The sequence below is a fragment of the Eschscholzia californica genome, unplaced genomic scaffold, assembly GCF_041429995.1.
Source record: "Eschscholzia californica isolate CP2 unplaced genomic scaffold, dmEscCali1.0.p SCAF_5, whole genome shotgun sequence".
NCBI lineage: Eukaryota > Viridiplantae > Streptophyta > Magnoliopsida > Ranunculales > Papaveraceae > Eschscholzia > Eschscholzia californica.
Genome location: NW_028238472.1, coordinates 48,301,193 through 48,360,959, shown reverse-complemented (window position 1 = coordinate 48,360,959; position 59,767 = coordinate 48,301,193). Strand labels below are relative to the sequence as shown.

Here is a 59,767-nt window from a genome sequence, read left to right as displayed (position 1 = left end):
TTTATGGAGCCATTCTCTATAATTATCTTACAGCCGTTCCGCTCCAACACACCAAGGGAAATTAGATTTTTCCGCAAATCGGGTATGTGTCTTACGTCCGTCAGTGTTCTCACCACTCCATCGTGCATCTTGATCCGTATTGTTCCGAGTCCCACGGTTTTACATATACTATCATCACCCAGTATAACTGTACCACTATCTATACTCCTATAGGTAGTAAACCACTCCCTATTTGGGCACATATGGTGTGACGCCCCTGAATCAAGCATCCACTTATCGAAGATCTTCTCAGACACCTCTGTCACCGAGAAACATTCGTCCGCCTCTTCTGACACATATCCCGCCTCTTGCATCTCTTGTTTCTCCTTGTAGCCTTCGTTCTTTTGCTTCAACTTTCTCTTTGGACAAGCCGCTTTAAAGTGGCCAAGCTCACCACAACTAAAGCACGTTTTCTTGAAAGAGCCTCTAGATTTGGATTTAGATTTCCCGCCCTTTCCCTTTCCCCTTTCATTACTCCTCCCCCTCGTTACAAACAACCCTTGTGCTTGATCCTTGTCTACTCCACCCGACGCCATACTGCTAGTAGCAACCTTACGAAGGTCATCCGCTAATAGCGAATTTCTCGTCTCTTCCATGCTTAGACTATCACCAACAAGCATCAAAGTTTGAACAAGGTTTTCATAGGATTTAGGTAATGAAAGTAACAATATGAGGGCTTGGTCCTCATCCTCAACCTTAACATCAATATCCTTCAAATCTGAGATAATCCTGTCAAACCTATTCACATATTCCTGAATAGAAGAACCCTCTTCCATTCTACATGTGAATAATTTGGATTTTAAGTAGACCCGATTCGTTAAAGTTTTCGTCATGAAACTGCTTTCTAGCTTTAACCACACACCCGCCGCCGTTGTTTCTTCGTCTACTAGGAACGCCACGTCCCTCTCAAGACACAACATAATGGTAGCCCGTGCTTCGAGATCTAACTCTTCCCAATCCTCATCTGACATATCTCCTGGTTTCTTTCCCGTCAACGTCTTGTGTAATTTCTGCGAGATTAACAGATTCTTCATCTGCATCCGCCAATAAGAAAAATCGTTTTTCCCATTGAACTTCTCTATCTCATATTTCCCTGATTTGACCGTACCACTTCTCGATCCCATCTTCTCTTCGTTCAATCTCAACAAGGCTCTGGTACCAATTGTTATAACTAAAAGTCGCGGAAGCTATCGAACCTATCCTAGAAATTGATCCGATTATGAAGATTAATCGAAAAGCTAAGCCAAAATCAAATATGCGAACAGAATTTAACGAGGTTCGGCTTTAAAGCCTACGTCCTCGGGCGAACAAGAAATCTTTATTGAAGGATAGATGAAGACGACTAACACAACCCGCAAGTTCGTCCCAAGATGGTACCGTATAGAATTTAACCTTCTATACTAGATCTTCGACAACCGAGAAATTAAACACCGCTCAAAACTATGAACTAAATTTCTCTCTTACTTGCTCTCTCTCTCTAGCTCTCTAAAGAAGAGTTGTTGTTGCTTGTGTTGGTGATGTATTACAAAGATTCAAGACCCCTATTTATATAGGATATCAAACCCCATAAAAAGGAACTTTGGTTTCTAAATTACTTTGGTGCCAAAATTTAGAAACCGCCTATATGGTGCCAATAAACCGCCTATGCCAAAATTTAGAAACCGCCTCTGCCTCTCACACTTAACCAAGTGACTTTTGCACTAAAAAGAAAATATAACATTAGGGAATCAATATACAATGAACTTTCTTATTGAAACATACAAATTATATGTTCTTGAACACAATTTAAAACATAAAAGGTACATACGAAGAGGAAAAGTCATGTAAACTTAAGGTTTCCATGGAGGAGGAGTTTGGTAAAAAGGTGGTACTGCTGCAAACATTGTCTTTATGTCGATCGATGGTTTATCCCCGCCTTCGCCCGATAAAGCCACAAGTGCTGCAACCAATCCTGCATTTCCTGCAAGAGTTGGCTCTGTATAATCATAGTTGGAACGGATATCGCGGAATCCGTCATTCTTGTCCGGTCCAGCAACCATAGCTCCAACAATAGTATTAGGATTTGGCTTTGGGTTATCCCTCCATTTCCAACCTCCTTTGCAACCATACTTGATCTTGTTCTTAGGAATTGAAGCTCCTCTATGGTGAACTTGTTTAGGGTAATGTTTTCCAAAACCAACAACATAGCTCATCTTCTTTGGATTGTTACCAAGAATGTAATCAATCTGCCAAAACCCACATTGTTCGTATCAAAACAAGATATGTTGTATATCTACAATGCTAGACCAACTCCCTTCTTGGTTCTATTCTTTGCTCCCAAGGATCATCCCATTGTTTATTTTGATAATTTCATAAAGACTCGCATATTCAATTTCAAATTGATCAGAATCAATTGTCGGATGACCCAAGGGAGTTACCAAGTCAAGATGCGATCCGGTCTAGCAAAGTTGTTATTTATTTTTGAGAGTCGAAAGTTCTTTTAAAACTAAAGGGAAGAAAAAGTAAACCAAAATCAACGCTTGTCAACCACTTACTTGGGTCTTGGCAAAACGACGAAGGACTTTAGTTGAGTAGAAGCTAGGTCCACAATACCATCCTGGTATATCCGCAGTGTCAAGATAATCGCTGTATAGAGTAGCGAGAAATGCGGCATTGACTACATATTGAAGAGGCTGAGGCCTTCCATGATTTAATTGTATCAAACCTCCTGCAACATAACAAAAACCCGTATATGTGGTTGTTTTCACTACTTGAGCAATGACATCAACATAAATCAATTAACTCCAATTGAGGGAGAGGCAGGATTAGCATACCTTTCGTTCGTTTGAAAATTTTGAAAAATGGCAAGTACGAACACATGAGTAAATTGCTCACATTGTTGAATTTGCTCAACATAGCTTCATATGGGTACATGGGACTCAAAAATATTCTTGATCTGGTTAGTAGTACCTAAAAATATAAAAATGGATTGCATCAAAGAAATGCGGATACGGGAACTTTGAACTTCATTAGAGCTCTCTCTAGAGCTTCATTAAATTCTTCACCATCGCCGTCTCACCAACTCAGAGCCTTTTGAAGGCTCAATATGATTATTTAAAAAGCAAAGATACGATAAAAAGTAAGATCAATTAACATGGTCCATTTAGGGAAGGGGACTCAACTAAATCAGTGGTCATCCAACTTAAAATCAATTGGCAATGTGTCGAGAGAACCTTAATATTATATTCTTGGTTATACTAGATACCTTTTTCTCATCTGAGACTATTCTCACAAATTGAGCACGTTGTAATCAAAATTGAAGGGAACTTCTAGTAGAGTAGCCCAAGCTACATACTCTGTTTTGCATGCTAATGGTTCGGCCCATTGTGACTAAACTCTGGCACCAAAGCAGCAAAATGTTGAGTCTATTGACTTACCTGAACAGCTGGAAGCTTGTTGTCCCAACTGAGCACATTATAATCAAAATTGCCCGAGAACGCACCAGCATGTTTTGCCAGACCTGGTGTCGTAGCCAAATAAAGGTAAGAGGAGTTTCCAGTTGCATAATATATCCATGTAGCACCCCATAGAAACTCATCCCAGTAACCAGTGGAGTTATAAAAGATTGAAGCCTCGGAACCTTCTGGACTATACCTCCCCCTTTGTTTTCTCGAAAACTTAAAGAGGGTAATGGCACCGCGGATTAGTTTCTTGGAGTAGATCTTGTTGTCTTTGAATACAATGGATGCAGAAGCTAAAGCAGCTGCCATTTCAGCAGCAAGATCAGAGCATCTATGGCATTCATACACTTCCCTTGGATAGTCCATGTCCTCTGGCCTCTCCCAACAATAATGATCATTAGGAGAAGCACTTCCTCCTGAAATGTCTCCTGTTCCAACCTGCGCGTAAAAGAACTAAATGAGACAACACGTATTTGAGGTAATCCTATACCAGGCGTCCAGACCCGAACATGTTGGGAGAATCACGCATCGGTTGTGGAAGAAATGGGTTTTCAGTTTGAAAGTGTGAGAGAAAGTCTCATCGCTTTAGCTAGTTCTGAGGTGAAAGAGGCAATAGACACCCGACACTGGCATTTAAGCCCCACAAAAAACAAGTCTCAGCCCAATAGTCTATGATGGGGAACGTCTCGTCTCTTGAGCTAGATTTTGGGTTGATAGAGCCCCAAGACCACCCAACACGAGCCTAGGATAAAAAGACTAAAAGAGTCCCGCAAATAGTATATGATGTCTATCAAATATAAAACCGATATGTGAGGGGAAGATTGTAGGATAATCCCACATCAGTTTTTATCAGTAGCATAACTTCGAGGGGAAGTCTCACCTCTTGAACTAGCTTTTGGGCTGAGAGAGGCTCAAGATCACCCAACAGAATGTCAGATAAGAAACAGTTCACTTGTAGTACGGTCGAGGAAAGAAAACACAGAGTCGAAGTATTCAAAACCCACAAGTAATCAGTATCATTATGAATTGAATTACCTGAGCAGAGATCCTGTCAATAGTATCAGAAGAACTATTAAAGGTTTTCAAAATGTAATCAGTACCCCATTTGATAATCTCCTTGACATGGTTGAGTTCACCAGCAGCTTTATATTTAGCACTATATTCTATAACACTCCAACTCAACATAGTCATGGCAAACGAAGATGGGAAGTTGAATTTGATTGCATCTCCTGCATCATAAAACCCACCAACTAGATTCTTGTTAACTGATTTAGTAGACACTCCATCTTTCAAACCAGAGTCACCTCTCCACGAAACGTTATTATATTTCGGTAAAGGCCCAGCTGCAACAAAATTTTGTAAGGTATAGATTAGTTCATCAAGAGAGTAAGCAATGCGATTGATATGATCTACAATAATGGACCTAGGGACGATTTGGACCCATACTAGTATGGGCCAATCCAAGGCATGGGTACTGGTATATTCCTCAATGAAATTTATATGATCCATAATAATGGACGATTTGGACAACACTAATGGGCCCATTCGTAGCATGGGTAGTTTCCTAACTTGATGGGCTTACACCTAGGTACAGGGTTTCATCTTAAAAGGTGCCGCTGCTATGCAAGAGACGGTTGAATATACCTAGTAATTTTTTCAATGTGGGACTAATCTTTGTGACATGTTCGATCCATAATCTCAACAAATGCAATGCGAATGTTGGTAGAGAGAAAATGACTTACAACGTTGGGCGTTGAAGAACATGAGAGCCTTGTGAAGGGCAAGAGTGTAATCATATCCTTCATGCTTGTCGGATTGTTTCTGTCGAGCGACATAATGTTACCAAACAAGGGGTTAGATTATGGAAATTAGGAAAAAAAAATAGTTAGATTTTGCAGTTCAAAATAGCATATAAGAAAAGTCCAAACTGCAAAAATTAGATCATCAAAAATGCAATATCCAATATACCTCAATTGGGAACATTTTTTTTTATGAAAGAGGTCCTAAAGAACTTGACAGTTTAGTTTGTATGTGTTTTTATTTATTAATTTCTGACTCAGCACATCTGACTCAACAAAAATAACTAATTTGTTCTTCAACTTGTCAGAGTGGATAGATAATTAAGATTTACATGATTCAGATTCAGACAAGTCAGACGTAAAGAAAGTACGCTTAAAATTACAATACTTTACAAGTCAAAATCATAAGAATAATGGTTCCACTTTGTGTGTAAGTCAGGTTTAAACATGGTTGAAGACTTGAAGTGTTCATTCTTTAAATCTGGACTGATATTCAAGAGTTGTTAGTTGATTCGATTAAACTAAACACAAGAAATCTGTATTGAGATATGAGACAGATCGAGATGAAGAGATCCCACGCCCAAGATGAGTCCAAGATATTGGAAGATATGGAAATTCATCTTATATGTTAATGGTATCAAACAATCTCTACTATTTTTTTTGTTAGACACAATATAATGCTATTAACCAGATAGCACCAATGTAGAGAGAGGGAGAGAGAGAGAAAGAGAGACCTGAATGGTAGAGTCAGAGGAACTTGCTAGTGTAGTAGGCCAAATGCAGCAAAACAGTAGCACCATCACCTTCCAACCCCATCTCTCCATCCTCTCTCTCTCTCTCCCTCTCTCTTTAGCTACAAAATGGTACCCATAACAATATTTAAAGACCTCATCTCTCTCTCTCTCTCTCTAGCTACAAAATGGTAACCATATCAATATTCAAAGACCTTTCATATTGTTTCACATTTTGAAGAGATTACTAAGAAAGATCTCTTTCTCTTTGACCAATAAAACTAGTTTAATAAGCCCTTCTTATCTTTGATTAGCTGTGAACTCAATTAATTAAATCACTCTTGCCTCCTAGTGCTATTGACTTTTCTTTTACTTAAAAAAGTGAAGTCTTTTAATTAGTTTGGGAGTTATAAGTGTGAGAATTTAGTTGAATTAAACTAAACAGAGTATGATTTTGGTAATTTTCAAGTCTTTGACCTCCTTACAACTCATTACAAAAAATCTATGTGTACATATAAATGTGTCAAGATGGTGATAGATTTTTCAACAACAAACCTTTAAATATTGTATATGACTCCCCCAAATGGGGGCCAACGGTGACACTTACCTCCCGCTTTGCCGCATTGACCACGTAAATCATGAGAACAGAGGGACGAAATGACAGAGTTTGTTCATGGAAATTGGAAACTATGTTTTTTTTTTTACTTCGAAGCTGATGCGGGGACTCCCCGTACACTCTCTGGTGTACTCCCTCTAGTAGGATAAGGGATATTTTAGTTTGTTCACAGTATTTCCAGACTGTACAAAGACCGAAATACCTCTTATCTTATCAACTATCTGAGCAATGAGATATGCTATGGAGTACAGGGAGAAGTCCCTCAATCATTTTTGTTTTTCACTTTGTCACATTCAAATATGGTAAGGTATGAGCCCACAGGTGAAGTGGCAGAGTACCTCTAATCATTGTTGAAAACTTCTTCAAGATTGAAGCAAGTTGCATATGTTGACTCTCTTTCTTCATTTGACTTTTGACTTGCGGTTGTTTGGTACGGGATAATTTAATGGGTTTATGTATCGTATGCCCTAAAGGTCTACCACACCATTTTTTTTTTCGGGTTTATGTATCGCTATGACACCATGAACTAGAGGACTGAATGACTGACTGATCAATTAGGCAAGGTTTAGAATAGCACCCTGCAAAATTCACAAGATAAAAACTAGTATAAACCAACAACTATGGCGTCCGGATCATACTCTCAAACATATTAAATGTGTTAGGGCATCTCCAACGCAAAATTCAAAAAATTTCTATTCATTCTATGTGTTGAGTTCCAATTGAAATTCTCACTCCTATGTGGAGAAAATAGAGATCTTCAATTTTTTTTTTGTCTCCAATGCAAAACTCTAAACTTATCTTGTTTACTTATGTGACATAGTTATTACTGAAGACCCGATTTCTATTGGTTGAAAATCAAATATTGATGAGTTGGACAATTAGAGATATCTCAAGAAGACACTCTAGAGTGTCCTCTTGAGATATCTATATTCCACCCTCAACACGTCATCTTAGAGATCCAAATAGGGTGTTGCATTGGAGATGCTTTTAGAAATTCCAAAACTTATACATGACTTCTATTAGAACTGATAATACTATAGTTTTGTGCAAATGCGCCATTACTTCAGTCATTATGAATTTATACAACTTCCGTGGTTTACATAAAATCATGGATCAATCAATTACCTAAAAAATAAATAAGAACGGAGCAACATCGAAGGCAAAAAGAAAGAAGAATAAATGGAATTTGATAATGCCGGAATTGACATGAAAAGTTCAACTTGCTGCAAGTTCTACATCACAAACGTCTGTAAAATAACATGTACTGTATTCTGATACATACAAACGTAACGTGTAATGGAATATAACGACCGATAGAGTCACAATTTTCTAAGATCCGTCAATCAGTTAAGGGTATTCCGAGTTCATAATCTTCTACTAGCTTAACCTTGTTTTTCTCTTCTTCATTTCCCTAATTGTTAATCAAAATCCAAAACCAGAACACTGCACACAATGATATTTGAAGTAAAACTAACCCTTGAAGCAGCTTAAGGTTTCCATGGAGCCGGAGGCGGTGGAGGAGTTGGAAACATTGGTGGTACTGCTGAGAATATAGTGTTTTTGTCAATGGGAGTTGCAGAATCCCTTCCTTCACCCGATAAAGCCACAAGGGCAGCAACCAGTCCTGCATTGCCTGCAAGTGTCGGCTCTGTGTAATTGTAATTTTTACGAACGTCATGAAAACCATCGAACTTGTCAGGTCCGGCAACCATGGCTCCAACAATGGTATTAGGATTAGGCTTTGAACTATCTCTCCATTTCCAACCTCCTTTGCAATTATATTTGACTCTGTTCTTAGGGATAGATGCTCCTCTGTGGTGAACATGTTTAGGGTAACGATGTCCGAAACCAACAACATAGCTCATTTTCCGCGGATTCTTACCGAGAATGTAATCAATCTGCCAAAACCAACCACACAAGTACAACTTATATGAAATATATACTTTTTTCTGGAACAAAGATTGAAGACTTCTTTGAGAGCCAAAAGGATTAAGTTTGTAAAAACCAATTGGTTATGAGCAGAGAGGCTCTAGATATTGCACTCTAGGTTAAGAGACTTCTTTTGTCTATGTGGGACTATTCTCACACATCACCTCAATGTGGCATTTATTGACCTTACACGTGTCATTTTGTTGGGTAAAGTGGAGCACTCACATGTGGGCCTCGCTCTGCTACCATGGTAAGTTTATAGACACTCAACTCAAAACCATCTGATAATGAATGACAAGACCACAGATACTACATCCTTGGTCAATAGACTCCCTTTTGTCCATGTAGGATTATTATCACAAAACGTCTGTTTGAACGACATAAAATACAAATAAAGGAGAAAAGGTATACAACTCACTTGGGTCTTGGCAAAATCGCGCAACACTTTAGTTGAAAAGAAATTAGGTCCACAATACCATCCCGGGGTATCCGCAGCTTCAAGATAATCACTATATAATGTAGCCAAAAAGGCAGCATTCACCACATACTGAAGAGGCTGAGGTCTTCCGTGATTTAATTGTATCAAACCTCCTGAAAAATCATGAAAATTCCAATTTCATTATTAACTTTACAACACCAACACCGTACGATCATTTTGAAATGGGGAGATTGGCAAACCTTTAGTTCGGTTGAAGCTAGTGAAAACAGGTAAATAAGAACACATGATTATACTGGTCTGGTTGTGAAAAGTGCTTAGCATATCTTCGTACGGGTATCCAGGACTTAAGAATAGTCTTAATCTGCTTAGAAGTACCTGAAAGAGGAAGATAGGATCCAGATAAGTCCGAGGAACTTTTATGCAAAAACTCATATTACTGACTTTGGATGAGCTATGGATTCTGATGAAATAAGCACAAGAAACTAGGTCTCAATAGTATGTATAAGATTGTAAGAACGGAGAACTCAAAAAGCTTAGATGTCCATCTAAGTCTAGACTAGCGAAAGGATCAAACGATACCCAATTCCAACCATACCATAAGTTTTAAAATCTTACTTATTTGTCGAAGAATATGGGAGTCAAAGAGTAAGTAATAACGGAAAAAAGTCCAATACTTACTTGAACACCAGCAAGCTTGTTGTCCCAGCTAAGAACACCATAATCAGGACCACCCCAGAAAGCACCAGCATGTTTTGCCAGACCACGTGTTGTGGCCAAACTTAGGTAAGAAGAATTTCCGGTAGCATAATACAACCATGCTCCACCCCAAAGAAATTCATCCCAATAAGTAGTGGAGTTATAGAAACGGGCAGCATCTGTACCTCCACCACTATACCGACCTCTTTGATCTCGTGAAAATTTAAAGAGAGTTTTAGCACCGTGAACAAGCTTTTGCGAGTAAGTCTTGCTGTCTTTGAACACGATGGATGCAGAAGCTAAGGCAGCGGCCATTTCGGCAGCAAGATCAGAGCAACTATGGCATTCGTATACTTTTCTTGGGTAGTCGATGTCTTCAGGTCTTACCCAACAATAATGGTCATTAGGGTTAGTATTCCCTTCTGAAGTATCCCCAGTTCCCACCTGCATGAGAAAAAAGACAATTAGGTTATATGCATATTAAGTAAATTGCGGGAAGTGAAACTACGTCATATGGTTGCTGAAATTAGCAAGAATAGGGTCATAAGTCGTCCTAGTTGGAACAAAATCGAGAAACACCGCAAAACATGGGCTACATTTTTTTCAATAAGGGTACCCTAAATCCAATCAAATAGAGCGGATAATTTCATGAGTATGAATGTTGAGAAACTAAGTAAAATCATTAAGATAAAGAATTGATTTACCTGAGCATAGATCTTGTCAATGGTATCAGCGGAATTATTGAAAGTTTTCAACAGATAATCAGTACCCCACTTAATAATCTCCTTGACATGGTTGAGTTCACCGGCAGCTTCATATTTAGCACTATACTCGATAACACTCCAACTCAACATTGTCATGGCGAAAGAAGCAGGGAAGTTGAATTTTATTGCGTCTCCTGCATCATAAAATCCACCAACTAGATTCTTGCTAACTGAGTTATCAGACAATCCATCTTTCATACCAGAGTTACCCCTCCAAGAAACATTATTATGCTTTGGCAGTGGCCCAGCTGCAAGAAAATTTTCAAATGTCACGAGACTGATCGACTCTACCAAGAAACAAATTTGATTCTTAAAGTCGTAAACTAGCCAGTTTAAAATTTTCACTTTACTAGAACATCTCTAATGCAACATGCACTGTGAGAAAAATGAGCTTCGTATAGGGCAAATAGAGTTTTGCTCCAAACAATGCCAATATTTATGTTAACCTCAATAATGTATCGAAGTAGTAAAAACTTAAATAGAGACCCCTGAGCGAGTAAGGCGAATTTGCTTCACTTCAATGTCCCTTAGGAAGGAAAAGTGATTACAATGAAAAATCCTGGTAAAACGTAAAAAGTAGGAGGAATAGCTCTGAGCGACCAGTTAACAAGCCGATGTTTCCCAACGAGGGAAGAATCCATTTAGAACTCGTCGTTACTTGCTCGTTGCTCGGTTTCATACAAAAACTTATAACTCTATAGTCTACGCTCATTACCCCTCACTTGGGGTTAACGATAGTCGCTCAGAGCTCGGAGTAGTTTGAGTAAGTGGTGCAGTACTCCCTTCTAGTTTATATGGACTCGCCGAAACTTAAATGTGTGCCCATCTAAAATTATAACGTGATGTCTAACGCCCCAAGCTTCAACCGATGTCGATAATGTCCCCACACATAACACCCAAATCCACCCAACGAGTACGGTATTTTGTTCCTGGCGAAGGCTCCACGATCCCACCCAAAAGATCGACCTCAACACTTACTAAGCTTAATCCTAATATGAAAGCTCCACCTCGAGTCCACCCAAAAGACTTCGACACTTACTAAACTTAATTCTGACATCAAAGGGGTTTAATTAATTTCCATTAATGGTAACTAATCATCAAGGAAGGTCTTAAACTAGTACATTTAATCAGATCTAAGTATTAAAAGTCAGAAAACTTTCCATAATTAAGTATCAAAATAAGTAAATAAAAACCCATGACAAAATAAAATGCAAAAGACTTACATCTCTGAGCATTGAAGAACATGAGAGCTTTATGAAGAGCAAGGGTATAATTATCAGGAGGAGGTTGAGGATGATGATGACGTGGAACAGTTTTAACAATTAAAGTAATAAGACCAGCAAGAAACCCAGAAACAAGTAATGTACCGACTGTCCAGACAAAGATTTTACGACTAACAATAATACAACCAAGATCTACATATTTTTTCTTTTTCTGTTCACCTGGACCTAATAACCAACTTTGTTGTGTTTCATCTAATGGTTTTGATAAAGCTGCTCTATCAAAATCATTTAGGTTTCTACTTCTATCATCATCTGTTGCTGAATCTGCTGTATTTATCTCTAATGGACCTCCCCATGGGTCTCTCCCATACATACTCATTCTTCAATCCCTTATTTTCTCTCTCTCTCTCTCTACTTCAAAGATAATATTAAGAAATGGGTATTCTTGATTTCTTCTATCTCTTCTTCTTTCTATCAATTTCAGATGGGATTTTAGAAATTAGTACAAGTATGTTAATAAATCTAGAGAAAGAGAGAGAAGGGGAGATAGATAGATCTAGAAAGAGATAGAGAGAGAGAGAGAGGATGTTGTCACTGTTGATTAGCTCCTGAAATGATCTGGTTTTGTTGGAGTTGCTTTAAAGATGAAGAAAAGAATAAATGTTGGTGGTGGGTAGTAGTGTGAGGAAGAAGAAGAAGAAGAAGAAGAACAAGTGATGAATGAGCTTTCTGCACTGACATTTGTTTTTTCAACTAGTATTTATGGTTTGGTTAGTTTATTAATATTTCTATTTTTTTTATTTTTGGTAAAGTGAATGCTTTACAATAACAATATGACATTGATACCCTAACTCCATTTCTTCAATAATTTCCCAAAATGACCCTCACAATATCCACTAAGCTCTTAATCCTCAATTTGTGACTAACTCGCGTTTTTTTTCCCTACATGTGTCCGGTTGTTCGATTTGACCACTATGAACCAAATTTTTTGCTTCTTCCGAACATAATATCCTAAGGGGTCGAAATTGTATTAATCTAAAAAAATGTTAAAACATTTAATCCACATTATTTTCCCTTCTATCTTCCACTTCATCAAATTTATCCTTCACTTCATTATCCTCCTCACCATTTTTATCTTGCTTAGGCATCAATCAACTTCGACCAAAAAAATAGTTTTTGCTCTATTTTCTCTATCTTCTTCCTCTTTAATATATCTTTTATTTTATTTTTCTTCTCTCGGTACTCTCTGTTTGGCGAAGGGAAATAGCTACTTTTGCCAGCAAAAGTGTAGAGAGAGAGAAAATATAAGGAAAAAAAATTGTTGAAGGTTGCCGACCAGTGAGGTTTTGGCCCCTACGAGTATTTTTGGGAAAGAGTTGAAATTTTTTTAACACGGGAGCCAAATCGAACTCTACAAAACTTATGGAGGCCAAAATGACGAATTGGACACAAATAGGGAGCCAAAACAAAATAAAACCTTATTTATATTGTTATTTAGACTTTGGTCCATTCTAATTTAGCACACTTCCCATGTAGTCCCCTTAGACAGTTTGACTAATGTCTTGGCGTTGGTGGGACGATGAAGGAGAGGTTTGGGGACCCCTCGCCCATTTGTTCATATCAATGGGTGGCCATGTGCCCAGCCATGTGAGCATGGATAAGTTTAAGCACATAAAACCAAGTTTAAATTATAATATTTCCTAAAAAGATTATAATGGAATAACATTCTCCCAAAAATTTATAAAATAAATAAAAACAAAATTAGTTCAACAAAAAAATGAATAAAATAAAAACAAAATTGTTCACGACATTGATATCATTTTAACTACCAGTCATGTATTCTAGGGCCCAATTTTGGGTGCTCACGATTCATTGGTACAAAAGATATGCCTTGGTTGTAATTTTCAATTGGGTCTCAAATCCAATACATTGTGCAAATTTGTGTAAACCTAGTTATGAGAAACTCGTATACGGTTATGCTAAGAAAAGTTTGCAAAATATATTATGAACCTTTGCACATTTAATAGAAAACTGGAGAATACCGACAACAAATGATTGAGTTCAATAGTTCTTTGTATGAAATTACTGACTAATGATATATTAATATGGAGAAGACAAAATTATATGAAACACTTACATAACCAAAGATGCAAGTGATTTCAAGAGAGGAATTCGAGTAATTCACATTTCACGTCATGGTCTGAGGCAATTTGAAAACTAAACAAAGGTGATTCTATGGAGGGGGATTTGTATAATTTGCATTGTTTGTATGGTTTGAATTGTGAACCTAAACCTAAAAAAATATTGATTTTTATTCTTAAAATTTATTTCAATGCAATTATATATTTAGATAGATGATAAATTGTTTGTCTCGATCTGTATAGTCTTCACACATAAAAATGTCAATTATAACGACGGAGAAACCAATTAGGTGCGCTAACATAAAATATTGTTTTTACTATAGTTAGATTAGTAGACGCAAAATGTAATCACAGTTTTAGCTCTATCAGATGTCTCTCCACCTCACCTCTCTTTCTATCTCACCTCTCTTTCTATCTCACCTCTCTCTTCTCCGACGAAGGTCGCCGACCAGAAAAACTTTCGACCGACGACCTTCAAACATAAAAAAAATTAAAAAAAATCTATTCCCTCTCCCTCTCTCTAAACACTCCGGAGCCCCTTCGCCGGAGCCTCTACGTCTAGAAACCAGACCAGACGAGACAATAAGTCAGACGAGAGCTGGTCTCCTCTCGTTTCCAGATTAGACCAGATCTACTCTCGTCTGGAGCAGATTTGGTCTGAAAACCAGACTAAATCTTGTCTCGTCTGGAAACCAGGGGCTCCGACGAAGGAGCTCCTCCCCCTCGTCGGAGTTTTAGAGAAAGAGGGAGAGAGAGAGTAGGGAGAGAAGAAAGGAGAAAGAAGACAGAAGAGAGAGGAGAAGAAGAGAGATTTTTTTTTATGTTTGAAGGTCGCCGACCGAAATTTTTTCCGAACAACGACCTTTGTCGGAGAAGAGAGGGGTGAGGCGGAGAGAGAGGTGGGGTGGAAGTGAAGTGGATAGAAATGTTTTCTAATTAATTTTATTTTAGAATTATATTTATAAGAAGGGTAGTCATGAAATTTACACTAAAATAGAGGTTAAATCTAAGTTTATGAAAAGTAGGAAGTTCAAAAAAAAGCTGGTCATAAGATAAGGAGCCAAAAAGAAAATAACTGTGATAAAAAATAGCGTTTGAAAAACAATTATAAGGGAAATGTGTTCCTTTTAGCAATGTGACAGTTGGGTGGCTGGTATAGAGATAAAGAAACAAAAGAAAAAAAACACACGACCCCACATTTACTTGTTTGAGTCTCTCTATCCTTGTGTTGGTTCAAAGATGGTCACATGCAATGTCACTACCATACCTAAGTGGTTTCCAGCTTTCCTAACTTGCAAGCAAATCAACATCTCTTTCTATGATTAAATTTTGATGTTGCTTTTCTAACTAAGCTAGCTTTTTTTTTTTTGTTAACAGAACTAAGCTAGCTAGTTATTGGTTGGAGTTGGACAATTTGCATTGCCATTTATGCACCTATAAATTCATCTTTTTTGTTCCTTCATGAACTTTCTTCATTCCTTTCAACAAAAAAAAAAGAACTTTCTTCATTTTAAATTAAAAATAAATTGGATTGACCCTACCAACTAACCTAATTCACCCTTGCAATAACAAAAACTAACCTAATTCACCATCTACAAATATGGATTGGGAAACAATTTACTTTTCCAGACTACAAAATGGAAACATAATTTCGTTAATTTTTTCTTTTTTTATAGGACAACAACTTCTACTTCTTCCTCACCTTCTATTTCTAACCGTCAAATTTTTACCATTGTTTGAGACCACTACTATTTTTTTCATTCTCTCTTTTTTCTTCTCCTTTCACCACCACTCATGGACTAGTACCACCTCTTTCTATTACAATCTCCGTCCTCTGAGCATTACTTTGTATTTATTTTTTCTGTCTGTTTCAGTGAAAGGAGAGTTCACAAGATTCTCATCTGCGAGTTTCTTGAGCGATTTTAACCGCATGTACACTTATTTTCTACTTGAAGCTTACATGAAAAAAAGTTAAAAGAATCTTTTTTTAGATAATTGATCTTTCTCAAAACATGATTAGGGGTTCTCCTTCAACATTGAGTTCTTTGTTTTGATGTGATCCAGTAAACATTTCACATCCCCTTCCAAAACCACATAGGGGATTCCTTGTTGCCTCTTCACCTATTAGTCCTTCCCTAGCTCTGATGACCTTTCTTTCCTCAGCCTACCTTTTAAGTAACTAGTTTCCCTTGACATGTTGTTAGAAAGGTTGTGGGTCTACTCAATTACAGTTGAAGTGTAAACTTGGGCTTTGTTCATGCACAAGGCCCATTAGTGAGCATACAAATATTTAATTAGAAGGCTTGTTGGGCTTATTAAAATTCATCCATGTGTTATGGACACTTGTTCTTGTGCGTGACAATAAGATAAATCTATAAACACGATGTGTATAGACTATATGTGTTTGTTGTCAACAATACAAATCCCACGAACAACTCTATGATGGATTTGAATTTTGTACTTGAATAAATAGAGGTGGAGAATAATGAGTGAGATCACACTTTACAAAATAAAAAGTATACACCGCCTAAGTTGCGAGCACTACATACAATAAGCTTTTACCTTAGACTTTAGGTACTAGATCTCGAACTCAGATATAGAAAATATATACAGTTACATATATACGTGTATTTATATGCATGTAGGCTTACGAGCCTTAAAGCTCGAAACTGTGGCTGTTGAAATGGAAGAATGTCCGACCCTTTCTTCCCTTCATGTTCTGGGACCTGCACTCTTTAGCAACACTTGATTGAAGGGCCGGTGGACCACAAACCATTACACCAATATCGACATTACCCCAACTTTCAGAAATAGAGTTGAAAATCTCTGCAGATATGAGATACACGCAAAATGAGCTTCAAAATATGCACGCAAAGAGGGAAATGCTAAATGGACGACCCAGGTTCTAAGTAAAATATTTTTAGATATACACTAGTTATCCTAGTTGATTGCAATCACAGGAAAAGTCTATATAAACCAAACTTCCAGTACGGAAATTTTTGGTTCCGCCCTTTTATGTACTTGAATTTGGGCAACAAACTAATAACAGAGACACTTAGCCTAATAGGTATAATACTTCAAGATATACACTAGTTAGCGAGGGTTAATCCCTTCATCTGAAGAAAGTCTATAAACCGGACCCCTTATAGAACTTTTTCGTTCTATACAGTGACCATCCCTCCCACTACATTCTCTCCTTTCCGATATTGGGCGTAGACAAGGAATGAAATTTCGATTTCGATGGAAATTTCGGTCGGTCCAAAAGTGGACACGTTTCGTGGAAACGTTTCGGTCTGTGTGGAAATTTTACAAATTTGCGGAATAATAAAACAGTTCTAAAACAATTAGTTTAGGGGATAAATTGAGTTATTTAACTCTATTAGTACTAAAACAGTTAAGTTAAGTGTTTATCTGCAATTAAACAGTTAGTTTAGGGGGTACATTGAATTATTTATCAGATGTAAACCTAAAACAGTTAGTTTAGGGTCCAATCTGCTATAATAGTAATAGTTAGGGGGCTAACCAGAAATAAAATATAACATACTTGTATTGTAGTAAAAATTGTTTTCCCCTTAAATACAACCCTTAGTCCCTATTTCTAAGACTTCTCGACCGAAACCGACTGTTCCCTCTTCCTCTCTCTCTCTAAAATCGAAATCTGAAGTTAAAGATCACCTAAAGAAGAGAAGAATATCTTGAAGAACAAAAGATTTGAGAAGAAGTAGTCAAGAAAGATGAAACAAATTAACAAAAAGGTAGAAGATAAACGACTAAGGTATTATATGAGTTATGATTATAGAATCTTTCGAAACCCTAAACCTAAATCTCTGTTTCGAAATTTCGTATCAGATTTCGGTGGAAATTTCGTTTCGGTGATGTGAATTTAGGACATGTTTCGGTCATTTCGACCGAAATATGTCGACATTTTATTCCTTGGGCGTAGAAGACTACCTTCTCTCTCCATCAGGCAGGGACTCAAGATTGTGGTAAACCGGTCTCTGATACATCTGTAGTCTTGGGCCTTACTTGGCCCAATTGCATTGGGGGCTATCTCACCCCAAGAGTTATTTTTTTGGGGGTGACAGAGGTCAAGACTACTTACGGGCAAGAAAGGAAAGACCACACCAACACACACTAAGGATGAAACTGTAAATTCTTATACACAGGGTCTAGTTTATATACGATGTGAGAGAAATTTCATCTCTTGAGCTAGCTTTTGGGATGAGTGAGGCCCCAAACTACTCGAGGGGCATGGAGAGCCCCAGACCATGCCCACAGTATGCACACGTCAATCCTAGCAACAAACTAGTAATAAAGACACGGCGTAATCAAACTAGCAAAACACTCATGCTTACTATCAAACGAAAAGGAGGATGATTGTAATCTTACTTTGGAAATTAGGGCGACAGCCATATTGTGTTTTTGTCGAACTGACAATAGTGGTCTCGTTAGCAGGGGGGTGTGTCATTGACTGATTAGCCTTCTCTGAGATACCCTTGATATCACCGTCTTTCGTAAATTCTTCATTCTTCGAATCTCTTCTTTCACATAAATACCATGATATCACAACAAACCCACCAAAGACGAGAACACTTACAACCATGCAAGCTACAAATAGTAGTCCTCTCAGCCACCAACAAGATACACCATAAGGATTTATATAAAACAAATCCATCAAAGTCAATAATATAATAAAGCCGATTGTAGATGATATAACATACAATCCGGGCCATATATTATTTACTGTTCCAGCCAAACTAGACATTGGACTCCGGCCTGTGACGGGGAGGTAGGAACGACTGATGCTCTTGAAAACTTCACCTTCTTCCTGCAATTAAAGAAGAAGAAACAGTTTACCAATTTCATTCAATTGATCTAAAGCTACGAGAGAGTACCCATCAAAGTGAAAATTCAGTTTACCAATGGAGGATCTAGTTCTTGAGTGACATAAGCTTGAATTTCAAGATGAAGCTTCTCTGCGAAAGATGGGCAGATTGAATCTAAATCAATTGATGAAAGAAGAGTAAGCTCCTTTGATCTTTTTACAGCCCAAATAACTAATATATTTTTTGGCAAACAAGACTTCGATTCGATACGATGGAATATGTCACTCAAGATAGCCAAGAATGGTGAGATACCAATTCCTCCAGCAACTAAAATCAAGTTCTCGTACCTAAAAAACAAGAGAAAGTAAGCTAAGTTAGATCACCAATAGGAATTCTGGGGAAATTTTTTCCTATGTTTTTAAGGCTCTTAAACCCAACATTACCGGATACCCCCCTCCCCCTCGCGAACTTCGTATCCCGTTTCCCGTACCATTTTTGAGTGGGTTCGCGATTTAGTACCCCAAAATTAGCATACCCGAATTTTTAGTCTTAACTAACCCAAAGTCTTTGTAATAATCTATGAACTCAACTATATGTGCAGTTAACTACAAGAGTTTTTTTAATTAACTTGTTCGATTGTAAGTTTTGTGGAGACAGGATGTCCGAAAGTAGTTGTATCTATTATAAATGCATCGTAAAAAGTATATATTGTCTAGGAAAATAATTCAAAACGTACTACATTCAGAAATAGCGTATCTAAGAAGTATACCCCTAACGTACTCAATACTCATATGGTAGCGTACTGGTACCGTACCATGCACCGAGCAATCCGTGTACCAGGTAACATTGCTTAAACCACAATTTAAGTTTACGAGAAGTTTAAACACCACTTTTAATGGTGTTATAACTTTTTAAACAATTCGATTAAAAAAAGTAGTAAAAATTTTATCTATCTCGTAAAAAACATCCTTCAGATCATCCTATACGGGTCAGCTGACAAGAGTGTAAACATAGTGTAAAAGTAAGTGAGTTGAAGAAGAAGTATTGTGCAACTAATGCATATAAATGCAATGATAAGAACATACATCAAGTGATAAGGTGATTCGTGCCCATAAGGACCCTCCACGGAAGCCGTTATCGTTGGAAGAAGTTGATCCGTTACTTTCTTATCAGGCTCTGGAAGTTTTGAAATGTTATGCTTTAGCTTCTCTGTCCACTCTCCAAGTACCTTAATGAGAACCGCAAGATGATTTTCTCCATCCAAAGGACTAGAAGAAACACTAAAAGGATGCCATTGTAAAAATGATAATTCACGAACTTGAATGAAAATAAAACTGAGTGCATTATACGGCAAATCTGCATATCCAAATCAGAAAAAGAAAGTTATTGTCTAAAACTCAAGTTTAACTAACGACTAGTTTGAGAAGAGTGAATGATTACTTCTGGGCTTTGAAACGACCAGTTCTACTGTTCCACATGGTAAGCACGTAGCAGAAATCAAGTTAACCGTCTTTCTTGATTGACAGAATCTCAAAAACCGATCAAGAAGGAAAAGAAATATTCCCCCAGCAGCTATGCTGAAAATGAAATCTCCGACGTGCATGGCCATGAAGACAAAGAAGACTATATACAGTTGATGTGTGTAGAAGAAGAGTTCAAAATATTGCTTTCTCACTGGGTAGAATGATGTTATCCACATAAGCAGACCTGCTAAAAGGCTGATAACTCCGGGAAGATTCGCAACACCGATGTCTGCCCATTGTAGCATCTGAATACATAAAACAACTAATCTAGGTAAGGTAGTATCCTTTTCCCCTCATAAATTTAGATCCGACATCTGACTTGATATATGAAATTGACTCGAGACAGATTTCAGAATTTTTTCATTTTAATATCTTACTCATGAGTTTGATTGGCTCGGGCTAATTTTAAGTCTGTATGAATTAGACACAAAATACGTCCCCATTGTTTAAAAAATCCTGAAATGATTATTGTGGCTTTGATGAAAACAAGCCAGACTCAAACTACTCATACACATACAAGTCAGACTCACGCGAGTAAGACCAGGCAATCACAAAGAGAAAAACACCACCTAAGAAAATGTGTTTTATCCAAATAAGAACATCAAAGTGTTAAACAAGAAACTCACTTCTTCCACTAAGCGGCCTTGCATAGTCCAAGCTACTATATAACAGAGTCCATGTAGGGTGAAGATAAACATGGTGAGATGTCCTAACCATACATGATATCTAGTAGCATGTTCAAACGGAATATCGATGATCCGGAGAAGAAACGAGCTCCTAGTTATGGGTAAAAATAAAAACGCCAAGCAAAATAACCCAATTGACCCAAAGCGAAGCCCGGAAAGTTCCAACATCAAATAGCTGAAATGTAAGGAAATAAACTTAGATTGTCAAATATCAATGGTTTATTTTGAAAACCATTGCGATAGAAATTTAACTCTATAGAGAGCGAAAACCATGTACCTTTCCTGCCAGAGTGGCAAGTTGAACTTGGATAACAAGTTCTGGCCCTCAATGGTATAAGCAGTGACTGCCCATACAATATAAGCAGCGAAGAGCAAAATTCCAATCAATTCAGCAGCAGAAACAACCCCAAACGGTCCGTCCACAAGAACGGGGAAAGTCCATAAACGAAAACTCGGAAATTTCAGCTTCTTCTTCTTCCTGTATACGTAATGATACTGTTACGATAATTTTGGCCGTCAATTAGAAAATCAAAACGAACAAAACAAACATTCATATAAAATCAACGTACTCGTGGAAGTCCTCTGAAGGTGAGGCAATTAGATAACCAAATGATAGAACTGTCATCAAGAGTATCGGCCCACTGAATATGAGAAATATACTTCCTGCATTTTCACATTACAAATGTTAATAGTACGGAACTAACCATGAAAGAGAAAAAAAAAGAGAGATAAATGGTCTCAATTTCCAACCTGTGATACCGAAAAGAGTTCCACTTGTAGCACCAATCCATCTACGAAAAAACCCCTGCACAAACTTTCCTGGGTAGAGAAAAATAAGACTAACCCACACGACGAAAGTCAATGTTATAATTGTTTTAAGCACCCATTTTACCAAAGGAACAAAAATGGGTATTTTCTTAGCATCATCAGTGTCGACTTCTCTACTCGAAAGAAGAGGTTCATTTGCTGATAAAGTACCCATGATTCTAAAGTTTCACCGAATACTAAGGAAAACCTTAAATTGTTCATATAATTCAATCCATTCACTATTGTTTATATAGTGATTCTATCACAATTTCAAACCACATAAATTCACAAATACTAACTCAAAATTCTAAAATAAAAACCAGACAAACTCTGGGTTGCTATCAATTCTTCTCTAAAATGAAATTATCTACACAATAACACAAGACTGTAGCAATCAAAAATAGGAACCAAGAATCATCAATATCTATTTCATTATATCTATTAAAATTCAAGAAAAAAAGAAAACCCACAATATAGAAGATAATCAACAAGAAATTGAGGGGAAAATGGACCACCCAAAATAAAAGGTACTAGAATTATTCATGAATAATGTGTGATCTTGATGGATAACCAACCACAATAAAGTAATAGTGAAAGACTACCAGCCAAGTCCACATGAGTGAATCATATGAAACTATGTATGACTAACAAAACAACGAACTCAGTACTAAGAAGAACCAGAAATTTGTTTAGAAAATGACAATCAAGGGCACAAACTAGGTGGGGTTTTTAAGAAATTTATCTTTCAGACAATTAAAGCTGAAAAGGAATAGTATTTCGAAATACAGACAATTAGACAGAGATATATGACCACGACTACCATCTTCACCACCACCACCACCAACAATTCCAAACCCGAGAGTGAGAGAGAGAGAGAGAGAGAGAGAGAGGGATTACTGAGTAGAATTAATTTCGTCTCCTCAATGTCACCAGGGATAACCAACTTCCCATGGCACAAGAGATTTTTTTCTTTTGTTGTTGAAATGGCAAGAGATTGGTTGAGAGGGTGACATAAACTCCAAAAGCGCTCCGATGCTCCATTCCCATGAAATTCATGATTCACAGAAGAGTTATTAAAAGTATAAATAATGTAATAAATTTGTAGAACTTTAGACTTCTTTTAACGTCTTGTAACGACTAACGTAGATCGTAGTCGGTTTCTCAACACAAAAAGAAAAAAAAGTTGACTCCATACTCTGTGGAATCTTGATTGGGGTATCCGATTTTTTACCTTACCAAGTAGGATTTAGGACAGGATTCAGCTGAGAAGTGTACCTGGCATAGCATCACGACTGCTGTTATATCGACACTTTTCCACAACTGAAGTAAGAAGTTTTAATCAACAGTTATTTTAAGGTAGGGTGAAACCTAAACATCTCAAACCTCTGAAAATATTCATATGCTCGAGTTCCATGGAAGTGAATTTTTTTTTGTTGAGATCCATGGAAATGATTATGTGGGATAAGTGAAAAATGTATTTCATCTAAAAAATTGCGATGAAACAATATAAGTTGGCCAATTTCTTTGAAACTACCATCTTGACTTAAGTCAACAATACAAATCCACAAAAACAACTCTATGATGGATTAAAGATATGTACTTGTATAAATAGAGTTGGAGAATAAGATGAAAGCTATGTTCATGCTATTAAATTGAAGGAGGAACAAGAGATATAATTATCAAAGGTAATTTCATTGATAGACTTGGGTACATATTTATAGAGATTACAATAGGGTTTGTAGAGAAATAATAAATAAGGAAATATTACAAAGAGGAAACAATTAAAATTACAATTGCTATATTATGTATTTCTTTCTATCTTGGGGAGATATCTTCAAGATATCTTCCTTTTCTTCAATATACTTCAATACCCCCCCGCAAGTTGGAGCAGGGGAAGGAATCTGAATCAAGCCCAACTTGGAGAGTAACCGATGAAATGGATCTGAACCAAGTGGTTTCGTAAATATGTCAGCTATCTGATCGGCAGAGCGAAGGTGAGTCGTTTTAATAAGACCAGATTCAATTTTCTCCCGAACGAAATGGCAATCGATCTCGATATGCTTTGTACGTTCGTGAAAGACAGGATTGGCGGCAATGTGCATAGCCGCCATATTGTCACAGAAGACCTGAAAGGGTTCTGGAATTGAGACACGAAGGTCTTGAAACAAATATTTCAGCCACTGCAGTTCCGCAGTGAGTGTAGCTAGAGCCCGATATTCTGCCTCAACCGAGGATCGGGAAACAGTCGGTTGTTTCTTGGACTTCCAAGACAACGGACTTGAACCAAGCATAGTGAAGTAGCCGGTGGTCGAGCGACGGGTGATGGGACAACTAGCCCAATCAGAGTCGGTAAAACCAGAAATAGTTAGAGTGCTGGACGAAGAGAGAAGGATGCCATGATTCATGGTGCCTTTCAAATAACGAACAACTCGAGTAGCCGCATCCATATGATTGGAGTGGGGATTTTGCATGAATTGACTAAGGTAATTCACAGAAAATGAAATGTCAGGACGAGTCACCGTGACATATAAAAGTCGACCAATAAGACGCCGAAACGAAGTTGGATCGTCTAATGGCGTACCATCAGTAGGTAATAACTTTAAGTGTTGTTCCATAGGAAAAAGACTTGGTTTAGCTCCGAGGAGACCCGAGTCGCGAAGAATGTCCAACGTGTATTTGCGTTGACAAAGGAAAATGCCTTTTGGGGAACGAGATACTTCGATTCCAAGAAAGTATTGAAGTCGTCCAAGGTTTTTAAGAGAAAAACGTTTCTCGAGACGTAATTGAAGAGATGAAATTTCCGAGGCATTATTGCCGGTGATAATGATGTCATCTACGTAAACTAAGACGTAAATGGCAGTCGGACCATCAAAAAAACAAAACAGTGAATGATCAGAAGATGACTGTTTAAAACCTTCAGCTTGTAAGCCGGTAGAAAATTTGGCAAACCACTGTCGAGAAGCTTGTTTTAATCCGTAAAGGGATTTGTGCAAGCGACATACTTTGTGGTCACCAGTCCTGGAAAACCCAGGTGGAATAGTCATGTAGACTTCTTCATCCAAGTCACCTTGGAGAAAAGCATTATTCACATCCAACTGATGGAGGGGCCAATCTTTAATGGCAGCAACGGAAAGAAGTGCACGAACAGTGACCAATTTGGCGACTGGGGCGAAAGTATCATGATAATCGATGCCTTCTACTTGGGTATAACCCTTGGCAACGAGTCGCGCTTTATGACGTTCAATTGATCCGTCAGAGCGGTATTTGATTTTGTACACCCATTTACAACCAATTGGTTTCTTTCCAGGGGGTAAGGGAGTTAATGACCAAGTTTGATTTTGTTCAAGAGCTTGAATTTCCTTATCCATTGCAGCACGCCATTCTGGAAAAGCCTTGGCGGCGGAATAGGATGTGGGTTCTTCCGTATTGACAACGGAAGTAAGAAATGCTCGATGGGAAGGGGTGAATTTTTCAAAACTGACATAGTCAGTTAAGGGATATTTGGTGGAAGTCGTAGGTGCAGTAGTACAAGAACAAAGATAGTCAGCCAGATGGGCAGGACGTCTCGTTGTACGGACTGGTCTAGAAGAAGGTAAAGGTTCTTCGGGAGAAGTAGCTGAAACCGGGGTGGTGTCAGAATTCGAAGGTGAAGGTTCTTTCGAAGGAGAAGCACCTTGCAGAGGGGAAATACCTTGCGAGGGAATAACAGAGTCAGAAGGAAGCTCGGGAGATTCCTCCGAGGAAGAAGCAGCGGAAGATGAGGAGTCTAACACAATAGGTGGGATGGGGGTCGCGTCAGTGGAAGAGTGTGAATGGTCGTCGACCAAAGACGGGAGAGTATACAAGTCCGGATGAGGCGAGTGGGTATCGTCGATGGGACTGAAGTAATAGGCGTCCGATGAAAGCGGAGTGAAGGAGGTAGGTTCAGAGAATGTCGATTGACGTTCAGCGAAAGGGAACTTATCCTCAAAAAAACGCACGTTCCGGGAATCATAGAGATTGTGTGTCTCTAAATCGTAAATGGTGTATCCTTTCTTCCCAGGCGGATAACCAACAAATATTCCAGGTTTAGCTCGATGATCGAACTTATTTTGGATGTTGGTATTGGTTGCAAAACATAAACAACCGAAAACTCGGAGAGCTAAGTAGTCCGGTGGAGAATCATATAACATTTCATAAGGAGATTTGTATGAAAGTATTGGAGTCGGCATTCTATTGATTAAATAGGTTGCCGTTTTTAAACATTCCCCCCAAAATTTTAAAGGGAGATGTGCTTGAAAACGCAAAGCGCGAGCAACATCGAGTAAATGACGATGTTTACGTTCGACGACACCATTTTGTTCGGGTGTGGAGACGCAACTGCGTTGATGGAGAATTCCATGAGAATGGAACCAAGTTTGGAGATCATTGGATAAGAACTCGGCTCCATTATCAGAACGAAATGTTTCAATCGAGTTTGAAAATGTATTTTCAGGACTCGAGGATATAGATTTAATCTTCTTATGATATTGCTTAGAAACAAACTGAAAAAAGAAGTTTAAATGTGTTTTAGTCTCAGACTTGGTTTGCATAAGGAATGTCCAAGTAAATCTGGAGAAGTCATCAACAAGTGTGAGGAAATAACGCTTGTTGGTTAAAGATGGAACCGGAAAGGGTCCCCAAATATCAGCATGAATAAGTTGAAAAGCAAAAGTACTAAAACTACTACTTTTATTAAAAACCAACTTAGATTGTTTTGCCATAGGGCATACAACGCATTCATGCGACTTATTAAAGGAAATAAACGGGAAACGTTCTGATAAAGTACGTAAACGGCCTAAATTAGGATGTCCAAGTCGATGGTGCCAGACGTCGATTGACTTATTCAAAGCAAGTGCAGTAAAATTCCTACGGAGAATGTAGAGTCCATCAATAGCATCAGCCCGACCAATCTCCTGATGATTTGAGATCGTCTGAAAAAGGCAATGAGTTGAATCAAAATAAATACCAGATTTCAAAGATTTACAAGTCTGATTTACAGACATCAAATTAAATTTGAAATTAGGAATGTAATAAACTTGGTCAATAGAGAGAGAGTCGGAAAAGACGACTCTGCCAATGTATTTGACTAAGTAAGTTGCTCCATCAGGAATTTGAACATAACAAGATGGTGGTGCTAAAGCATAAGAGCTAAAAGCATCTAGAGAGAAGCAAACATGGTTTGAAGCACCACTATCAACAATCCAAACAGAAGGGTGAGATAGGGAAGTACCTGACATCATAGCAGAACTGGAAGGAGTTTGTGCATTGATAACTGCCATAATGCGGTCATAGTCTTCTCTGGTAAGAGTTGGAGCTGCAGAAGAGCTGGAACCCTGAGAAGTGCTACGGGCACCACCTGGACGAGGGGGGCGACCATGTAGGAGATAACATCGATCAACAGAATGACCGAGACGTTTGCAATGAGTGCACATTACATCTCTGTTACAAGTTTCAGCAATGTGTCCATGAAGGTTGCACTTAGTACAATAAGGACGAACTCGCTTATTTTTCGGGCGAGGTAAATCACTTTCTTTCAACTTGTTAGCAGCCGTGATCTTAGCGTTGAAAGCGTGACAGTCAAAAGGAGCATTGATCTTATTTTTCTGCTCTTCTTGAATGACCAAATTATATACCTTGGCCAGAGAAGGTAGTGGTTCCATGAGAAGTATGTTATTGCAAGTCGCAGAATAACGTCCATGAAGACCCATGAGAAATTCAATCGTACGCGAGGTAAGATGATATTCAATAGTTGTTTTGCCAACAGGGCAAGCACATGAAGTGGGTGGGATGATAGCATCCAATTCGTCCCAATAAGACTTCAACTGAGAATAATAAGCTGAAATAGTCTGGTGCTCCTGAGTAAGGGCAGAAATCTTTTTCTTCAGCTGATAAATGTAGGTAGCGTTAGACGTAGCAAAACGCTCCTTCAAATTCTTCCAAAGATCAAAAGCAGAAGCCGAACGTCTCGTGCTACGTCGGATTTCCTCGCTGACAGAATTGGATATCCAAGCAGCCACCATGGTGTCACAACGGGTCCATGCATGAAGTTGCGCAGGATCCGTCGGTTTAGGGAGCGACCCATCGATAAAACCTTGCTTATTTTTAATGATAAGAGCATCGTGCATACTGTGAGCCCATTCAGCATAGTCTGGACCGGTAAGAACGGGATTAACACCAACAGAAGTGGCATTATCCGAAGGATGCACATAATAAGCCTCACATATTTGAAGAGGAGGAGTAGTGTCTGTCATAAGTGGAGTGTCATCTGAATTCGAGTTCAGATCACTGATGTTGGCAGATTGTCCAGAAGTCATTGTTCTGTAAAGAATAGAAGAAAATAATCTATTTTAAAATCAACGTCACAATAATATGTAAGGGACGGTTCAGAATTTGCACAACTAACAGAAGTGTCGGAAAGAAAAAAGGAAGTAGGTGCTGTCTCAAATAGTCCAAACAGAAGTGTTAGGAAATAAAAGGGACAGCCCAGAATGTCACAACTTAACAGAAGTGTTGGGAAGTTAATATGACAGTAGATGCTGTTACAAATAAGCCAAACAGTTTATGGACTGTGGGGAAAAAAAACGTCACAAACGTGAGGTGTCACAAAAAGAAAGTCAAAAGTCTGGGTCAGTCAAAGTCAAAGCTGGGTCGGTCAAGGTCGGCTGACTGTAGTCAAGTCAACAGAAGTAAAGTCACGGGTCAAAGCAACAGGGTTGAGTCAAATTGGTTTGACTCAGTTGCGTCAGTTATCGCCGGCCAAATTAGGGTTCCGATGAAATCTCGCCGGCCAAAATTAGGGTTCCGATCAAGGAACAAGGAGGTTGATTTCCGGCCAAAAATTTAGGGTTCCGAGTAAAAAAACAGGGGCTTTTGTGAGGTGATCGAAGGGACAGGTTTTCGCAAAGAGAGATGGCTGGAAACCGAGATGGTGGGTTGTAATTTTTTTTAAAAAATCCGATCGAGAAAAACTAGGGTTTCCGATCAAGTTTTAATGGTGTAGAGAGAGAAACGTCGGGGGAAATAATATCTCGGTTTAGATGAGGGAAAACCCTTCGCGGTCAGACGTCGGAGACTTTGCTTTCCTTCGTCTGTAACCTAATTCCGGCGGAAAAACAAAAAAAACCTAGAAGTAGTCACCGGAGAAGATGAAGTTGGTGTCGGGAACCAAAAGTGATTTTTTGGTTCCGATCGGGAACAGAGTTTGTTGTGTTCCGGGTTTAGTTTATACACTGGTATTGGAAAATACGAGGTTAAGTCTATTCTGGTATACAAGTATACCAGGTTTTCTCTATTCCGGAGTAAAGATGTACCGGATTAGGTCTGTTCTGTTTTTAGATAAACCAGAACGGAAAAATTCTAATCTGAATCGGAACAGGATTAATTTTAACCTAATTCTGGAACAGAACTATTCATAACCTAAAAATAGGTTAAAAAAATCGAAAAAAATTCGAAAAAATTTGAAAAAATTCAGAAAAATTGTGTTTGTAACTGACCTTTGAAGATGGAGTTGGGATGCTCAAAGTATAACGATAATAAGAATCCGTAGAGCTCCTTAGAATGAATAAAATCCGAATAAACGAAATAATTATTATCGAGTAGAAATCCCAGAAATATCAACTTTGCTCTAATACCATATTAAATTGAAGGAGGAACAAGAGATATAATTATCAAAGGTAATTTCATTGATAGACTTGGGTACATATTTATAGAGATTACAATAGGGTTTGTAGAGAAATAATAAATAAGGAAATATTACAAAGAGGAAACAATTAAAATTACAATTGCTATATTATGTATTTCTTTCTATCTTGGGGAGATATCTTCAAGATATCTTCCTTTTCTTCAATATACTTCAATACATGCTCATTAAACAAGTAAATCCATCGCTAAGGCTTGAAGACCATCTCTATTGAAGCAAAGAGTTTGTCTTTGTTAAAGAAGAGGTTTGCTTCATTTTCTACACGGAGAAAGTATGATATTCCTCTTAAGCTTTTACTATAGTTTATTTGACAAATACGAGTCCTTAGATTTTTATATATTCACGGTCAAATTTGAATTAGTAGAGGTTTCTTGTGAACATTACTTATAGAAACTAACATGAAACTGAATTGATAAAAACGCAAAGATGAATCATTTGTAGATGAATTTCACAATAATAAATGAATTACAACTTATCTCTATCTAAGAGGAGCATACTCAACCAACCATTTCTCAATTATAAGAGGGAAAAACTATAACTCTCCTACTCGCATAAAAGAAAACTCAGAATTATTTAGAAAGAAAATTCACTCTCTAAATACTCTCGCTTTTACTTCTTATCGGCTTGTGAAGCTGAAATGGGATCGGAATGGTTTTCAGTTCCAGCTCTTCACCCCTATTTTAGATATTTTATAATGTGAACAATAAATATGGTGTGACTACCTCAACATTATGAAGTGTCCATGCACTTGTGATGTCTTCACTAGAAGAAAATGTTTATACGGGCGTCTCCATACGAGGATACATCATATCAGATAGACACTTCTACACAACTGAGCTGACCTCTATGTATCCCATTTTGTAATAGTCTACTATTGGAAATGATTATTGAAAATAATAGTAGCTTTGACACCAGACTCAAAACCCTCAAAAATGATAGAACAACAAGATTTTCAGACAAACAAAGCATAGTTTGAGAAATAAGAAGTCCTGGTCTCTTAGAGTGAGTTCTAGACAAGAATGATTTTCCATCTTAAAAAATACGTAACATTTCCTCTAAATGCGCCTCATCATTTTGCTCTTAGGCCGCCCATTTTTTTGGCAGTCTTCGCTCAAACTCAGCATTCTGAAGTCTACAAATCTGGGCCCCAAGAGAGAAAGAGACCCAATAGTTAAAACAAAAGGTGCCTTTGGACGCACCCAAAACTTAAAGGTACCCCTAGTAGGAGGTTGTGAAGAGGCAGCGGAAAAGAGTATGGAGACATGATCTGAATCAAAGCGATCCAAATGACAAAGAGTAGCAGCAAAGAAGAACTTCCACCGTACTGCCGTAGAGAAAGCCCATCTAAGGCTTTCTTTATTCCAAGTAAATGGGTTATATTGAAAATCAAGATAATGGAGACCTATACAGTATACTTAAAAAAAATAATCATGAAGACCCAAGGAGTTACAACAAAATTAAAGGATTCGAAAGAGAAAGATGCGAAGAGACTAATTAGGAAGATCCAATAACACGCTACACTTCTCTCTTAGCGCCCCTATAGACTAGACAATCCAAGGACACTCGGACTGGACCTACTCTTTGTTGGATTTCAAGACTTGAATAACACAGACTCAGGCACTGCTTGACACGTGTGCCTCAGACTGAGCAGTCCGAGGTCCATATGGGGTACTGAGAGAGAGGGGTGGGCGTATGATAATTTTTCGGAGCGTCTATAGACCCGCCCACGAGAAATGCTCAAAATAGGATATGTAGATGGACATTATTAACTTTTGGAGTTTTATATGGGAGATGCTCTCAATCTTCACCTAGATAGAAAGGTGGGTGATGAAAATATACACAACCATAGCCATTTAGTTTGTGGTCTCCTTTGATCTCAATTGTGAATCTCTCTTTTCTTTTGTACTTGAAAATGAAAACACTTGCAAACAAAGAGAAGGGAGAAAAGAAAAAGAAAAATAAATGGTGGGAGTTGGGTTAGCAGTTACTCCAACACCACCAAAATCATTATTATCATCATCTTCAAATCTACCTAGAACAACAACAAGAACTTTTGTTCATCCTTTTCTTCTTCATGACAATCCTTCACATTCCATTAAAGTAGCAGGTTTTATCTTCAATGGAAAAGAAAGAAGAAGGGGAGAAGGAATAAGAAGGACCCTTTACTCTAATGCCTCTCTCACTACCAGTAGTAGCAGCAGCAGCAGTAACATCTTAGAAGTTAGAGAGATAAATGAGAATTGCAAACAATGGCAATGGAAGGGTCACTCCATTAATTACTTTGTTTACCCTTACTCTTCTTCTTCTTCTTCAAGTCCTCCCCTCCTTCTTATTCATGGATTTGGAGCATCAATTCCTCACTGGCGCAGGTGAGTTCAATTCCTTTTTAATCCCTTATCTCATTTTGGTGTGGAAGCTGAAAAATTACTACCCACCCACATTAAAAAAAACTAAAATTGGAAAATAGTCTAATGGATGACACAAATGATTGAGAAAACCTAGTTTCTGTAATTGAGTTTTACAGTTTGTTTTTATTTGTAGTTGAAATGATTTTCATTCTAAAGTTTTTGTTAGTATATGTTGCTCATGTGTCTCAAGTCTCAACTAGAGCGCATTTTGTCATGACTATGTTGTAGTTAAGTTGATCAATGAAGAGTATGTAGGATGAATTTTTAACACATTATTTACGCGCGATAATGAATAAGACTAGAATGACACTCTTCCTCCACTATGGAAATCAGGTTGCTTCTAAGAATATCTATTTAGTTTGTGGACATTTACCTCAAAACAGATTAGCAATAAGTGGACACATCCCATTTCTATATACCTAGTTTTGAGACTTCCGTCGGTTCATGTGGTAGTTTTACCGTAGGCCCTCTGAAAGTGTGGCTTTCTTTGAGCAAAGTGCTTGCCTTTTATTGGGTGATATGAAAGATGTATTACCATCTCTGGCTCGTCAAGTGTGGGTCTAGCACTCTAGCTTTAATAACCATATTCTGATTTTGGACATCAAACTCAAAACCCATGGACATGAGTTGTGGGGTCGTAAGATTTGTTTAAATAGTCGCAGAACTTTCTTTAGTCCATCTGGGTTATTCTCACACTAAGTTGTCAAGTCACAGTGCTAGATTGCTAGTTATACGTATTTGTGGAACTCACACATTGATGTCGTGTGATGAAAGTGGAAGACTAGAAAATTGTTTAATGCGCTAAAAAGGACATTATGATTTTAATGATGTTCATCGAAATTGCCCTCACAAATGTCGACGATGGTGAGTAGTGCCATAGTGTGCAGTAGTTGCAACAACCAGGGTTGTGGTAGTCAATATCATGTAGTTCATATGGCGGTGGTATTATATTGCTTGCATAATGCTCGATTCTAGTGTCGGTTAAGTGTCTCCGGCTTCGTGATAATTACATGTTATTTAATTCTTGAAGTATAACAGTAAAACTCCTCAAATAGGATTTCCATTACCATAGTGGCATAGTGGGTTTTGTTGGTTAGTATTTCTCAAGTCTCAACACGTCATCTCCATTTGCATTTACCTAACAATCTTAAGTTTCAGGAATATCGGAGTACTCTCAGAGACTAACACAGTTTATGCCATCGACCTGCTTGGTTTCGGTGCTTCAGACAAGCCAGCAGGCTACAACTACACTATGGAATCGTGGGCTCAGGTATATATTCAACTTTGGTTAACTTTTCCCCTCTGCAAATTTCTATATCATACCCAGCTTGATCAACTTTAAACAGTTGATATTAGATTTCTTGGATGAAGTCGTTCAAAAACCGACTATACTTGTTGGAAACTCTGTTGGAAGCCTTGCCTGTGTCATTGCTGCTGCGGGTACGTTTAACGGATGAGATTCTCCAACCATCATTATTTCATTAGAAGCTTGAGGATTTATGAATGTATGAGTGAACATGATACTCAACATAGTTAGCTTTCTTTCTTTCGAAAAACATTACTCATGTGAGTCTTCTTTATACGTATCAGAATCGACGTCCAATCTGGTTCGAGGGTTAGTATTGCTAAACTGTTCCGGGGGCATGAACAACAAAGCAATTGTTGATGATTGGAGAATCAAATTGTTGTTTCCGTTGCTTTTGTTGATTGACTTTTTATTGAAGCAACGGGGTATTGCTTCTGCAATCTTCAACCGTGTCAAACAGAGGTGTTGTTCATTTGTTTGCAGATACTTTCTGTTTTCGAGTCAATTGATAAAAAAAAAAACGAATGAGGAATTCTAATAAAAATGTCGTGTCATGGCAGAGAGAATTTGAAGAATATCCTACTATCTGTCTATGGAAATAAGGATTCTGTTGACGAAGATCTTGTAGAGGTAAAATAGACGTTCTAATGTTGACTATTTTTATATCAAAAGTTTTAATTTTGTATGATTAAATAGTTTGAGTTATTTCGAATATGATTAAATAGTTTGAGTTATTTCGAAATGCAGATCATAAGAAAACCGGCCGATGATGAAGGCGCACTTGACGCCTTCGTTTCTACTGTTACAGGTCCACCAGGCCCAAGTCCAGTTCAGTTAATACCAAGAATTTCATTACCTATTCTTGTTTTATGGGGGAATCAAGACACGTTTACTCCGCTTGATGGGCCCGTTGGAAGATATTTTTCTTCTCTCCCGTCTACATCGCCAAACATAACTCTTTCTGTCCTAGATGGAGTTGGGCATTGTCCACATGACGACAGGCCCGACTTGGTGCACGAAAAGCTGCTTCCTTGGTTGGCTTCAATTCCTTCCTCTTCATAACTCATGACAGGGACATCTCCGATTTAAATCTGCAACTATCATGTTTATTGGATATCAGACATCGATGGAAAAAAGGTAACTTTTTTTAATATTTTTGCCATGATAGGTCTTTGAAAACTTTAGAATGACCTCATATAGCATAACAGTAAGATTTTATATGGACTTAGCTCCACTTATTGTTCAATTACTGCATGTGTTTCTGCGTTTGAGAGGGTTCCACGACTGTTATTTTACTTTGTTTTTACCCGCTCTATATTCCTTTTCGATTTGGAGAAAATGTATACCAAGGTCAACACTAAACTCAAATTTTCTTCAGGTTCCTGAATTGTTTACGATAGACGATACACCTAAAAATGTGAATTGTTCTTGATAATACTTTATTTTACTCAGAGATTTCTTTAAGCATTGGTGACACAGACCTTACTTGGCTCTTAAATCATTGAGATTTTCGAAATCAGTTTACGAAAATTGTGGTCAGGAAGATGTCCCGTCAGCTTATAAGTCAAACTCTGATTAGCGATAGGTCAGGAAAATAAGCTTGTGTTACTCATCATTTCTTCTACTTTTCATCGAAGAGTCTATGTTCTTCCATATTTGAAATGAATTGCCTACGGTTTAAGGCTTTTTTCTTGTCCTTGTTCAAAAAAAAGAGAAAGAAAATTGACACAAACTGCTGCCCACTTGTAGGTATTTCCGGCTTAAGAACCATCTCTCGTTGTACTAAAAGAGAAGTTAAGGTAAACGGATAATCTGTCGAGATACTCTATTTATAACTATTCTTGTAATTCCGTCGTTCAAATTATATGAATGATGTCATATTGCAGCAAATGGACGGCATTGTTATGTATATATTTACGAGGGTGTAACCCGTGCCCATAGGGCACGAACAGTATTTTCAAACGTTAAGTGAGATGTATATTTTTCTCTTTCAGGTGGACGGTATAAACTGACAATAGAAATAGACAAAAAGTAGTCGTGTTCTATTAAGTCTAACAAAAAAATAGAATAATTTAATGGTTAAATCAACACGTTAGAAAAATCTAGAATTTAGTTTACACAATTCAGTTTTAGAAATCCACATACTCACAAAAACTAAGTAGCACAAAATACACTCTAATGGAAATTCAAATTGAAAGCTACATATCAAAATAATTTGAAACAAATTAGAATACATGACCCTTTTAATCTCGTTTGTTGCTTCTACATCCACAACCGTACGATCTCCTGGAAGAGGTTCTTGTGACAAATCTTCTGTGATTTCCGCAACCATAGTCGTACAATCTTCACTCTTGTAGATGTACTTGTGAAGATATTTAATTGTTGAGCTCCGTTCAGACGGATTATGAACCCCAATGAGTACTTTTGCAGGAGGTTCTTGCTGTAATAAATCCATTCAGTAATTTCTCGAACAAACCCTAAGTTGAGTTGATGAGTAAAAAAAAACCTAATCACAAATGCAAAAATGAGCAGTCAATCATAAATTCAGTAAGCCTAGAGTTTAAATATATAAATAAAGGCTTAATAAGAATCTAATCTTGAACTCAGCTAAATGTAAGTTTGAATCAGTAACACATAGAAATCGGAATCATTTCAAACGACAAAATCAACAAATAGTAAGCTTAGGTCACACAAATATCTTCAAAGAATATAACCCACGAAGATGCGAGCTTCAATATATAGATTTCTCCTAAGTCTTACTGAACTCTAAGTGCCAAAATGATAATAGAACAACAAAATAATGACTTAAATCATACTGAATCCTAAGAGGCCAAAACTTCAGTAACAATGTTTGAAAAAAGGTAATAAAAACAACAAATTGTATAAAGTGACAAAATATTTACTGGGAGAAATGCAATGGACAAAATCGCATTAACATTGACAGACAAAAAGTTTCACCAAAACTGTAAAGAGAAAGAGGCAAAAAATTTAACAAATTCTACTTTACACATTGAGTGAATGTGAATCTATCTAAAAAGTTCAACCATTTGTACCTGAGTTCAAGCATATTATGCAATTCGATTCGCATTGAGTGAACGTGAATCTATCTAATAAGAAGTAAAGAAAAAACATTAAGAATTAGCTACTTGCAAGTCTCGACACTTGATTAACAATTATAAAGAGGGAAATATATACGATCAGTGAGCAAAGCCGAAGAAATTACTCACCCGTAGCAGACTAATCTGACGAACAACACCTACAGAAGATCGTTCGAAGTTAGAAGAACCTATAAATTAACAAAAAAAGTTAACATGGTGATATAATAACGAAGGACATACAAACAATAATAAGCCAAAAATTTCAGCTATAATAAGGCAAAACATTTTAGCTATAACGAAGGACACAAAGTTCAGATTAACATGGTGGGATAGACGAACTCTAACATGTCTCCATTAATCACTAACCAAAGAGGTTTATAGACAAAACATCAACTAAACAAAGACAAATGAAAGAAAATGAAGTAGAAGGAACAAATGAAACAATTAAATATAAACTAAAAGATGACGTATATAATGTGTATAAAATTCAATGTTTCCACTTTCAGTAAAAATTCACACGTTCAACAATGGCATACAAATCTAGTACGCCGAGACAATGAGTATATAATGTGTCCTCCCTTCCAATATTTAACAAAAAAAATACAAATTTCTATCATATATTGTTATTAATTTCTACACATGCGATGTGAGTCGGCATTTCATGTTTGTAACCTTGCCTAGTTTCACCCCGCATTAGTTGCTCACACTTTCTAACATGCATTCTAAAAGAAAGAGGAAAAAGAAATGAGACCTCAAAGAACGAAACCTCATCTTTTTAGGAAAGAATTTTCTCATCCATGTCGTCTCTATTTGAGTTTTCAGATCTTGGTCAGGAACAACTATCTCTTCTCGATCATTCGGCCATCATCAAGATTGACTTTTTGTTTCATTTGCAGCAAATAAAAGGGAAAAAAAATAGAGAGAAAGATCAATCTGAAATACAAATACAAAGATATCTTCCAGATCTTCCATGAGTTGAGAAAGATGAGAGAAAAGAGAGACAAAGAGAGAGCAAGAAAGAGACGAAGATGAGGGAAAAAGATGAAAAGAGAAAGAGGTGGGATGATGAATAGAGAGAGCGGTAAGAAATTTGAAAAAAGGAATTTTCCTTTCCCCCTCATGCCCATATAAACCGTTACTCCGTTAGACCATGGAAGGATGGGGAAAAATACGTAATTTCCAATCTCTCAACTATAAATTTCAAATGCATTATAATTTTTTTATATGTAGTTTCAAGTCTCTAACTATAGCAAAAAAAAGATAATGTAATAAGTTCAGTTGGGCATATTATCAAACATTAAGTGCGTGTGAAATATTTGAGTTATTACCAGTAATAGTAGCAGCGAAACCAATTCGAACGATTTTTTTCAACGACTTCTTCCACTGCAACAAACCTATTAAAAAACCAAGAAGTTCTCAGTCAGGAGTATCCAATTCATAATCAACTTAACAACCTAAATCGAATGGTAAAGAATTTCATTCGGTGAAACTAATCCTGAAGCATAAAGAATTTTTTTAATAGAACTAAATTCCGGACATGTTAATGCAGCAAACTAAATGTTTATGGTCAAATAAATTTTGAGAAAAACTGAACTGCAACACAATACAAAATGTCAACCTAATTAGATAATCAGAGAACCTAAAAACTTATAAATGTCAAGTTGCCAACCAACTTAATACTTATTGAGAACTATAATCAGAAAATCAGTCACACAATTAAAACCGTGAAGTTGAATCATTTCAAAAGGAAAAATCAGCACAGTCTAAGCTTAAATCACATAGATTTCCTCAAATAACAAAATCAGGAAGATGAGAGCTAAACCGTAAAGATTACTCCAAAGTTATACTGACTCTAAGAGCCAAGATAATAGTTGAACACCAAATTAATGACTTAAATCATATTGAAGTCTAAGAGGCCAAAAATCCAATAACAATGTAGAGGTGAAAAGACAATAAAATCAAGCAAACTGTATAAAGTGACAAAATATTTACCTGGGAGAGTTGCAATGAAAACGAAGTAACACTATAGAGAAAAAAAGAGGCAATTAGATTAGAAGACTCATATAAGAAGTAACACTAACATAGAAAGTTAACCTAAATGTTTATTTTTTGTTAACCTTAAAGCTTCAATGTTAACCTAACCTAAAACCAAACTCTTATCAAGTATCATGAAAATTAACATTGCAAGTTAACCTAAACAGCAAATTTAATCTCAGTTTAACATAACACAAACAATTTTTAAGAAGCAGCACCTGCACTGCTACCCTTAAAATCCTACATCTAGATCCAGAGACTTGAAACCTGAGAGAGATTGTGCGTGAGAGAGAGTGTGAGAGAGATAGAGAGATACCTGCAAGTGGAGAGGTGAGAAGATGAGAGAGCATGAGATGGGGAAGCCCTAATCAATTTTTCATGTAAGAGTGTGTGTGTGCGAGAGAGGCGAACGTCAATTTTTCATGTAAGAGTGTGTGTGTGCGAGAGAGGCGAACATGCTCTTAGACTTTTTAGGAAAACCCAACTAAGGTTTATATTTTTTTTAACATATCGAAAAGAATTCATACCACTTCCTGAGTAAAGGAAAAGAAATTACACTGACCTGTTTGGCAAACACTGGATTTCGCCGAGATCTATATATTACTTTTGGCTGAATCTGCTCAAAATCAAAACCTACGACGGAAGCTGGATTTCTGAGTTTTCCTTGTGTTTGTAGAGAGAGAGGGATGCCTGCGGGAGATGAGATGAGAGAAGATGTTGAAGATGACGGAAACTGCTTATGGTAGAAACTTAAACTCAAGGGGCAAAATTAAATTTGTGTACAGAAGTGTATTGGCGAAACCTAGAAATTTGACAGTTATTTACCTGCGAATCAATTAAGTTCTGCCGACATTGTACCTTTTTCAAACCCTAAAATACACATAGTGTAAGTCTCAATCAGTTAAATTGGTTTCTCCTAAGTTTGACTACCCTGAAAAAACCAAAATGGTGGCAAAACAGCAAAGTGATAGTATTTGAAAACCTAGATAACGTTCTATTTCTAGATAACATACCTTGAAAGCTTGAAAGAAGGATAACTATGTCAAGATTTTTCTATGAGATAATATATCAAATACCTATATGGCATCTAATAGACTTTTTTAAGCTAAAATAAAGCTAAAGTAAAGTGAAGTAAAGTGATTTAGAGAGAGGTTAAAGCTCACCTGTTAGAGTTTAAGTAGATGAACATGAAACCCTAAAAAGATTTCAAGTTTGATTTAGTTTCCATTGTTGGTGAATGCTGACTTTTTTCTTTTGTTTTTTGGCTTCACTCCAACGAAAATTTCAAGGCCGGAAGTTGGATTGAACTTTTTTCATCAGTGACAGACTTCTTTTATTCCCTACATGGTGTTAGTCTACCTGCAGATTAATCTTTAACTGAGTATCAAAAGATGAGAATCAAGCATCCAAAATGAGTTAAACCCTAAACCGAAAACTCACTATAGTAGAACAAACTTCCTAGTATTGAAATATTCTGACCCAAACCCTAAATGAAAGTCTCACTATAACATATATGATTGGAAGAGAGTTAACTGTCATCCATGGTATTAAACCTTAATAGAGAACAAAGAGGTGAATAAGAAAGGAAGAGAGATCACCTGCAGCTATTCAAGAAAGGGGGTGGGTGACATGGATTGATATATTCACCTACTTTATCATTCGTCAGTATGAGCAGAAAACTGATTGATTGCAAATCGACTTTGAGAGAGGAAGAGGGAACCTGCTTGAGATAGAGAGGTTGAAAATCAACACAGGAAAGTCCACAAAAGGTTCATACATGTAGCAACACACTCAATGAATAAAACCATAAGCGCAACATAAATTCCTATCAAAAACCTAGTTTTGTTTCAACTCATAGACAACACAAAATCAATTTCCTATGAAATTGATTTGGAAACACTATATTCGATTTCAGTAATTCAATGCAAAATACACATACAACTTTATCCAAATTACCTTGATTGTATCTTTATTCGTCATGAACCCATTATCACCATCTATATTTACAGAGACCTTCAGTAATTCAATGCAAAATACACATACAACTTTACCCAATATAAACCCAAACCCTAAAATTTTATTCTGTTTTCCTTACTCAATAAGTGCCCTAAAAATTCAAAGAAGGAGAAGAAGATTTAAACAGATTGAGTTGCTAAATCAAAGCCCTAACTATTCATCAATCACCATCACGAAAACCTAAAACAGATTTAGATGGACTGTGCGTTAGAGAGAGACAGACATCAAGTGATGAGAGATCGAGAGAGACACAGGGAGAGAGACAAAAAAAATACCTATGATGAGATTAGTGCGCCTGAGAGAGGGTTGCGTTTGAGAAGGAGAGAGAAAGATGAGAAGAAGAGTGAGAGCTGAGCGCGGGGATGAGCTATTTTGAAATACAAAAATGGGAGAGAGAGGGGTGCGGGAGAGAATGGGCGGCAAGGAGAAGGGAAGGGTTGTTTGGGGATTCTTTACAAAACAGACTTAGCATCTTTCAAAAGATGCTGCTTTCTATTGTTTCTAATCTGAGCCATTGAATCGTTTAAGAAGGAAATCTGAGCCACCAAATTCTGAGTGATGAAATTTAAACCGTCTGATATATCTTTGTGAGGATAAATCTGGACCGTTGGGAGGAGGGGAAAAGATACCCTCCTCCCTTATTATATAGATGATGAATTCATGACATGTAATGACTCTTAGGGTCTGTTTGATTCATAAGAAAAGTGAGTAAGAAAAGTGATTTTCTTAAGAAATCACTTTTCTGTTGTTTGATTGAGCCTAAAGAGTGAGAAAATGGATTTCTCGTGGGCAAAAAAAGTTGGCAAAAGAGCTGATTTATTTGCCCACAAAAAAGGTGGGAAATCTCATTTCCCACCCTCTTCCAAAAACACGCTCTCTCTCCTCATTTCTTTTTCTCTGTTAATAAGTATGAGACCTAAATAGATTGGAGGAAGATGCTCAAATTTTTTATGGCTCTCTTCTCCGGTCATTGAAACCAAGTTTTCTCTATTTCGGTTCAGTATGACAATTGGAAAGATGAATTCGTTTTTGGTGAAGATTAATGTAGAAACCCCTAAAATTGAAACAATTAACTCTTCCTTGTGTAGTTGCTGGAATCAATCCTTGTGTAGTTGTTGGAATCAATCCTTGTGTAGTTGCTGGAATTAATCCTTGTGTAGTTGCTGGAATTAATCCTTGTGTAGTTGCAGAAATTACTAATTTGGAGGAAGCATAGACGATGGATATAAAACTCTTGTCAATTATATTGGTGTTCTTGGTAAACCAGAGAACAATAAACTTGATAGGATCCCCATGATTTCTCCTGTGCTAACACATAAATCAGAAACAAGTGATGAAGATTAGAGTAGTGGTAGGAAGGAGTCGGTGAGTATGGTGATGCAGTCTGTGTTGCCGTCAAGCAAGTATAACAACGCGGAGGAAGCGCCAAAACCGATCGATAAAATTCCCAAATCACTTCAAACCCTAAAGCCCCAAATCTGAAATTGAAAGACTGGTGGAAACCCATGCGAAACCCTAATTCGTTATTTTTGTTTTAATTGATGATGTATTAAAACCCTAATTCGTTATTGATTGATGATGTATTGAAAGATTTGAAAATTTTCTAATATTATAGATATGAAGAGTACTTGTGATTTATTGAAAAAAAGAGGAATGAGTGTTCTCTGCTTCCATTAGTAATGGTGGTAGAAACTGGTGAAAGCGTATAAGGGAATTGGAGAGAGAAAGAGATACTGGTACTGTTAGAGAGAGAGCTGAAACTGAAGGGAGACATTAGGTTTTTGGAAGAAGAAGATGACGAATTTTAAAGACACCCTCGTTTATTTGGTACATAGAAGAATAGTCCATTATATTTTAAAGGCACCTGCAGATTTTCTTACACCCCTACCAAACACTTGAAAGCATGATTTCATATGTGAAAGAATTGACTTTCTTACTCATGAGAAAAAGGTGGATTTTCTTACTCACGTTTTCACACGTATCAAACGGACCCTTAGAGTCTATGTCAGACAAAAAAAAACGAAAGAAGATCTGTTATTTTGGAATCCAAAACCAAATTTTAGGCCAGCCTTATAATATTGTTTTTTTGCTGAATGGCTTAGGGTATTGTACTTCACAATTTTTTTGGGTTTTGCCCACCGGTGGTTCGATTTCATTACATAAATAAACATATTTTTTATTGAGTGAACTAAAAAATCATATTCAATGCCATCTTTGGGTGAACTTTTTTTTTTTGTTTTTCGACGTAGACTCTTTGGATTATAATGGTCATGTTTATTGACATCATAAACATTGATGATGTCAACATATGCTAATTTGGCGCCAACTTCTATCAACCGTAGATCAGTCTAACTCAGGGCAAGGAGGATAAACAGTAAAGAAAATGGTGGCAGAAGAAAATGAGGGAAAATTACAAATTTTAGTGAGAAGTACTACTTGTCCAATCACAGATTTACTCTAAACCCTTCTAAAACTCTTTATCAAATCATGGAGAGATGTGGATTTGGGTAAAATGAACTTCAAACTTAGAACAGAATTAGGGTTTCAGTTGGTAAGTTGTCTCCTCTAGTAACAGACATTTGAAAGATTCTTATTCTTGCATTTTTTTTTTTTTGTTTTTTTTTCTCAAGTTGACAATTGACTTTTACCCATTATTTAATTTTTCGTGTTTCATAGTTGCAATTACAAATGATTGTAGAATGGGTAGTAAACCCTAACCATATCGTAGGACTAAGTCATTCAATTCTTTTTTTTTCTTATGATGATGGATACCCATTATAGAATTGATAATGATGAACAACTTTGTGGTTCCAACTATTTCTATATTATTCAAGGAGTTGTTTGGTTAGAAGAATTTGCTGTTAAAAGCAAGTGGAAAGATTGATTAATAATACCAAATGAAGATCATTAAAATGGGGTTTCTTTCATCTCCAAACAAGAACTGTGTTTGAGGATGATGATAATGAGATGAAGGAGGAACTTGGGTGGTTTTCGATTTTAATTGTTTCTGAAAGACTTTTGAGGCTGAATATTGGGTTGTTTTCGGAAAAAATGGTGGGTCAAAGATTTCATATTTTCTTGGTGGTTTGTCTGCTTCAATTCTTGGTTGTAACAGCAGTGACCAACTCTCAAGATGGTATGTAACCCTAATGAGATTCCCCTATTGGTTCGAAGCATAATATTTCTGTTTTATTCACTTAGAGTTCGATCAGAAACTCGATTTGATGATTATTCATAAAGGGTTATCTTACTCAGAATTCAAATATACTAGTTCGACGGAGATATTTGATTTCCTATGAACACATTATTATATTTGCGTCATGGTTGTGTTTCGCTTTTCTTGATGTAGTTGCTGCTTTAAAGTCCCTTCAAAGTCAATGGCAGAAAACTCCTCCGAATTGGGGGAGTTCGGATCCTTGTGGTGATCGTTGGGAAGGAATTGTTTGCAGTAATTCACGTGTTGTTTCCATGTAAATAACTATTACAAACTTCTTCGTTTTTTCATTTCACTATTTATATTGATATTGTTAATCTCTACGACATTTAAGCAAACAAGTTCATTTCAGACAATTATCGAGCGTGGGGGTGAAAGGTCAGCTTCCTGGCGACATAGGGTCTTTCTCCGAGTTACAATCTCTGTAAGGCTTCAAACTGTACTTCAAATTGGGTAACTTTGACGAGGATCCAGTTTACGTTTTTTCTATGGAAAGAGATAGAACCACCGATACGAAATACTTCGTTTCTTATGATCGGGTTTTTCCATGTAGGGATCTGTCATATAACTCGGGTCTGACTGGTCCACTCACTCCGTTAATCGGGAATTTGAAGAAGCTCACAAACTTGTAAGAACTTCGAGGTCTGATATAGTGGTATTTGACTTGGTGTTTTAACTCCATCTTACTATAAACAATTTTATATGAATATCAGGATCTTGGTTGGTTGCAGTTTCTCTGGTTCTATCCCAGACGAAATAGGCTCTCTGCAAAATCTAGCCTATTTGTAAGAACTTTGAACTTTGACGAAGATTTTAGACTTAACAAGCTTGTATAAAGTCTTATGGTGCATTTATCTAAAGCTATATATTCTTACTTCCTGCAGATCATTGAACTCTAATAGCTTCACTGGAAATATACCGACTTCAATCGCCAATCTATCTAGTCTTTATTGGTTGGATCTAGCTGATAACAAGCTTAGTGGCAGTATCCCTGTCTCTAATGGGAGTACTCGTGGCTTAGATGTGCTATTCAATACCAAGCACTTGTATGCCCCAAAACTCGTCAAAGTTTCATATGTGTATATATTAATTTTATTAATAGGTTTAACTATAAGCATCTTAAATCTAATCCATTTCTTACAGTCATTTTGGCAAGAATCGCCTTTCGGGTTCCATCCCGGCTCAACTTTTCAGCTCCAACATGACCCTCATACATGTGTAAGTGACTATGAACTGCCTAAATACTGAATCTTAGTCCATTTGAAGATCTCCTCTTCATTGGATTCGGCAAATATGGATAAACTAGGTCACAGAGTCTTATAGACACTAGTACATAAACTCTTAACGTCTTATAGACGCTAGTACATGAAAATAGTTGAAAATTAAAGGACCATGGTTATTTATTTAAGTAATCTGAACAGGCTTTTTGATGGCAACCAACTCACTGGAAGCATCCCTTCAACTCTAGGACTTGTGAAGACTCTGGAGGTTTTGTGAGTCTCTCGCCCACTCGATGATGTTCTTAATGATCGGAATTTCTACTTGATAATATCTAATACGTATTTGTGCTTATTGGTTTTATGTTGGGTATAGACGTCTTGACGGGAATTCGTTGGGAGGGAGTATCCCTTCAAGTCTCAATAACCTCACAAGCATTAGCGAGATGTAAGCATGTAAAATGTCATTCATTTAATATTTCAAGTTTTTTTCGGTGCAAGGATTAGTTTGAAACTGAAATTGTAGTTTCTAAAGACACACATGGGTTTGCCTATTCAGGTATTTGTCTAATAATCAATTGACTGGATCCTTGCCTGATCTTACTGGGATGAACCGTCTTAATTACGTGTAAGTGGATTTGGTTTTTCTGCTTCATCTTGAGGAGTACTAAGTTAATGTTTTGCTTCAAACTTCACTCAACATGATATGCGCCTTATAGGGACTTGAGCAATAACAGCTTTGATGCGACAGATATTCCGCTCTGGTTCTCTACCTTGCAGTCCTTGAGCACATTGTATATCTCTCTCTCTCGCTCTCCCTCTGTTCTCTTTTCGCTATACATTCAATAGGTAAGACTAAATGAATTTCTATAATGCAGATCAATGGAGCGCACAAAAGTCAGAGGACAACTACCTCAGGCTTTGTTTACTTTGCCCCAAATACAGACTTTGTGAGTACCCTATGGTTCTCAACTAATCGATCAAATATAGTCTCTCCTTATCCGATGCAACGTCGAAAGTTGAAACAAGCTAGAGAAACTATATAATTGCACCCTATCAACTTGATTGTTCAGAGGCTAATAGTTTATTAATATTGTGATAGGAATCTAAAGAACAACCTGCTAAATGGCACCTTGGATATCGGTTCCAACTTTAGTAGTCAATTGCAGCTCATTGACTTGCAAAGTAATTCCATTTCGGTTTATGCGGAAAGAGGAGGCTACCACAACAAGTTAATGTAAGCGATAATCCTTTACATCCGATTTTTTTTGTTTTCGCCATTAATGCAAATATAATTTTTAGTTCATAAAGCTCAACTAGTTTCTTTTTGCTCTGTTCGTTTGCTGAAGACTCGTCAACAATCCAGTTTGTCAGAACGGAGGACCGATAGACAGATACTGTCAACTTCAAGCAGAATCGAGTGTTCCATATTCAACTAAACCGAATAATTGTGTTCCGGTTCTTTGTCAGACCGATCAGAAATCGAGCCCGAATTGTTTATGTTCATACCCATACATGGGTACCCTATACTTCAGAGCTACACTTTTCTCTGACTTGGGAAATTCCACTTACTATATTACTTTAGAGAATTCTCTTGTGGATTTTTTTCAGAAGAAACAACTTCCTGTAGATTCAGTCTCTCTTAGTAATCCGAACAAAAATGCAGATAATTACCTCCAAATGAGTTTGAATATTTTCCCATCACGTAAAGATCGTTTTACTCGATCAGACGTTTCACAAATTGGGTTCATGCTTAGCAACCAAACTTTTAAGCCCCCAAAACAATATTTCGGGCCCTTCTTTTTCATCGGTTTAGCGTATGACAAATTTCAAGGTAACTAAAAATCTCAAATTCAAACTTAGTTGTAAGTTTTCATCCCTCACAGCTAAGTGTATGTGTGTATATATATATATATATATATATATATATATATATATATATATATATATATATATATATATATATATATATATATTGTAGATGCAGGCCTATCTAGCGGAACGAAGAAGAAATCAAAGAACCTTTGGGTTATAATTGGAGCAGCAGGTGGTGGATTTGTACTTGTTCTGTTATTGTCCTTGGGAGGAGTTTATATATGTCGTCGGAAGAGAAGAGAGAAAAGAGAAACTTTTCGGGCCGGGGGCTATCCTTCTGGTAAAACCAAAATTTAAGCCGAACAAACCCTTTGTACTGGTCTTATATTTATTAATTTTATCATGAATTCTTCGACAATTATTTGTGTATAGCTTCTCGTAAATCGGGTACGTCATCTTCGGATCCGAATAAAAGCATTAGTAGCATTCCTCAACTAAACGGGCCGAGAGTCATTTCTTCTGGCGAACTTCGGAAAGGCACAAACAACTTCTCAGAGGCTAATGACATTGGATCTGGAAGTTATGGAAAGGTAAGCATTTAATTTTCGATTTTCTTTTCTCTCTTAATGGGAAAAATGCTTTAATGATGTTATATCGGAATATAATGTGGGAAGGTCAACGCTATAATTCTTATTTCTTCCTTTATAATGACTATTTTTATGGAGTATGGACTTAAAAGGTGATTGATTCACTTTTGGCAGGTCTATAGAGGAAACCTTGCAAATGGGCAATTGGTTGCCATTAAAAGATCCCAACCAGGATATCTTCATGGTGATATGGATTTCAAAACAGAGGTTGAGCTTTTATCGAGGGTGCATCATAAGAACCAAGGTTACCAGATTCGCTGGAACCCCCTGCGAACCGCGATCTGGTTCGCGCGAACCCTTTTAGGGTACGTTCGCGAACCAGATCGCCCGATCTAGCGAACCGATTCTCATGAAGAATGGTAGGAACACAATCGAATTTTTTTGAGATGAACACAATTGGAAAATGGGAGAATTAGTTACAAAACAATTATTAGTGAAGAATTTTGGGAGAAATTTTATATTAATCGAATTATGTACCGGATTATCGTACCGAATAGGTATACCCCCCCCCCCCCCCCCCCCCACGTACCGGATACACTCTAGTAGGCGTACCGCGTACCCGTTTTCGTACCGCGTACCGGAGCGTACCACGAATCTGGTAACCTTGATAAGAACCTTGTTAGCCTTGTGGGTTTTTGTTTTGAAGGAGGTGAAGAAATGTTGGTCTACGAATTTGCTCCAAATGGCACCTTAAGAGATAGCCTTTCAGGTACTTTGATTGCCCCGTTCTCGTGAAAATCTTTTATATATGCTACTAGACAGTGATATTGTTTTAAGTGTCAACAAAGCGAACACCACGAAACATTCGCCTCTGTGTATAAATTATTTATATCTTCACATTCTATACTAAAAAGATTTAATTTTTTCGATTGACAAGTACAAGAGATACTACGGAAGCAATATAGGAAGAAATAGAGGATATATTTTAGTATTGTTCGACCCAGATTTGTTATTGTTTTGATCCATTTTCTACGAAACTTATGCAGGGAAATCTGGAATCAGATTGGATTGGAGGAGAAGACTTCATGTTTCCCTCGGTACAGCAAGAGGTCTAGCTTATCTTCATGAGTTAGCAGATCCACCCATAATACACAGGGACATCAAGACAAATAACATTCTGTTGGACAATCGTTTAAACGCCAAAGTTTCAGATTTTGGTATTTCAAAGCCTATGTTGGACAGCGGAAAAGATCATGTTGTTACTGAAGTCAAAGGGACAATGGTGAGTACTTTTTATTCGACTAAAAATCTACACTACCAACATTTAAACTAGTATTCAGTTGCACCATGAGCAAGATATACTGATTAAGGTCCGTGGGTTAAGAGGCTAAGTAGTTGGGATCGGCCTATCCACTCGAGTAACTTGTGAATCGGATCGGGATCAGAAGTAGCTCGAGCCTATTAGAATGCAAAACCCTCCGAGGCAGATGTTATATATGAGTTTTGAACCGGTGGATCTTAATTTGAATGTTTGTGACCTACGTTAATATATAACGTTGTAGTTTATGTTTGTTAATAGACATGAGTATGTAACTGTGGATTGAATAGAGCCTATGTAGTGGGGATTGCCTGATCCACCCAAGCTACTCGTGAATCGAATTAGGATTGGATGTAGCTAGAGCGAATCCCACCTCGACCCCCGATTCAGTTGCTATGAGTGAAAGTTGAGTTGTTGGAGCTTATTTGAACTATTAGAGTTATGTGATTTATATTTGTTGAAATACACACCCATGCACACACATGAGTTAGTGAAAACTCGGCCAACTCTCAACCGAGTTACCCAGCTCAGACATGTGACGATCAGGGATCTGCCCATGTCTGGTCCCAAGCGAATTGTTTTCTTCCATTATTACTGTTCCTTGTTTGCTTGTTCTTCGCCATAACGAGTGCATTAAACTTCTCTTAAAAACGTTGATCGTCTTCTAATTAAATCTTTTATGTTGTTTCAGGGATATGTAGATCCTGAATATTATATGACTCAACAATTAACCGAAAAGAGTGATGTTTACAGCTTTGGAGTTGTAATGTTGGAACTAATAACTGCAAAAGTTCCATTAGAAAGAGGAAGATACGTCGTTAGGGAGTTTAAGGCGACAATGGACAAAGAAAAGGATCTATATGCTCTCCATGAACTTTTAGACCCAATGCTTGGGACGGGAACCCTAAAAGGATTCGACAGGTTCGTCAATCTTGCAATGAGGTGCGTTGAAGAATTTGGAACAGATCGTCCAATGATGAGCGAGGTGGTGAAAGAAATCGAGAACATAATGCAGCTAGCAGGAATGAACCCAAATGCTGAATCGGCGCTGACTTCTTCAACTTATGATAGTTCGAGTAAGAATTCTACTCATCCTTATAGCCATGAAATAACCAGTGGTTCACACACACCTTCTTGATCCGAACACTTGTGAGTAGTGAGTAAGAAGTTTTTGTTTGCCGGAATGATTTTTCTCCCTTTCATGTGTTTCATTTGAGCTTGCATATTATACTATATTGTGCAGAAAACTTGGTATAATTCGCTACCCGTAAACTCAAATGATTGTGTAAATGATCTGTATGTTCTTCAAGTTGAAATTGTACAAACTTTGGTGTTTAAGTAATTTATTTGTAATTATGGGTATCGATGGATAGATTTTGTTCGATTATTAAACTATCCAGAACCTGAATCTATTAAATCTGGTCGGAAATAACAGTGCACGAACTCTAGGGGTCTACGAAAGAAAACTTTTCTATAATCATTTGTCCAATGATTTGGGTTGTTGGAGGGCTCTCTTAAATGGTATTATAATACATAAGCAAGCAGCGTTTTCTGACGTTTTCGCGATGTTGACTATTATCTTGTGAGACCTTGATTCACTAAGAAGTTAGTTTCGCCTTGGGACCTTAAGGGTCTCTCACCTTTGATATAAAGTAATCTTAACAAGTCAAAGTTCAACTTTCCTCAGTGATAATATTAATTCTATGATTTGTAATTTAAAGTCATTAATTTTAACAAGTCATAGTTCAACTTTCATTGCTGATTATATCGAGTCTAAGATTTCTACCTTGAACAGGAAATCATGTGCTTTAGGGCACATGATAAAAAACCCACTATTGAAATTGAAAACAGAGAAGTCTACTTAAAGAAATGTCTATTTATGACAGTTCTCATTGTTAGACAAAGAGAATACCCAAAACAGAGCACTACAGAAAGAGAAACCCTAAAATCCTTAAAGCACCTCATTTGAACTACCAAAAACCATTTATCAAATAAAACAAAAAGCATTACAGTTACTCTTTTTTTCTTTTCCAACTACCCTTTAATGCAATACAAAATGTTGTATATTCTTCATATTATTACTAGCAAAACCAAAGAACCCTTCTTTCAATTCGTTCCGAACTAACAAAAAAAACGATGATTACATCTTATCAAGTCATGGGTTTCTCTAACAAAGCTGAAAAGTACCATTCGTTCTTTTCGATACCACGATCGAACTTCATTCCAGCATTCCATCTCAACTTCTTAAACCCTATTCGGTTGAACATTGGTACATAAGTCGCATTTAGTTGAGACCCAAGGCAGAAAAACCTATCAAGCCAAAATAGTCCACCAGGCCTTAAAACCCTATAAATATCATATAATGTGAACTCAAGCATTGTATCAGGAATCCAATTACTAAGAACATGCATAGAATGAATGATATCCAACGTGTTCTCAAAAAATGGGAGTCTTTGAGATACACTATAATGTATAGGAATCAATCCTCTTGAAGCAATGAAGCTATTGAATGGTCCATCTAAGTTCATTGAGCTTGTTATGATAGTTATATTTCTTTCTCTCATTCTTGCTGCAAATGTTCCAGACCCTCCTCCTATATCGAACCCTATTCGTATTGTTCCGGCTGGTTTCTTACGTAGAACATCGTCGATTCCATAATCGAGTCCCCCGTTGTCGAATAGCCATCGTGTCTTTTCCCGACCCTGCACAATATCACCACCAATTTAGTTCCGGTTAGCTTTTCATTCCAAAATGGGAGCGAAACCTAATAAATAAACTCTAATTTGATGCTCAAATGGGTGGAACCGCAACCGACCCATATCGCTCTTGGTTCCCAGAACTAAACTACGTCAACTCTCAGTTTGACCTCTTACTTGACCGTATTCACCCATCTTACCGTTTATTTGTTATTATATACAAATATATGTGTCAATCTCGAAAATCTCTTTCAAATTAACACATAGGAGTCGAGTAGGAATCACAATGAAACTAGATCTAGCTTTAAACACAAGTGTTTTGGTTCTACTAAATGTAGCACCGGAACAGAAACATCGGTTCCAAGAAAAAAAATGTAGAAATAAAATGAGAAGAATTAGTACCTCCAAGTCAAAACAGTCCTTGCAATCATAGAATCCCTTGTGATTATTCCTATCAATGAGACACCCATAACTCTTACAAGTATAAGGATCCCAAATAATGCTAGTATCTGCTGGGGTAGTCCATAAACTAGCAGGGAAAGGAGTCGGTTCCACGTATCCGACAGGAGACTTAGGATGACATCTTCTTCTAGGCAATGGTTCACACCCTTTAAGCAAAAATCTTTGAGCGAAAACGTCGTCAACGGGACACTCACCACCCACATTATATTTCATGTATTCGTTAAGCTCATCTTTGAAACGTAAACAACCTGCTCCAACCGGTGGGTGAACTTCATCCGAACCTATTCTTGGCCAAAACCCAAGTGGGAGTTTATGTGGTAATACAGCAAGTTTTACCTCTTCAGACATCGAAAGCTCGTCAATGGATGATAACCCACCACCAGTAGCACCGACACCTTCATTATGAAGGCGGCCGAGTTCGGTAAGGAGTGTTTCTAAGAGAGAGTTGGAAGAGACAAGTTGTTGTTGAAGTTGAGATATATGAGATTCACTTGAAGCAAGTTGTTCTTGAGTTGAGTTAAGTTGTTGATGTAATAAAACATGATCAAATGTAGTAGTAGAAGTAGTACTTGTTTTTGTGTTCCAATTGAGATAAGAAGGATTATAGTGAGAAAAATTGAAGAATTGGAGAGGGGTGGTTGTTAAAATGAAGATAGTAAGAAGATTAGAGAAAACAAGTAAGATTAAAATCTTGATCTTTGATTTGTTTGAGTATTGTTGATTGTGTTTCTTTGGGTAGTCTTCTTCACAACTTCCCATGATCTTCTCTTCTAATGAAAACAAGAAGAAGAAGGAGAAAGAAGATCTCTTCTATATATTTATGTTAGAGAAGGTTCTAAGTGTAAACTAATGGATAGTGGACTAATTAAGTCGAGTAGGGTTTGAATATAGTTAGATATGGGGACTTGTGATGGGTGTTGTTTTAAAGAGAAAATGGCATATTAAAACCATTTAGATTCATCAATTTCATATCTTGGTGAATGAAAAGCGCCGGTTTGGTTGAATCAAGAAACCTACAAGTAACATGATAGGACACCCCTCTCATATTAAATTAGCAAATTAAGCCAACGAATTATATAAGTGTTGATGTCGACGGATCATTTTGAATGACCGTTCTACACGAACATCTAGGTCTTGTTCAACGTAGACGATCTAGATCTTGATCGAAGTTTCTTATGTAGTGACTTGTAAATTGGTGGATTTTGGTTAGATTTCACTATCATTTTTTTGTATAGGGATCTAATCAATGAGTGGCATGGGTTCTACTTTATAGTACGTTGGTTTTTAGTGAAGCGAAGAACGTATTGTAAATGATGGAAATAGAGAAAACGAACATGACGGTGATTATGTAAGAGTTATTTAACCACAAAACAAAGAATGATAGACAGTTAAAACGTATGGGAAAACAGAACAATGAAATTATTAAATAAAAATAACGATAGAGAAACCTTATAAAAATGTTACCGCTTTAATGATCTTAGTTCACATCCTTAAAATATTCATTATGCTCCCCACAACTATAACAATTAGACCGTCCCATTGAATCTAGGAATTCAAATTTGTGTCTCGATCCCAACAATACCTAAGAGGCTAAGAGTCTAAATATTTGATTTTAAACAAACATGAGACTTAGAGAGCGTAAATTTTCATCAAAACATATTAAGGTAATACAACTGTATATGATTACAACCGTAGGCAGTCCTATTAGTACTTCGGGTTCTCTCTTATATAAAAGAAAAACGTATAAATACCTGTAATATACGTGCACAAGACAAAAATAGATCAAAACTAAATGGATGATTGCATATAACTTTCTCCTCTATAGCTCAAAACTCAAGCAATTGAACTTGTTTTATATACATAATATAATATAATATTAAGCTGATATACATAAATATACTAGTTGTTTCCAATAGGAGGAGGACATTTTTGGGCAAGTTTCTTTAGGTTGTCGATGATCATAACCAGCTTTGTGTTGAGTCTATTCACTAAAAACTTTGGCAGCCATCCTGCAGGATCCAACTGTATATATATATGTACAAATCAATTATCAGTTGAAAAGACATTTATATTGTATAATATCTTGGCGTGATAAAATTTTAAGAAATTTCCTGAGTTTAAACCCTATAATTACTAAATTAGTTTAGATTGACCCAGATTATTATAATTTTCCATAAAGATTCAAAGGCATGATCGACTGACAGAATATTATTATCATTATGTTTCAACCACACTAGAAGAGTTAAATAAAATTATGGTAAAAAATACAAGACAATGACACCTAGGGCCAGAACTATTGCCAATTATGTAATTATAGGGTTTAAACATTTCCAATTTGTACTAATTAGTGAAACAAATTTGCGTTTGCAATAGCAATGTTTAAAACAATCTTCTTCTATCCACCATTATTTGGATAGTGGTTGGACACTCATTCTGTAACTCGGAGTCCCAGGTTTGACTCTCAGTAGAAGTGAAAATCCGTAAGTTCTTGGGGTAAAATTAATAGGTTTGGATTCTTTCCAGTGTACAGCTCCAAAACAAATAGTCTTCCCATGAGGGGGAATTCCTAGTTTTACCCGGTTACGTAGTTAAGAAAACTAGAAAACTGAAGTTCTTAATTTAGTTTTGGGATCATTTTTGTATGAGAAATTGAAAAAGGAAAAAAAAAACTCATAGTATTTGGTGGCACTCAAATTCATTGGGTTCAAAATGTTTATATTAGAAAACAGGGCAAATTTGTACCTGGACAACATAAGTGACCAAACAAGAGTCATGGTGTTCAAGTTTCTCAACAACCCATCCTGACTGCAACAATAGACCTCTAATGGCCCCATTGTTCCTCTGCTTTGGTTGTAGTCCTGCTGCTATCTCCTTTGGCAGTGAAGCCACTGCTACCACCTTCACCCAATTTACATTTTTCTACCTAATTAGTCACATATTTACAACTTAACAAAAATAAATAAAGAATTTTAACCCTCTTCCTACTTATTTGATGGTATTTTAATCTTCACTCTATTAGTCAGTAATTTACTTTGCCCTATTTCTCTTTAGGGTTTTCCCAACAGATGCCCTTAGGACACATGGTAAGACATACTTTTTTTTTTCTTTTTCATTGAGAAAGATTGAAATTGGGATCACATGAAGTTGAATCTTTCGAAAGTAGATCTACAGTTCATAACCATTGCATCACTAGGGCTAAAATATGCATTTTAGAGAAAAAAAAAGTTGCTCGTAAAAATTTACCAGTGTCCCATCATCCATTGTTTCGCGTCGTTCGTAGACAATGAACTCTCTATTTCTGAAAAGAGGTTTTGATCCATCTCCATATCTAAGACGAATAATGCTTATATTTTCTCCGAGATCCTTAATGTATTTGGCTTCTATAAGATCAGAGTCCCATTGCTGATTATAAGAATGCACAAAATTAGTAATCTAAACTTAAGCAAGAATATAGAAAAGACTGTTTTATGTTTAAAAATGGTACTAGCTTGTTAGAGCAAAACATAGTAGACCCAATTAGAATGGCACCCAATGGTGGTGTTTGGATGCAAGATTTCGATATCCATTTTAACTAAGTCTCCAGAATTACTACTCCATTTATGTGTCTGAACACAATATGATTTGAGAAAAGGGTGAAATAAGGGATTTCTATGAAGTGGGAGTAGTATAAGTCTCACTTGAATATATTCTCTTTCCATTTGCTCCATGCTCTAAGTAGGACGTCGCCGAATCAACCGAAGGGTTGGGAGAGGGAGGAATAGAATTTCTCCTAGTCAATAGGTGGAATCCAACTAAATAGTGTAAACTTGAGGAACCTAAATATAATCCTCGAAAAAGACAACTATAAATCCAATTCCAGGCAATAGGGTGGACTCAATTTCATAGAAATCCAAATTGGAGTTTTGCATTGGAGAAAGTTTTGAAACAAAAACTCTAAACATCTTACGTGACTCTTAGAGTTTCTAAGATTGAAGGCTGCATTGGAGATGCTCCTAGAAATTTTTTCTGATACAAAACTCAATTTGAATCTCTTAAGTGATGTGGCGGTAGTTAAACAGTGATATCTCAAGAGGATATTCTATTTCAAACATGTCTTCGTGAACTATCTCAAATTGTTTAACTCATCAATTTTTATAATTTAGACCAAAAAAGCAAATCATAACCAAATTTTTTTTTTTTGACAAAAAATTATAGTTGCACATAAGTAAACAAAAAAAAAAGACTCTCAAGATTTATATTAGGGTTTTAGACATTGGAGATGCCCCGTAAATAATTGGGAGAATTAGCTACCCCTACAACTATGAAAGTGATTGTGCAGCCACAAAAACAAATTTTGTCACTTTAGTAGAAGACAGAGAGCTACAAAAGCCAAACAGGATAGGATGCCCTAGCTAGGGACAAAATTGAATTCCCAACAAGATTGAATTTGTCTACCTAATTAAGTGAACACCCTACTAATCTTCAACTCAATTGTGTAGATGATAGTAAAAAAATATTCGACATCCATCAATTTATCGACCGAGTCCTCTTCTACATGCATGTTACGACATATAGCATTAGCAACGGTAATTAAGACAATCAACAAAGAAAGTTGAACTTTTACTAATTAAAAATTATAGGAAATTGTAATTTAAGTGACATGTTAAAAATATCAATTATGACAAATATTTTACCTTTGCAGCGTCAATAGCATTAGCAACGGTCATGAACTGTTGTTGAGAGACTGATTTAAGTAACCATCTACTACGAAAAATATGAAATGAACCCGAACGACGCTTTGATATTTCAACACCATTTTTAGGTGCATTAAGAACTTTATTCCATTTATGATCACCACTACAATAGTCATTTCCAACTAGGTTTGACTCTGAAGCTGATAGAAGTTCTTGTATACAATTCTCACTTGCAAAATATACAAATCTTCTTAGTGATTCATCACTAATTGACCTATAATTAATCAACCCATAATTAAGATCATAATCATAATTTGAAAAACACCAAAAAAAACACACTCACACACAAAAAAGAAAGTGAATAAGAATTAGAAAATTTGTTAGTTAATTAGTAATTACCATGAGTGAGTACTGCATGAAATTGGATTTTTCATTTTTGCATATGTTGATGGATAGAAGAGAGAGATATGTGTAGAGCCTAGAGAGAGAGTTGATGAGAGAGAAAATGGATATTTTGATTTTTGAGAGAGAGAATGAGAAGATGAGAGAATGAGAAGAAGGAGAAGGTGATCAAGGAATAATATAAAGTTAGGGCTAGCTAGCTTGATCTAATTCACATGTTTGTGCCAGAAGAACCCTCCATGATTGGAATTGCACGTGCCTTTTTCTCTCTCTCTCTCTCTCTTAAAAACTTTCTATCACTAAAATGTTAAAAGGAAAGATTCTTTCCTTGTAAAGGACTAGAGAAGAATAAGAAGAGTATAGTTGAAGCACATGGAATGCTGAGAGGTCCTTAGTAATCTCTTCCAATTAAAACTAAATACAAAAAAAAATTAAGATGAGAGAAAGACTAATTTAAACTAAACTTGAATTAATTTGCTAGAGTTCAAAATTAAACTTATAGTTCATACGACCATTATTATTAAATTTAAATCTTAATTAAATTAATTACCAGGTTGTTATGAACATATAAAGACAGACTACAAACATAAGCATTTTGACACATAATCACGTGCGTTAGATGCATCGTGGAAATATTCATCAGCATAGATATTTGAAAAAATTGATCAAAGATTTTCAACCAAAATTATTTTCTTAGAAAAGAATCTTTTTCATATTTCTTTTAAACTTCAATATTTTAGGTTAGCTTTGTACCCGTATGTGGTGAATAAAATTGCCACAAGTACTTTTTAGTATTGATATAGTAAGAAATAGTGACGCGTCTTTATAATAAAACCAACCGAAAATTAGGTCATAAATTTAGTTTTGTCTTAATCACAATTACAAGGTATTAATAGTGAAACGATGGAAACCTACCTCAATTGGTGACATAGTGGTTAGTAAAATTAAAATGTGACCAATCAGAGTTATATGTTCATTAGAGATTTCAAATCACAAATTAATTGTTCTTTTTTTTTTCTTGACATCAACATGACTATTGAACTCATCTTTCTCTTTTAGGGTTCCTTTATTTCAAATAATGAAGGGGGAATTGGATTCTCCCATTATATATTTAGGCATTTGTTTGGTGATGAATAATTATGTTATCCCAAAAAAAAGGAAAACAGTAATTAGTACTCATTAAATAAATTATTTAAAAATTATACTCTCCAAAGTCACTTCTCTTTGTCATCATGCATCATAATAAGCATACGAATATATAAAAATTATTAGGGTAGACAATGATGTTCTAAAGCTCATAAAGGATACATATATTAATAAAGAGTAATCAAGAAGTTACAAAAAAAAAACCCTATACTTCTAATGATTAAAACTAAAACAAGAAGGAAGACTCATTTGAATTTTAATGATTTAAACCAGGATATCTATTACTTTCTTTTATTCGAATATTTTTTTATTTTGTGACGAATTATATTTGATATATATAGTTCAAGTTCAAGTGTTTAGTTTGATAAGCTTCCATTACAAAAAGAAAATCTATCTTATGAAACAGGAAAAAAGCCTTAAAAACATCTCGCAATATTGTTTAAGTCGCTTGACTATAATTGTTTTGTTTATTAAAAATACGACTGCTAGCGATATTGTAAGTAACACAGTTAGACAGAGTTGTAAATTCTAGAGGACTTAAAATTTACGAGTCATCAATTATATGGAAGTTAGGGTTGAATGCTAGAGATCAAATTCAAGGGAGCATAAGGGGTCTTAGTGATATGATTGATCCATGTGGTATGTGGAGCTTACATTAAAAAACAGGTCCACTATCCATTTATACAAAACTTATGTGAGTTATAATTAGATGGACCCTATAATGTCTTTAATTTGTTTGTCACCTTCATACTCAATACCAATTTATTATAATTTTTGATTTGTTTATATGGGACTATTTTGAACCTATGCTCTTTTAAGTTGAGTGAACTTGAATCCAATATGTTCTTTCTTTGAAATTAAAAAAAATATATATATATATATATATGTTTTTTGCTTTTCCTGTTTAGCCAATTTAATACATTTTGTTTGGACGGATTGCTTGTTAGTCAGATATGCTAAGCCTATTTCGTGCAATTTTAAATATAACAAGAATTGAGCCGAAGATCCAATATTTTAAAAAAAATTAAGTTAAAAAATAAGTTATATTTTTTTTGGCTGAAAACCTCAAATATTTGTATTTTGTTTAGTTAAGAACTCAATAATTTTTGCGTCAACGGTTGGCAGCCCAAGTGGTTCCAAGGTGTTGACATAAACTCCAGAAATCCCTTGAGGTCTCAGGTTCAAATCCCAGAGAAGGTGGAATCTTTGGTATTTAATTTGGGATTATTAGGGTGTAAATAATGTAGTTAGGCTTTAGGCCATTATCTTGTTGGGCTATAGGCCCGGTCTTGTTCAGTTTGAGTGGGCAGTTATTGAGCGTATCACATCTTTGATGTATCAGTGCCAGATGTAACGACATACGTTGATCGTAGTCGACTTCCAAAAAAAAAAACTCAATAATTTTTGCAGCTTCTTGCAAGTTGTGGCAACCCTATGTAATTTGTTTCAAATTTCTTGCAAGTCGTTGAAAGAAAATAAAAAATTTGTATAGAATTTAGACCATATTAATCATAATATTATGTATTGAATTCGTCAAATACACCGAGGATAGAATGGTCTTTTGCACCCTTTTGAATTTCACTAGTTAGTAAGGTTAATTGCAGTTGCATCCGTGTTTTTTATATGACTCTAAGTTTGAACCTATATTTTATATGTAAGTTACATGTTATATTCCGCTTTAGTTTATCTCGAATCTTAAAACAAGTGTGCTTTCTTGAGATATAATTTATTTTTATCTAACACTACATACATTGCAGAGAACGATTTGGATGGACGATTAAAACAAATCATATTCAATTTGAGATCAAATTATTTAAGAGAAAATAAACTACGATCTCTTAAGTAGATCCCAAATGTTATGAATAGCGCACCACGACCGGTTAATATCTGAACAATGTCGATATATCCATAGTTTATATAGCTACATAGAGACATTTCCATAATTTGTCAAGTCTTTTAATGTTTGTCTAGCATCTGCCAATTTAAGAAAAAACAC

General features: G+C 36.5%; 7 protein-coding genes and 2 long non-coding RNA genes across 9 annotated transcripts; 2 read left to right on the top strand and 7 right to left on the bottom strand.

The window, feature by feature from the left end:
* Nucleotides 1-1,775: 1,775 nt before the first annotated feature.
* Nucleotides 1,776-6,380, bottom strand: LOC147540003 (endoglucanase 9-like). The gene is made up of 7 exons (XM_086643384.1): nucleotides 6,013-6,380; nucleotides 5,222-5,300; nucleotides 4,515-4,822; nucleotides 3,456-3,917; nucleotides 2,853-2,988; nucleotides 2,574-2,746; nucleotides 1,776-2,264 (listed from the first exon to the last, which is right to left on the bottom strand). Exons 1-7 carry the CDS (start codon nucleotides 6,100-6,102, stop codon nucleotides 1,869-1,871), a joined length of 1,644 nt encoding a protein of 547 aa, XP_086499510.1. The 5' UTR covers nucleotides 6,103-6,380; the 3' UTR covers nucleotides 1,776-1,868.
* A 1,407-nt stretch (nucleotides 6,381-7,787) lies between these two features.
* Nucleotides 7,788-12,622, bottom strand: GH9A1 (glycosyl hydrolase 9A1). The gene is made up of 6 exons (XM_086643383.1): nucleotides 11,677-12,622; nucleotides 10,394-10,701; nucleotides 9,672-10,133; nucleotides 9,233-9,368; nucleotides 8,973-9,145; nucleotides 7,788-8,523 (listed from the first exon to the last, which is right to left on the bottom strand). Exons 1-6 carry the CDS (start codon nucleotides 12,053-12,055, stop codon nucleotides 8,113-8,115), a joined length of 1,869 nt encoding a protein of 622 aa, XP_086499509.1. The 5' UTR covers nucleotides 12,056-12,622; the 3' UTR covers nucleotides 7,788-8,112.
* Nucleotides 12,623-16,262: 3,640 nt separating this feature from the next.
* Nucleotides 16,263-22,036, bottom strand: LOC147540001 (ferric reduction oxidase 7, chloroplastic-like). The gene is made up of 9 exons (XM_086643382.1): nucleotides 21,603-22,036; nucleotides 21,422-21,515; nucleotides 21,130-21,330; nucleotides 20,793-21,027; nucleotides 20,084-20,411; nucleotides 19,729-19,999; nucleotides 18,738-18,990; nucleotides 18,207-18,645; nucleotides 16,263-16,643 (listed from the first exon to the last, which is right to left on the bottom strand). Exons 1-9 carry the CDS (start codon nucleotides 21,832-21,834, stop codon nucleotides 16,474-16,476), a joined length of 2,223 nt encoding a protein of 740 aa, XP_086499508.1. The 5' UTR covers nucleotides 21,835-22,036; the 3' UTR covers nucleotides 16,263-16,473.
* A 9,087-nt stretch (nucleotides 22,037-31,123) lies between these two features.
* LOC147540000 (alpha/beta-Hydrolases superfamily protein) lies at nucleotides 31,124-34,983 on the top strand. Its single transcript, XM_086643379.1, has 7 exons — nucleotides 31,124-31,748; nucleotides 32,946-33,057; nucleotides 33,134-33,227; nucleotides 33,378-33,555; nucleotides 33,654-33,723; nucleotides 33,841-34,230; nucleotides 34,843-34,983. Exons 1-6 carry the CDS (start codon nucleotides 31,342-31,344, stop codon nucleotides 34,153-34,155), a joined length of 1,176 nt encoding a protein of 391 aa, XP_086499505.1. The 5' UTR covers nucleotides 31,124-31,341; the 3' UTR covers nucleotides 34,156-34,230; nucleotides 34,843-34,983.
* A 181-nt stretch (nucleotides 34,984-35,164) lies between these two features.
* Nucleotides 35,165-37,584, bottom strand: LOC147539999 (uncharacterized). Its single transcript, XR_015225966.1, has 4 exons — nucleotides 37,520-37,584; nucleotides 36,321-36,349; nucleotides 36,147-36,196; nucleotides 35,165-35,599 (listed from the first exon to the last, which is right to left on the bottom strand). It is a non-coding gene; the product is annotated as an uncharacterized LOC147539999 (long non-coding RNA).
* Nucleotides 37,585-38,779: 1,195 nt separating this feature from the next.
* On the bottom strand, nucleotides 38,780-40,699 carry LOC147539998 (uncharacterized). The gene is made up of 5 exons (XR_015225967.1): nucleotides 40,517-40,699; nucleotides 39,824-39,945; nucleotides 39,389-39,584; nucleotides 39,051-39,095; nucleotides 38,780-38,915 (listed from the first exon to the last, which is right to left on the bottom strand). It is a non-coding gene; the product is annotated as an uncharacterized LOC147539998 (long non-coding RNA).
* A 1,652-nt stretch (nucleotides 40,700-42,351) lies between these two features.
* On the top strand, nucleotides 42,352-49,754 carry LOC147539997 (leucine-rich repeat receptor protein kinase HPCA1-like). Its single transcript, XM_086643381.1, has 20 exons — nucleotides 42,352-43,377; nucleotides 43,591-43,711; nucleotides 43,808-43,879; nucleotides 44,009-44,083; nucleotides 44,169-44,240; nucleotides 44,340-44,501; nucleotides 44,599-44,673; nucleotides 44,877-44,948; nucleotides 45,049-45,120; nucleotides 45,232-45,300; nucleotides 45,392-45,466; nucleotides 45,551-45,622; nucleotides 45,775-45,909; nucleotides 46,022-46,506; nucleotides 46,654-46,827; nucleotides 46,920-47,077; nucleotides 47,249-47,366; nucleotides 47,742-47,843; nucleotides 48,121-48,356; nucleotides 49,084-49,754. Exons 1-20 carry the CDS (start codon nucleotides 43,209-43,211, stop codon nucleotides 49,528-49,530), a joined length of 2,961 nt encoding a protein of 986 aa, XP_086499507.1. The 5' UTR covers nucleotides 42,352-43,208; the 3' UTR covers nucleotides 49,531-49,754.
* Nucleotides 49,755-50,356: 602 nt separating this feature from the next.
* LOC147539996 (putative methyltransferase At1g29790) lies at nucleotides 50,357-52,488 on the bottom strand. The gene is made up of 2 exons (XM_086643378.1): nucleotides 51,491-52,488; nucleotides 50,357-51,094 (listed from the first exon to the last, which is right to left on the bottom strand). Exons 1-2 carry the CDS (start codon nucleotides 52,307-52,309, stop codon nucleotides 50,543-50,545), a joined length of 1,371 nt encoding a protein of 456 aa, XP_086499504.1. The 5' UTR covers nucleotides 52,310-52,488; the 3' UTR covers nucleotides 50,357-50,542.
* An 821-nt stretch (nucleotides 52,489-53,309) lies between these two features.
* Nucleotides 53,310-57,318, bottom strand: LOC147539995 (Polyketide cyclase/dehydrase and lipid transport superfamily protein). Its single transcript, XM_086643377.1, has 5 exons — nucleotides 56,623-57,318; nucleotides 56,224-56,497; nucleotides 54,794-54,952; nucleotides 54,293-54,448; nucleotides 53,310-53,572 (listed from the first exon to the last, which is right to left on the bottom strand). The coding sequence occupies exons 1-5, from the start codon at nucleotides 56,655-56,657 to the stop codon at nucleotides 53,450-53,452; spliced, it is 747 nt and encodes a 248-aa protein (XP_086499503.1). The 5' UTR covers nucleotides 56,658-57,318; the 3' UTR covers nucleotides 53,310-53,449.
* Nucleotides 57,319-59,767: the final 2,449 nt, after the last annotated feature.

Coding starts and splice junctions, on each gene's coding strand:
- GH9A1 (XM_086643383.1), bottom strand. CDS start 12,055: ATGAGTATGTATGGGAGAGACCCATGGGGAGGTCCATTAGAGATAAAT. Junction 10,134..10,393: donor TTGACAAGATCTATGCTCAG/GTAAATCAATTC, acceptor TTTCTCATGCAG/GTGGGAACTGGGGATACTTC. Junction 8,524..8,972: donor GCGATTTTGCCAAGACCCAA/GTGAGTTGTATA, acceptor TGGTTTTGGCAG/ATTGATTACATTCTCGGTAA.
- LOC147539997 (XM_086643381.1), top strand. CDS start 43,209: ATGAAGGAGGAACTTGGGTGGTTTTCGATTTTAATTGTTTCTGAAAGA. Junction 47,078..47,248: donor GATCTGGAAGTTATGGAAAG/GTAAGCATTTAA, acceptor CACTTTTGGCAG/GTCTATAGAGGAAACCTTGC. Junction 48,357..49,083: donor CTGAAGTCAAAGGGACAATG/GTGAGTACTTTT, acceptor ATGTTGTTTCAG/GGATATGTAGATCCTGAATA.
- LOC147539996 (XM_086643378.1), bottom strand. CDS start 52,309: ATGGGAAGTTGTGAAGAAGACTACCCAAAGAAACACAATCAACAATAC. Junction 51,095..51,490: donor AGGACTGTTTTGACTTGGAG/GTACTAATTCTT, acceptor GATATTGTGCAG/GGTCGGGAAAAGACACGATG.
- LOC147540000 (XM_086643379.1), top strand. CDS start 31,342: ATGGTGGGAGTTGGGTTAGCAGTTACTCCAACACCACCAAAATCATTA. Junction 31,749..32,945: donor TCAATTCCTCACTGGCGCAG/GTGAGTTCAATT, acceptor CTTAAGTTTCAG/GAATATCGGAGTACTCTCAG. Junction 33,724..33,840: donor TTGACGAAGATCTTGTAGAG/GTAAAATAGACG, acceptor TTCGAAATGCAG/ATCATAAGAAAACCGGCCGA.
- LOC147540001 (XM_086643382.1), bottom strand. CDS start 21,834: ATGGGTACTTTATCAGCAAATGAACCTCTTCTTTCGAGTAGAGAAGTC. Junction 21,331..21,421: donor CCTTCAGAGGACTTCCACGA/GTACGTTGATTT, acceptor TTACGTATACAG/GAAGAAGAAGAAGCTGAAAT. Junction 21,028..21,129: donor TTGCCACTCTGGCAGGAAAG/GTACATGGTTTT, acceptor CTTACATTTCAG/CTATTTGATGTTGGAACTTT.
- LOC147540003 (XM_086643384.1), bottom strand. CDS start 6,102: ATGGAGAGATGGGGTTGGAAGGTGATGGTGCTACTGTTTTGCTGCATT. Junction 5,301..6,012: donor CCTCTGACTCTACCATTCAG/GTCTCTCTTTCT, acceptor GTCGCTCGACAG/AAACAATCCGACAAGCATGA. Junction 2,989..3,455: donor ACAAGCTTCCAGCTGTTCAG/GTAAGTCAATAG, acceptor TTATATTTTTAG/GTACTACTAACCAGATCAAG.
- LOC147539995 (XM_086643377.1), bottom strand. CDS start 56,657: ATGAAAAATCCAATTTCATGCAGTACTCACTCATG. Junction 56,498..56,622: donor TCATGCAGTACTCACTCATG/GTAATTACTAAT, acceptor GATTAATTATAG/GTCAATTAGTGATGAATCAC. Junction 54,449..54,793: donor CAATGGATGATGGGACACTG/GTAAATTTTTAC, acceptor AATTGGGTGAAG/GTGGTAGCAGTGGCTTCACT.